General features: G+C 32.7%; 3 protein-coding genes, 2 long non-coding RNA genes and 1 pseudogene across 7 annotated transcripts; 2 read left to right on the top strand and 4 right to left on the bottom strand.

Moving 5' to 3' along the window:
• Window positions 1–25872: 25872 nt before the first annotated feature.
• LOC114168340 lies at window positions 25873–27127 on the bottom strand. The gene is made up of 3 exons (XR_003600662.1): window positions 26744–27127; window positions 26541–26635; window positions 25873–26009 (listed from the first exon to the last, which is right to left on the bottom strand). It is a non-coding gene; the product is annotated as an uncharacterized LOC114168340 (long non-coding RNA).
• A 1311-nt stretch (window positions 27128–28438) lies between these two features.
• LOC114170652 lies at window positions 28439–30760 on the bottom strand. 3 transcript variants are annotated; one of them, XR_003601114.1, is made up of 3 exons: window positions 30269–30760; window positions 29880–29960; window positions 28439–28636 (listed from the first exon to the last, which is right to left on the bottom strand). It is a non-coding gene; the product is annotated as an uncharacterized LOC114170652 (long non-coding RNA). The 3 variants fall into 3 exon arrangements; XR_003601113.1 differs by having other exon boundaries at window positions 28456–28636; window positions 29880–30045; XR_003601115.1 differs by having other exon boundaries at window positions 28456–28636; window positions 29880–30045; window positions 30447–30760.
• An 11175-nt stretch (window positions 30761–41935) lies between these two features.
• Window positions 41936–43708, bottom strand: LOC114170195 (protein FAR1-RELATED SEQUENCE 5-like). Its single transcript, XM_028055679.1, has 4 exons — window positions 43624–43708; window positions 43508–43575; window positions 43263–43403; window positions 41936–43081 (listed from the first exon to the last, which is right to left on the bottom strand). Exons 1-4 carry the CDS (start codon window positions 43706–43708, stop codon window positions 41936–41938), a joined length of 1440 nt encoding a protein of 479 aa, XP_027911480.1.
• Window positions 43709–51249: 7541 nt separating this feature from the next.
• Window positions 51250–52941, bottom strand: LOC114170593. The gene is made up of 2 exons (XM_028056103.1): window positions 52404–52941; window positions 51250–52207 (listed from the first exon to the last, which is right to left on the bottom strand). The coding sequence occupies exons 1-2, from the start codon at window positions 52624–52626 to the stop codon at window positions 51414–51416; spliced, it is 1017 nt and encodes a 338-aa protein (XP_027911904.1). The 5' UTR covers window positions 52627–52941; the 3' UTR covers window positions 51250–51413.
• A 9943-nt stretch (window positions 52942–62884) lies between these two features.
• LOC114170596 lies at window positions 62885–64520 on the top strand. Its single transcript, XM_028056106.1, has 2 exons — window positions 62885–63422; window positions 63619–64520. The coding sequence occupies exons 1-2, from the start codon at window positions 63200–63202 to the stop codon at window positions 64410–64412; spliced, it is 1017 nt and encodes a 338-aa protein (XP_027911907.1). The 5' UTR covers window positions 62885–63199; the 3' UTR covers window positions 64413–64520.
• Window positions 64521–64977: 457 nt separating this feature from the next.
• LOC114170194 lies at window positions 64978–67125 on the top strand (annotated as a pseudogene).
• Window positions 67126–72089: the final 4964 nt, after the last annotated feature.

Raw genomic sequence — 72089 nt, 5'->3', positions numbered from 1 at the left:
ATTTTAAAAATCTACCTACCTTTTTAAGAGAGCTTTATACAGTTTTCAAAAATCTTCTTAAATTTTAACTAGCTTATTGAATAAACTTTATAAATCAACACTTACGTCTTTCAATATAAATGTCAAAAATATATAGAATAAATGGAAAACCTTTTGTCTTTCAAGAAATTTTCATTTTGAATTATGACTATTTATTATGAACAACAACAATCATGATTTGTGGGACTCAATGAATCATGAAGTATCAATCAAACACATAATTAGAGTTTAAGACATTCACGAAAAATATTATTTATCAATTTTAAGTATATAAAAAATATAAAAATTTTATATCATCATGTTGTTTTTTGAGATGTTATATGCTTCTTTATTTATGCTAATGATTAATACAAAATGCAAAATCTTCTTCTATTAATGTGCTTGAAAATCGATTGATCTAATATTACTTATTATGGTTGTATTCTTAACTTTATATCAATTATGGTTTTAAAATATTGCATTGGAAACCAAAATCTTCTTCTATTAACGTGTTTGAAAACTGATTGATCTAATAATACTGATTATGGTTGTATTCTTAACTTTATATCAATTTATGATTAAATTTAAATATTAATTTAAGAATAAATTTATATTTTTGTAGGATTAATGTAATATTATCATTTTATATTTTTATATAATATTACATTACATTGAATTTACATTGGAAACTATTTTTTTTCATTTAATGTCCTTCGAAACTGAACTTTTCTTATAGTTGATTTTTGTAAACATCAAGCAGTAGATAATATTAGGTAATATATTCCTTCCGTGTGTTTTTAGAATAAATTTCAAAATCAATTCATTGAAAATAATATCGTTTTTAAGTTGTGAAAAATTAATCATAATACATATAATAATATTAATAAATTTTGGATTCAAATTTGAAATCGTAACGGACAGTAAAAGAAATAGAATGTAATAAAAAAATTTAATTTAACATTTAAAATGAAAAATATATACAAAAAGTTAATTTTTGTAATAAATACTTTAATATTTCTGATAAATACATATAAATTCAAATATTCAAAAAATTTGATAACCCATAATGATATAATAATATATTATAAAATATAATAATATGTAACAATGTAAATATAAAATATAATAATATTAATATAATTAAAATATAAGGTAAAAATTAAAAATTATAAATTTTTTAAACTTTTAAAGATATGGAAATAATTAACTATTTCAATTTCAATATTATTGCAAGATTAAAATTCATATATTGTGAAAATTGGAATTCGAAGTATATACAGTAACATTTTCTCTAAAAGCAATTACCAAAATGAAATTTAGAATGAAAGTGGTACTATTTGACTAATTAAACAAAAAATATACCAATAAAATTTAAATTTTAACATTAAAAAAATTGTAAAATAGTGTAGGTTTTCCAATAGATTCTTATAATGTCTCTAAACAACTTTCAAATATTTTTAACTTATAAGAAAGGTTCATATTTTATATATTATCAAAATCTGAAAAATGATAAATTAAAAAAATTTAATGGAAATACATTAATATTCACAATTAAAAACAATAAAAGTTAAAAATATGATATAGAAAATAAACAAGTAATATAATATTTAGGAACAAAAGATCTATGGTTCTTAATAATATAATAATATATTAACATATTAGTCCTTATATAATAATAATAGTAAAAATAATTAAAATATAGTGTAAAATAATAAATAAATAATTGTAAAATTTAAATATGAATTTTTAAATATTTTTAAATAATTTTTGACATTTTACACAAACTTAAACAATAATTTAAAAAATAATTTTTATAACATAGACATTGGTATATCATTACAAGTTAAAATTATACATTCTTAAAATTTTTAAAGATATAAAAATCACTAATAATGTCGATTTCAATATTTTTTTTTCTAAATTAGGATATATATTGTCAAATTTGAAATTCAAAATATATAGTAATAAGGTTTGAATTTAAATTCTAAATTTTAAAAGCTATAAAATATGGGAACAAAGTTAAAATTTGAAATTCAAAATCCAAAAAAATTGTAAAAAAAGGACTCCAATAGAAGAGTCTATCAACGTCTAACCTTTGTATTTTTGCATAGTATACTATTTATATTTCTCTACATAGTCTACATTTTGTAAGTTTTGATTGTTTACTATTTATATTTTGTTTACAGTCTAACATTTGTATCTTTAAAGAATCTACTATTTATATTTAGGTTTAATTAGTCGAATAATACTCACTTTTGTTTGGATATGTCAGTTTCATACCCACTTTTACAAATGTGTCAATTGGGCCCTAACTTTGGAAAATATGTCTCAATCAGGTCCCTTTGAGAAAAAAATATTAACGCCATTAATGGTATCGATATTTAAAATGACTTACAAGAGTGAAAGGAACCTAATTGAGACATTTTTTCAAAAGTTGGGATTCGATCAACACATTTTTAAAAGTGAGTACCAAACTGACACATCTGAAGAAAGTGAGTACTATCTGACTAATTAAACATTACATTTATATGCACGTTTTGTAGCTTTATATCGCTTACTCTTCACATTTTTTGTATCGTCTAATGTTTGTATCTTTATTAAGTCTACTTAATAATTTCTATATCGTCCATCATTTTTATTATTAGAGAAACAACTATTATATTTTTCTACATTTTTTACTCAATATTTCATTCAAAATTAAATTTGATTTCTTAATTTTAATTATCTAAATCTTAATATATTATTTAAAATAATTATATATAATACATTTTATTAAAAATATATATAAATAACTTAAATACATTTTTATTATAAAATCAATTAAAATATTATTATTGAACTTTATAAAATAAAATTTATATTAAATTTAATTATATTTTTATAATTTCAAATTAATTTAATAAATATACTATAAATTTTAATTTTAAAATTCGATATCCCGTGCGTTGCACGGGTAAAAATACTAGTACATATATATATATATATATATATATATATATATATATATATATATATATATATAATTTTAACCACTTCAAACATAATTTAAAGTAAAAAAATTACAATATGATTAATAATGAGTTATAAAATAAAAAATAATTAGATAAAATATATCGAAATATTATTCTACATGATGAAAATAAAAACAATAAATAAAAATATTAAGAAACTAATAAATGTGTGTTTTAAAAATAATTTGAGAGACTATCGAAAGAAATTCCACAAAGGAAATCAAATGTATAATTAAGGTATGATAAGATGAAAAATATCTTAGAGAACTAAGAAAACTTTTCAAATATCAACATATATATACTCAATGGTTTAAACATAACGAAAATTATTTTAATGAAACAAAAGAGTTCTTCAAATTAAACAAAAATTAATAATAATAATAATAATAAGTACTTTTTTATATGACCTTAAATTGAGAGTATAAACATTCTCATGTGAAAGGAAAATATATAATAAATAAAAATATTAAAAAAATAATAGAAATATTAAAATGTGAGGCATAAATTTTTTTTAATTAACATACATCATTTTAACATAATTACATAAATGTTATGATAAGATGAAAAATATAATGGAGATGCGAATGAGTTTCATGACAAACCAAATAATTAAAATAAATAAAAAATAGAAAAAAAAAAAAATATATATATATATATATATATATAGGGTTACTTAATTAATTGCGAATATTTTAATAATTTAAACGAGAATGAAGATATGGCGGGGACGGGTACTATGGCGGGGATATGTACATCCCCATACCCATCCCCATACCTAACTGAAAAAATTGGGGATTCCCCATACCTATACCCAGTCAATGCGGGGATTCCCCGTCAAAACGGGGACGGGTTCATGCAATACCCACGGAGACGGGTTTATTTACCATCTCTAGTTAAAGGGAATAAGATTTTCTTGTTATATCTAATAATTCACTGCTTTTAATTAAGTTATTCATAAACCGTCAATAAAATAAAATTTGATTAAAGTAATTATGACATGTAAAGTCAACCTAGATACTTGTACTGTTACATTTTTATTATGGTCAAACTAAATTAATATAAAGTAAATTTATTTTGAACAATATTTCTGTCGTATAATAGTTTTTCTAAAGAAGTATAAAGTTAGCTTTTACTTTACAAAAGTAACTAGTTTTAAGTAAACTAAAAATTAAGTTGCATAAGAAAATACCAAATTAATGAATGCATGAGAAAATACCAATTATTTTTATTAAATGATTTATTTTGACAACAAATCAAATCACAATATATAATGTAAGGTCCACTTAAAATCTACCCCAATGTTTAAGGGTCTGTCCTAATCTGTTGGGCCTAAGGCTAGGGTGTCCAAAATTCTTAAACCAGCCCTAACCCTCTCATTCTACCACTTTTCAGAAAACTCTTCTCCTTCCACTCTTAGAACTACAACAACAAACTTTGCTAGGGTTTGAGTGAGATCCCCTATTTTCCCCTTCGTTGAACGATTCCCTCCAAGTAAGTTGAGCTCTCTTGTGTTCCCTTCAATTTTTTTTTTAAGTTTTGGTTCCACGCTAGTCTTGGTTGGTGTGAGAATATGAGGAAGCAAGAGTTGACCTATCTTAGGAGGGATATGTTGTTGTTGCACTCTCATTGTAGGTTGTCATTCCTTGTTCCTAAAATGTTAAGAAAGACTCTAATTCCTTGTTGTACCATAGTTTCCTTGAAACTATATATCTTTATATCTCTTATTGCTATAGTTATAGCTTGGAATAACTTTAATAACAACTTTCTAGATAATGGATTATCTATTTTGAATATTATTATGAAATGTCTTATTTTATTAGTTTTATACTACTGATATAACATGTTGCATTATAGAACATGAATATTAGTCTCCAAACTACATAATAAAATTTAATTTGTACAAGAAAATATTATAATTATCATATGATCTTATCATCACTTAATTTTGACTATAAACTCTATAACAGAATAAATAATGTTCATTGCATATTTTTAAAATCAATTTTCATTATAAGCCTCGTAAATGATGACAATTGAATAATTGTTTTTTCATAAGTGAAAGTCAAACAAATAAAAGTATCAGAATAATTAGAAAATAAATAAAACAAATAAGTTGTACGAATAAGTATTCTCCTTAGGTTTGACAAGGCTCAAAAATACTATTTATTTATTTTGTAAATAATTTTATTATTATAAATAGTTATTTCAATTCATAACTATTATTTTCATTTAATTTTGAAAAAAATAGTTATTATAAATAATAAATCCAATTTTATTAACAGGAAAAAATAATAAAATTATAATTACAAAAATAAAAATATATTTTTTTAAATTTTCTTATAAATAATTTATTTAATCGGTAATAAATTTCATTATTATAAATACTTATTGGGTGAGTAACTCTTCTTTGTTATTTTAAAGAGTGGAGTACTCATACAACTCTACTTAGTCTTGTATGTCTCTCCTAGGACCACTCACAAATCTTTTTATTTTCTCTTTATTAGTTTCTTTTATTTCAACCCTACGCATTTGAGACTCTAATTCTTTAAAGTACTCACTCACACTCATAGGACCTTGGTGAAACTTTTGGAGCTCCAAAAGAAGTTCGATTATATAGTAGTGAGGAACAAATCTAGTGCGCATAAGAGTTTTAATGTTCATCCAAGAAGCCGTGGGTGGCCCTTGGTCATAATTCTTACAAACTTTATGCCACTAAGTATTGACATACTCCAAAAATCCTAAAACTACTAGATCAACTTGTGCTTGATCCTTTACATGATTTTCATTGAAAATTTGATCAACTTTAGCTTCCCAATCAAGGAAGATTTTGGGATCACTTCCACCATAGAACTTAGGAATCTTTAGAGTTTGCTTTTCTTGTGATGGGTTGCACCTAGAATGCCCTATTTTCCTAGCCTCTCTTTCATGCTCTTTAGCTTCAAGCCTTTGAATGACTCTTGGATTCTTAGGTCACTTTGCTCCTTTTCTTTTCTCAATTGTTCAAAGGACTCCTTCCTTGACAACTCTAAATCCCAAAGCAATCTCATCAATGTATTGTTTTTGTTTCGACTAGGTGCATTTGATGAACTTGCCATGATTCCTACAACAAAACACTCAAAGCCAAGACAAAATGAATGAATTAGGGGTTAAACAACATGAAAATCGAGACAAATTATAACCCAAAATGCAACCCGAGTGTTTAGATCACACTCCCAAAGTAACAAGGCAAGGCTAGCACTTTTAAAAACTTGTGCAAAACCTTTCAAATGCAAGACAAGTGATTCGACCACAATACCCTCAAAAGTTTCAAGAAAAGAAAACTAGTAAGACAAAACAAAGAACACCTAGTGACAAGCAAGAAAAGTATAAAAACAAGGAAAGCTAAACTCTAAAGAAGAAAAGTTTGAGACAAAACTTTTAATAAGACTAAAACAAGAAAAGCACATTTTAAAGACTTCATGGAAAGTACTTGACAAACATCTTCAAGTCTTAAATCATGCATACACCAAGAAAGATCATAACCAAGTGAAAGTATGGAACTAATTAGTCAATATCACCCAATTCTCAAGTATGAAAACTAGTAGCATAACACCTAGTGAAAAACACACTTTTAGTTCACCAAGGAGCAAGGTTGCTCTCGATTTTTAGGCAAAAATTGGTGCAAAATTTTCTTCTTTCACAACTAGTTTCATAAAATGGTGAGAAAGAGTTTTAGGTGGCTTGGACACTTAGTTCCTCAAGTTTTAGGCCAAAATCAATTTCATGGAGCATACATCAAGCAAGACATAAAGTGAAAAAAAGATTCAAATACGTTGAAAAACAAGAAAAAGAAAACTTCAAGTTAACATATAACATATGACTCAAACAAAAGTTAGGCACATTTAAAGACTCAACGTGACATACACAAAGACACAAACATGTAGCTATCATGCATTTAAACTCATGGATTTGAGGCTCAAAGACTTAGCATTCAAAGACATGTTATCCAACCACATTTAGGAGCTTAAAAAGGTGCAAAAACCGTAGCCAAATTGCCAGAACAAAACCTGAAAACGCTGATTCACGTATTCTTAGTAGATTTGACCTTTGCTCACTAATTTGATCATAACTTTCTCCACAAAAGTCCAAATGCGTTGGTTCTTTTTTTTTCTTTTGGAAACTAGACTCAAAGAGCTTTCTTTTGACACCAAAAACATAATTTTTGGACTACTAAGCTGGTGCAGTTCAATGTTTTAAAATCATCATGTTTTCTGCCAGCACTATTTTTGTGTGTAATTGAAGTGGATTTGAACCATACAAAGATAGCTACAACAAGACAAGGTTAGCACATGAAAAACTCTATATTAAAGATAACCTAGGCTCTACATACCAAATGATGAAGGATTATGTTCTTTTCTTTTAAGATTATTGAATATGGTGTGAGTTGATAAAGAAAACTAAGTAAAATCCCCACTGGACATTAAGATAGCAAGTTATCTAGATGTGAAGGTTCCTTTCACAAAGCTCAAGAGAAGAAGATGATGGATTGATTCAAAAAGAAAAGGAAATGGAAAGCACATAAATCATAGAAAACAAAGAACAATTAAAGGAAGACGAAAACATAAATGCAAAGGAAAGAAATGGTAAAAATGTGAGAAGCACACCACTACAAGGCTAGACTAGAAGCCATGGCAACCTTGAAGATGAGTGGATGTGTGCTGCCACTTGCTATGCAAGATAAGGCCTAAAAGTATTCACTCCCAAGGGAGGAAACTCTCACAAATGGTTGAGACACAAGAGTATTTTTACTTCAAAATGTTCAACCCTTTTACATGTCTAGGAGCACCCCTTATATAGAAGAGTTTAGGGGCCTCTAAGCAAATAAAAGATACATAAGGATGTCTCTACAAAAACCTAACCCTAGCTTCTAGAAACTAGGTCAAATAAGGTTACCAAAAATGAGAGACAAAAAAGCTAACTATGGTGTGTGCAAGGGTTATTTCGTTCTAGCACAAAAGGAGACAAAGAATGTGTCTCATATGTCTCCAAAAAGTGGCCAAAGTGTGGTAAAAACAAAGGAGACCAAAGGTACATAGGTACACTTGCTTTATGCCTTTTACTTTATGCTTTATGCCTTTGTTTTACTCTCTCCTCCACATCATTCCCAATCACCATGCGCCACCTAGCATTGCTTTCTTACTCCTAATTAACTTACAAAGCAAATAAACAAGTCAAGCTCAACTATAGTCAACAAGTCAAACCGAGTCAAAGGTCAATAAGTCAACTAAAGTTGATTCAACTAAGTCAACTTAGGAAATCAAAAATAACAAACACAAATGAAAGGGATGAACGATTAGTTAACTTCCTTTCTAAACATGCTTAGTCTTCTTAAGCATGTGCCTCCATCCTTGGTTGGGGTCAATCCTTCATCAGAAGAGGAAAATCGTAATCATTTCAAGAACATGCACACTTTGCCTTGATAATTAACGCTGAAGATGGTAGCAGTGTTGGAAGCTCTACAATGCTTCTTTAAGAAGCTAAGTTTAAAATGAAAAAAAAAAACAATTTTTTTAAGTTATCAAGCTATCAAAAACTGAATTTTGAATTTTTCCAAAATCAATTAAAGTTTTCTTAAGTTGATAGATATATAAGTATATGTGAAGAAGGTAAAAAGTATTTTTTATTTTGCGAACATCAATCATATTTTTTAAGTGTTCTATTTATTTATTTTTGACCCAATCGCTTTACACTTTTCGAAAAATGCATATCAATATATAAGTCAAAGAAATTTGAAGTTCAGTATTTATATAATTAATTGATTATATGATAAAATTAAATCTTCAATCACCAATGATATTGATAAGTATAAGTATATGTTTTACTTGTAAACATTAAAATTATTTGTTATTATTATTATTATTATTATGGTTAATAATATTATTATTACTAAATTAAAATAATGAGTATATAAGAACATGGAAAAACATGTATCTTGAAAGTTGTAAAAATAATATTGAAAACATAAATGTGTCCGTTCAATATTGAAAAAATATTTACTTCACATTACTTATAGTGATAACTTATAATCTCAAATGTTCTATGCTTATATTTATTGCAATATTACTAAAAGACTGAACACATTTTCCAATATATGGCTTTATTGCATACATCATTAGTTTGCAATAAAAGAAAATTGTTTGTAATATATTATTAAATAGTAAATAAAAAATATCAAATATTAAATAATCATATAGTGAAGTAAAGAAATAATAAAAATGAAGATTACAAAATATTAATAATTATATTTCTTATATTAAAATTAAAGTAGTAAAATATTACTCATAAAATAATAAAATAATAATCCTAAGTAATAAAAAATAAAATAATAAAATAATAATCCTAAGTAATAAAAAATCTGCCTGAGAAGATTGCGAGAGAGCATTGAATGTGTTGGAAATGAATAATTGTTGCGTCAAAAGGTGTGCTCGAACAGATATGCAATTATATGTTCACACTTATGTTTTGGAAGATGCAAAAGCTACCTAAAACATCAAAGAAAAAAAAAGTTTTTCAACAATCATTCATAGATTTGAACAAGTCATAAAAATATTACTTTATACTTGAATTTCAAAATTAAATTAGAATTTTAAAGTATCTTTGTAATGCAAAGTACTTATTTGACAAAAAAAAAAATTATTATAGTCAAATACGTACCTCTTCTAAAGAAACTGTAACGAAATTGTCTCTAGACTTTACGGCTAGTAGACTTGATGCAGTGTCCATTTATATATGTATATTTTTGCAAAAGGTTTGGTGGGAAAGATGCGGTAGCAAATATATAATTAGAAATGTAAAATAGATCCAATATTATTAAAGAAATGAAAAGTGAAAAGTGAAATAATTACATTCAAATTGATGATTAAATATACAAAAGGTACAATTAATTATAATTGATTACATTCAATGACAATAACAACTCACATGAAGAGCATGAAAAACGTCAGGTTCACAAAAAAAAAAAAACAACAAAAGAGAAAAAGAAATCAACAATAACAACAATCAAATAAATGAAAAAAAAGGTTAAAATACCTTTTTGGTCCCAATTTTCGTCAAGTTTTGTGAAATAAGTCTAATTTTGGTTGTGTTCAAATAGGTCCCAATTTTTATCAATTTTGTTCAATTGAGTCTTTTTTTGCTAATATCGTTTAAATCATTAGCGACCATGAACAATGAATGTCACATGTTACTTCTATTATTCAAGGTGAATATAATAGAAGGCATTTCCTAAAATAGACTTACAAATCTACTATGTTTTTCAAATAAGGGGGAGGAGCTATATGACAAGAGCAAAAGCATAAAGCAATACGCTATAGTACTAATAGAACTAGCAGTTGCCAATGACGACTGCATTGAAAATTAGTTGAAATATATTTAAAATGCATAAATTATACGTTATGGAATCAAAAATATGAATATATATATATATATATATATATATATATATATATATATATATATATATATATATGGAGCAAGGTAAACTTGTTTCTTCTACTGCAATGTGGAATTAGTTATATATTTTTTTTGTTGCTAGGTTCCTGTTACCTGTTGGAGTTATGAAATGTGGGTCTATAAAGCCATATGTGTCATCCTTTTCCAATTTCCAACATAACCATGCAAGTACCTAATTTGATAATGAAAACACACATTTAATACCTAAGAAGGTTTTGGTTTAAAAGATCTTTCTTAGCCAAGAAGGAGGTAGGGGTTGAATTGGTTGAGTACTTAAAAATTTGTTTAGTTAAAACTTGTAAAACCATTTTAATTTGAATTCAATTGACCAAAAAATCAGAGTATTATTATTGCAGAACCATACATTTCATTCAATTGAAAAACACAAACAGTAAATTGTTTGTTCATGCAATATGATTCAACAGATTGAAATACAAAATCAATCAACTAATTTCTTGGGAAATTTTGTACAAACGCGAAATACACTAAACTCACTCAAACAAAATGCTTTATCTTACAAGATTGTTTCCAATTGATATATCAATCTTAGTTATATTACGAGATTATATAAAAGCACATGTAAACCTTACAAAGATTGATTTAGTGAGTTTTCTTGAGATTTAAATGAAGAACTAGATATAGAAGAGAGGATCACACACTGATTTTTATACTGGTTCACTTAATATCTGAGCTACATCCAGTTGATTAGAACAACTTGAGCTTTATCATGCACTAAAAGAATTACAAAATCCCTCAAAGATTACGCTTTTGAATAAAGCAAAAACACCAAGATTTTTGAATCCCACGAGAACCTTGACCCCTACACTCCAAGAAGCTTAAGAACAACTAAGATCTAAAGATCTTCAATCACAAGTTCCATAATGTGTATTCCACAAAGGGTTTTCCAAATTTGTTTCACTATTTTCGCGCCCAGAAATCTCAAGTGCATTTCCACTCTCTGAAAAACCAGTTAATATAGTTTGGTCATGAGTGAATGTATTAGGTTGATTTGTCTGTACAATTTGTTGATTTCACTTGACTTAAGTGAAATCATTCAATTGTATAAAAATTCAACTTTTTAATACATTTAGACCAAAAATATATGTAACAAGCCTTTTAACACGTTAAAAACCTTTTCAATAGATTGAAAAGGACAAACACAAGACAAAACGACATTTATACTATGTCATACAGTCTACTAAATAAGTCTAAGCATCAAACTTCTTGATCTTCACATTTTGCTTCACATTTATCAAACCTCAAGCTTGATTATGAACGATTCTCATCAATTCTTCATCAATAACACATGATCTCATGCACTTACTTCACCAAATCACTAAGGTCACTAACGCTAATGAAGGTAACAAATAAAAATGATATAAAAATTTAACTTACATCATCAATAATTGCAGAACATACACATTTAACTCCTCATTGCCTGTTATGATCTCCATCAAATCAATTTTACATATGAACAACAAAAGTTCGCTATCCCTGCCAAACATAGTGGCATCCCAAGGAATCAAAGTTTCCTTTGTACTCATGGTTATAGCAAACTCTACTAGTGTTGTTATTGGATCCTCCTAATTTTTTGATACATGCAACTCTATTTCATGTTGCTACACACAAAATAAACATGACATTAGTTAGGATACTATATATATACTACATATGTAACAATATTAGTGGATATACAAAACAATTCAATGTGTGGTGTCATCTTCACGAGATGTTTCGACCAGGCAATGAAAGTTTTCAATTCTTATGATACAATACCAATCTCTGATGTCGGTATAAGAATTGCAGCATCACCATAACATACAGTCTCCACCATAACCTTTGCCAAATGAGAGGGGAGACATTCACCATGTAACATGGTGGAACCTTCAAGCAATTCTCATGAGACACAACTGGGGAGAGATACATAATCAACCAATGTGTACAACTCACATTAGGAACCATCACACCCCGTTTCAATTGTTGTTGAACAACTCTTTTTAGTTCTAACTCTAACACCGGAAGAAAGGTTAGGTTGTACTATAGTGGGGAGCTTTTGCATGAGTAGTAACCTCTATAACCGTTTGTAAAATGTTTCCATCATTGCTTACCGCTCTAGTCTCGTCTTCTGACGCACTTACCTATTCTACTCTCGTTCTCCTCTCATATCCTCTTTTAGTTGCTCTGCCATGTCAACTTTCATTTTTTGCAAGGCGTCTTCCATATTGATAGTAAAGTATGAATGAGATTGGTGTTGTGATTACCCTCAAAAGTAACCTCAAATCCCCATATCGTATCTAGTAGTACGAACACGTCCAGGGTGTTCAAGTCATCCTAAAGCAATATTAAGAATATCCTTTCGACCATGAGGATGGAAACCATCATGGGTCTGCTACTCAACTAGAGAATCCTACAACAAGGAAACATATATAATTAGAACACATTATATGCAATAAAAAGTTTTGAATTAAATGATTGGAACATATTTATTTCCAATCCACTAAGCAACCCGCTGTGATTCATTTATATGCAATAAAAAGTTCTTAAATAAACGATTGTAATACATTTACTTACAATCCACCTAATAACCCGTTGTGATTCAACAAAAGTCCATGCTCTCGATTTTCTTGGACGGGCCTACTCCCATTTCTCATGCCTAGATGGTGGGGATGAAGGTCCACTTGAACCCACACTACCACTACCATCACTAGAAGTAGAACATATTTTAATATTTTCTCTAACAATCTTCTAGTCTAGCTTTTGAGAGCCAGCACGAGAAAGTAAGTGAGGAGTCTCATTATGTGGTCGGGTGTCTTGTGCCTTTTTTCGAACACCCTATAACCATTTAAATGAAATTTACTTAGTATTTAATATTATACGTAATAAAATAGTAAAAAAAAGTGATAATGCTAACCTTCCATTTCTCACTATCGCAACCGAGATCGCGGCGGGACGACGAAAATAATTTCAAAGAAAATATCGGAGTCACCACCATAGTTTATTATGGAAAACTATTGAAAAACCTTAAGAGAATAGTCTTTGAAACCAAATTTGGATTCGGGAGTCAGTTACGTGTGGGGAAGGTATTAGCACCCCACAACGCTTGTCTTAAGACGATTCCCTCTTTAATTAAGTGTGCAAGGTAGAATTTTGATGTTTAGAATATTTGTTATTCCCCAAAAAATCAAACAAAATATAAAACAAATAAAAAAATATTAAAGATTAAAACATTTTTTTTTTATTGTTTTGGCCCGAAGAGGATTGTACCTTGCTCCTATGTATTTTCATTTGGAAGATCAAGGATAATGTAGTTCTTTGTAAAAATATTTGTTGTTTGATATTATTTTTATTTCTTTAAATTTTAATATATATATATATATATATATATATAATATATGTTTAATATCAAGCAAATTTGAGATTTGACATGATATTTAAAAATGATTTTATAATTTTTATTTATTTATTTATTATTATTATTATTATTTTTTATTTTTTATTTATTTATTATTACCTTTTTTAGAGGGAATTAAAGCCTATGAAAGAAATATTTTTAATTATCAAGATAAATGACATTGCAGATAAAATGAAAGAGAAGGGTTGAGGATATCAATGACAAACACAAAATCATCTAACGTGCGAACCGCAAACGCATTAATTTAATCATACAACAGGTTCATGAATCATAAATTTGATATTATAAGAGAATCTGAGCGGTACATGAATAACATTAGGAGCAAAGAGAGTTTACCTTTTAGGGACACAAATAGAGCAAAACTGACTAAAAGGATAGTAAGGTGACCCCTTTTGCGTGTGTGCTCTGGTAATAAAAAAGAAGAGGGGTTTTTCGAATTTTTTTCTATGTTGCATTGGAGAATTTTGTGCTTATATAGGACCTTGAGGTACCCCTGGAATCCTAGTCTTTTAATTATAATAAAATATATGAGGAAGGAATTGGTCTTGATGAAACATATTATAGAAATAAAATAGTCGCATAATATTCACGGTGTTGATTATAATTACTAGAATCATATTTTCCATCACATAAAGATCGTGATGAAATCATAACATATTTTTCATACAATTGGTTCTCATTATTACCTGGAATATGTTCTTTTAACTGTTAAAATTGTACCATTCTCTAAAAGCATTATTATGGGGAATATTTGCTTCTATTTAAAATAATATCTTTTCAGACTGACAACGCAAAGAGACACATCACATAAGTGTAAATGCAAGATATTTATTCAAATTATTATAAAAACAATATTGCTCATAATATTATACCCTTCTCTAAAAATAGAAATTATTAAACGTCCTTTTCTGACATATCATGTGAAGAGTGTAAATAGCAAACAGTGGGGGGTGAAAATATGTACAAAACATTTGGGCTCATGAAAAGCGTATTATAATTAAAAATAAATTAGATTCGCCCTTCTCTTGGTTTTTTCTTTTTTTTTTTCTTTTTTCCCATGGTAGAATTAAAGTTAAAAAAACCTACCATCAATCAAAATATATTTTTATTTTATTATATTATTATTTTTTATATATTATTTATTTATTATTATTATTATTATTATTTTAACAAAACAAATGCATTTACTCAGACGAAATTGGGTGTTGACACTCACTTTCTCGAGTCTGTACAAACCGTTGCCAAGTTTCTTCATCAATGCAACTATGCTCGGTGCAAGGGTGCATGGACTTTCCCCTTTTGTAGGACCATATACATAAACTATTGTCAATTTTGATTTAAATTGACGCCATTTGGTGAAAACCCAAGACAAAACCTTTGACTTCAATGTCCCTACCTTAGGGATAGTCGAAAACCATCTACATATATAGGGACCAAATTGAGTCACTTTGACACGTGGCACAATTGTGAAGTGACACGTGTCAAAAATAAAAAAATTAAAAAAAATTTAAATTTTTTAAAAATTTAAAAATAAAATTTAAAAAAATTAAAAAAAACAGAAATTAATACGTGGTGTTGACTTAACACCGTCTGGTCAAAGTTAACAGTGAGGACCAAATTGAGTCATTTTTAAGAAAATGAGGACCAAATTGAGACAACGAAAAACTTGAGGACCAAACTGAAATTTCATGACAAATAGAAGGACCAAAAGAATAATTTAACCAAATATTTAAAACTTAGCTTGCTTTCTCTACAAGTTGTCATCCACAAGTTGATGGACAGACAAAGGTCGGAAACATAATTTTATCCATTATGCTAAGGACAAACCTTGAAAATAGTGAAAGATATATATACAAAGTACATTAATAAAAGAAAAAAAAATTATCTGTGAGGAAGGGGATTTGATGTGGGTCCACCTTTGTGATGTGATCCCAACAAGCCTAAGTCCAAATGCATCAACAAGCTCAAGCTGATCTCAAGGCCCAATCACTAGAAGAATGATGAAGAAGATCCACATGAGGCTCTCACAAGATGATCAAGTCAATCATGGACTTTTCACTTTATTCACATGGGCCAAAGACATCTCCAAAATATGAGTTGATGCATGGAGGAAGTAGTCTAGATTTAAATTGGGCCATTGTTTAGGTTTTGCTTTCAATAAATAAGCTATAAAATTTGTGATTCTATGGTATATCAATTGGGCCTAGCCTAATTTCTCTCTTTTGGCAGAGAATGCTTTAGCATGTGCTACACATGGAGACAAGCAAGCTAAGCATCACCAAGGCAAGGAGAATGTGAAGGTGGCAAGGAGTGTGTGACAAGTACACTTGGCATCCTACATCATATGGCCGACAATCAAGCTTGGTCTTCAAGCTACATCTATGTGTCATTTGAGCTTAATTTGAATTGCGTTAAGGAAGCTAATCTACTATAAATGATAGCTTCCTATGCACATGTAAGGGTTACTCTTGAATTGCAAAGTAGAAGCATAGTTGTTTAGAGCATTCCACTTCTTCTACTCTTATTTGATAGCACACTTGGCTATCCTTCTCCTTCATCTCCTCTAGCCACCTTCCATACCATAACACCAATTCTACTTTTCATCTTTGCTGCATCTCCACTCATTCTAAGCATTCTCCATAGATCTCCTTCAACTTCTCCACCAAGGACGTCAATCAATTGGTATCTAGAGCCATCCAAGCCTTGATGCATTCATCCTCTTGGTTTGGGTAAGGTTCTTGGTCCATACTTGTGTTTTGTTTTCAATTCCTATGTTGTTCTTCTTCTCCATTGTTTTCTTAAAGTTTTTTGTTGTTTCTTCAAGTTCTTGTTGTTTTCCACCATTTGATATTGAGGCTATATGAATCTTCATTGATTCATCTTGTACTACTCCTTGCTTAATTGGTGTACATGTGTTTTTAAGGTTCCATTTCAATTTCCAGCACTTTTTTCTTTGCTTCTTTGAGTTTTCTTCATTTTCTATTCGGTGAATTCAGTTCTTCTTTTCATTTTCTCATTCCACTTATGTATAAGTCACGTTCTATGTTTTGTTTGTGCTTTAATTCATCATTTCCACCGTTTAATTTCATTGTTGCTTGCTTTTGATGAGTTTCCGCACCACATCTCACAACAAAAATGCTATGAACATTCATGTAAGCGTGTGGATGTTTAAGGCCTAAATTCTCACTATTTTTCATCCATTTCACCGATTGGATTCATGCTTTTGAGTGTCTAAGATGTTCTTCTGTGTTCATGCTTGATTTTAGTCCATAATCAAGTTCTTTAGCTTTGCTTTCCATAGAGCATCTTACATAATTTCAGAGAGCAATTATGCTTCAGTTTTCCTCTGTTTTCCAATAATTCACTGAACGCAGAGTCTCTATTTTTGATTTATCGTGAGTAACTGTGTGCATCAAAATTCAATCTAATTTTTTCCTCATTTAGTTAACATTCAGACGAAAAATACAAAAAAAAAAATTAAAAATGTTGAGTACAAAAAAAATGAAAAATCGTGAAAGTTGAGGTTGATGTTTCCGTTTTCTAGCACTGCAGTTTCTGATATTCACTGTTTCATTCCTGTTTTGTGTGTTTTTTTCTGTTTTTAGTGCTCATTTTTCACCAGAATTCAGCTTGAGTGTGTACTCTATATTGCTTCAATATTGCTTTGCTTTGAAGCTGAATTAATTCCTTCATTTACCACTATTTGCAATGAGTACTTCAGCCATACTTTGAGCACTATTATCTTGTTGTTTTTGTTGTTTTTCACCTATTCTAATGCCTTTCTAGGTTCCTTTTGTGGTGCTTTCCTTTCTTTCCAACCTTTAATTTGTTGTTTGTCAATTCTTCTTTACTCATTCAGTCATGTTTCATTAAATTCTCTTTGGTTTAGCATTTCTAATTAGCTTTTCTTGCTTTCTCCTTTGATTGGTTCATACACTTACCCCTCGGTTTTTGGTTTTTTGATGATGCTATGGAGTTTAGAGTGGTTTCTGTGATATGGTAATATCTTAGGTGGTGAATATTGAAGTAGCATTTCAGCTTGTGTGTTCTCTATAAGCTTGCCTTCTTTTCACCTTTGAGAGTTTTGAGCCTATTCATTTGAGAGAGTGTGTGCTAACTAGCTTGCTTGCCATAGTTTTGTTTTGTTTCTTTCTTTCACTCTAGCTTGCAGGCCACTCTTTGTAAAACCTAGCTTAGATGAATGAGATAGTGGTTGAGTTTTCTCCTCCCCTTCGTCAGCTCACCCATCACCTTAGATGAGGATTTCTCCGTGAGAGACGAGAGTGAACCGAACCCCAATCGAGTATTCCACTACGTTCTCAATTGATTCCACCGAACGAATCAACATCTAGAGGTCGTTCCGGACATTCACCGTCGAACGGAGCATATTTCTGCCAATTAACGGCATCGACGGCCTCATCAAAGCCTAGTTTCTTTTAGTTTCTTTTATTAAATAAATGTTTGTCTAATTAGGTTATTTTCAAATGCAGCCCATGTCTACAACTTGTCCCATGAGTGGGCACATCAATTGGGCCTGCAATGTGGCAACCAATGCACCACTAATGCACTTTCATGCCACTTCCACGCGTTGGGAGAAATAGCTGTAACATTCCTTTTTATTTGGGCTTCCCTCTGCTATGTACAGCCTGATCCCATTCATTCCATCAATCAACGGAGCATTGTGTTGGATTCTAGTATGGGCCGAGATCTTGTTTCTTCAAGCAGCCCAGTAGCTTTCACGCATGGAGAAGAGTAGCATTCGTTGCAGCACGCACAACAACCCATTTTCCACCAACACAGCAACACGTTGAACCAACCATTTTTCTCTTCTCTGCTAGGGTTCACACCTTCACGCGTTGCCTCACCTCTATCACGCTAACCTTTATAGTCGTTAAGGTCTCACGCTTACACCCATTTTTTGTTAGGGTTCTTGTACACGGTAGAACTGTCGTTAGTTCCTTCTTCCTTACCATTTTCACGGTTGTCTTTCTTATAAAAAGGCAAGCCAAGCTTTGTACCAAACTTGCTTTGGTAATACATTGTGGTTTTTACCCCTTCTTAGAGCTCACCTTCCTAGTAGTGGTTCCACCGCCCAAGGTTTACGAAACTAGTGAGATACGAGAGCGATCCGAGTGTTAATCTCCAAATCAGAGTTATCAGTTATGTTTCCTTCACATTCTGCGAGTTTCAATCGGTAGAACACCGATTAGAGAGGATTTTCGGTAGGAGCAGCCTCATCAAATCCCATCTCCTAAGTAGAACATTTTTCATACCAATACTGCAAAATTTTAGTAAGTGGGAGTGTTGAAAGTTCTAAGTGCTTTCTCACCTTGATTTTAGGTCGCATAGTTAGACGGTTAGTGGCTTAAAATTGTGAGACCAAAGTCTCTAAAATTTTTGTCATTTAGGGGTCCGTTTTTAGTGTTAATCTTTTGTTTTTCTTGAGTCTTATTTGTGTGCTTTGTGTTCAAGTGTCTCAAGTGTTATTATCTACTTAGTATTTGATCATTAGTGTGATTTTTGAGAACTTTTGCAAGTGTTATCTTGGCAAGGATTAGCCTTGGTATTTAAGTAGTCTTTAACGACTCACCTCGCTTACCTAGAGGTACACTTGTGTTTGTTCTCTTCTCTCACCCTTTTAATCACCTATCTAAGTTCATTCTAACACCATGAGCACAAGAAGGGCTACTCGTGCTAGTACCCAACATCAATAAAAAGTTAATAATACCAACCTCCACACAAGTGTTGATGATGAGGTTGAGGTTGCTCCTAGAGCCCTACATAACATCTCTCAAAAGGTTAGGGACATTTGAACTCAAATGGCTGCAATGCAAACCAACCTTCAAGTGATAGAGGATCAACTTAGGCAAACCCATCACATTCCTCGTGCCTCCCCAAGACCTTCTCGTGCCTCTTCAAGGAATGAAAATGAGGAAGAAGAAGAGCTTGAGGTGCGCCATCAACTTCGCCAATCTCCTCATGTGAAAAGACAAAGTGCATTCCTCCTCATCCTAGAGAAGTAAAAATAGATTTTCCTTACTTCCATGGGAAGGATAATGTTGAGATTTTCTTGGATTGGGTTGCCAAGGTTGAGCAATTGTTTGAGAGTCATGTGGTAGAAGCAGAAAGGCATGTTTCCTTGGCTACTCTAGCCTTTCAAGGATATGCCCTTAATTGGTGGACTTCTTTAGTCCTACAAAGAAGAAGAAAATGGCTTCCCGAAATAGAATATTGGTTTGATCTTAAAGAAGCCCTTCACTTAAGACAAGTTCCAACATACTACAAAAGGGAGCTTATGGACAAGGTCCAAAGGTTCCAACAAAGGTCTTCTATTGTTGAAGAATATAGACAAAAAATGGAGCCCTACATTTTGAGAGCCGGGATAGAAAAAGAGGAGGACCTTACTATTGCCAAGTTCTTGAGTGGTCTCGATTATAACATAAGAGACAAAGTTGAGTTGCTCCCCTACCATAATTTTAATGATCTTAAACAAATGAGCATCAAGGGGGAGCAACAAATTTTGAGAAGACCTTCTCGCAAGGATTCTTCTCTCTCTTTTCTTAGAAGTGATTTTCAAAAGAAATATTTTTCAAAGGAAAGAGTCCAGTAATAAGAATCCTGCAAAAGAAGGTGACAAAGGGGAGTCCTCCACTACCAAAAGAGGAAGTGACATCAAGTGTTTCAAGTGTTTGGGTAGAGGTCATGTGACTGCCCAATGTCCTACCAAACGCACCATTGTGCTTAAGGGCAAAGACCTCTACACTAGCCAAGAGGAGTCATCTTCTTCTAGTGACTCCGACAGTTCCCATTCTAGTGATTCTAAGGAAAATTCATATCCAAAAGAAGGGAATCTTTTGATGATTAGGAGGCTTCTCAATAACAAATCTAGCTTTCCTCTCAATGACCAAAGAGAAAATATTTTCCACACAAGATGTGAAGTTTTGAACAACACTTGCTCTTTGATCATTGATAGTGGGTCTTGTTGCAATTGTTGTAGCACAAGATTGGTTAAGAAGTTGAACTTAACTTTGTTGCCCCATCCAAAACCTTATAAACTTCATTGGCTTAATGTAGATAGGGATCTCAAAGTCGAGCATCAAGTGAAAGTTAAGTTTTCCATTGGGAAATTCAAAGATAAAGTTTTATGTGATGTGATTCCCATGGAAGCTTGCCATATTCTCTTGGGAAGGCCTTGACAATTTGACCACAAAACCTTACACCATGGCCATACCAATGAGATCACTCTCCAACATCTTTCAAAAACTTTTGTGTTGCATCCCCTCAGTCCTAGCCAAGTTTCTAGTGATCAAGCTCAAATGCGAGCTAGGAGGGAGGAAGAGAGTTCCAAGGACAAGACAAAGGTAGAGGAAGTTTCTTCTTCTAAGGATGTTGCTCATGAAGTTCTTTTAACTCATAAAACTCTTTTGCACACTTTTCATGATGAGCAATCCCCATTCCTCTTACTTTGTCAAGAAATCCTCACTTGTCTTGAGCATCCATCTCTTAAGGATCTACCTCCTTCAATACGTGCTCTCCTTCATGAATCTGAAGATATTTTTCCAAAGGATGGCCCTCATGGTCTTCCACCTTTTAGAGGGATTGAGCACTAAATTGATTTTGTCCTAGGGGCACGTCTTCCCAATAGACCAGCCAATAGGACAAACCCAATTGAGACTAAGGAGATAGAATATCAAGTGAGTGAGTTATTAGACAAGGGATGGGTTCAAAAGAGTCTAAGTCCTTATGTTGTACTTGTGTTGTTGGTGCCCAAGAAAGATGGAAAATGGCACATGTTCTATGATCATAGGACCATCAACAACATCACCATAAAATATAAGCATCCAATCCCAAGACTTGAATTACATTGAGCTAAAATATTTTCAAAAATAGACCTCAAAAGTGGTTATCACCAAATTTGAATTCAAAAAGATGATGAGTGAAAAATCGGTTTCAAAACAAAATTTGGTCTATATGAATGGTTGGTCATGCCTTTTGGCCTAACCAATGCTCCAAGTACATTCATGCGCCTAATGAATAATGTCTTGACGAAATTTTGTGGTTGTTTATTTTGATGACATTCTAGTGTACAATGGTAATTCTAGTCTTCATGTGGGTCATCTTAGAGTAGTGTTGTCTCTTCTACGAGACCATCAACTTTATACCAACATTGACAAGTGCACTTTCTGTGTAGAGAGTGTCATCTTCTTAGGGTTTGTGGTCAATAAAAGTGGGGTCAATGTTGATCCTGCAAAAATCAAGTCCATCCAAGAATGGTCTATGCCAAATAATGTTGGGGACATTCAAAACTTTCATGGGTTAGCTAGTTTTTATAGAAGATTTGTTCCTAACTTCTCCACCATTGCTTCACCCCTCAATGAACTTGTTAAGAAAGACACCTTTTGAAAGGGGTGAAAGGCAACAAAAGGCCTTTGATGATATCAAGGCTAAGCCCACCCAAGCTCCTATTCTTGCTCTTCCAAACTCTGAGAAAACTTTTAAGCTAGAATGTGATGTTATGGGGTTGGAATAGGTGTGGTTTTGTTGCAAGGCCATCCCATTACTTATTTTAGTGAAAAACTAAATTGCCATTCTCGTAACTATCCCACCAATGACAAAGAGCTATATGCCCTTATAAGAGCTCTTCATACTTGGGAGCATTATCTTGTGCCCAAAGAGTTTATTATCCACAGTGATCATGAAACTCTCAAGTATTTGAAGAGTCAACACAAACTCAATAAAAGGCATGCAAAGTGCGTTGAGTACTTAGAATAATTTCCTTATGTTATCAAGTACAAGAAAGGGAAAGCTAATGTGGTGGCTGATGCACTATCAAAGAAATACACTCTCTTAGCCAAGCTTGGATCCCAAATTCTTGGATTTGACAACATATGTGAATTATATATTTATGATCTCTTCTTTGCTAACATGTATGATTCTTGTCTCAATAAGTCCCAAGGTGGCTTTTACCTATCAAATGGGTATCTTTTCAAAGAAGGCCGCCTATGTATTCCTCTAGGTTCTCATAGAAAAATTTTGATCAAAGAAATTCATGAAGGGGACTTATGGGTCACCAAAACTTTAGCAATGCTTAAAGAGAAATTCTTTTGGCCCCATATGAAAAGGGAAATACAAAACTAGTTGTTTGACTTATTTGTATGCTAAGTTTAATGCAATGCCTATAGGGATATATACTTCTTTGCCTGTTGCTTCCACCCCTTGGGAGGACATAAGCATGGACTTTGTCTTAGGGCTTCCAAGGACTTCTAGGGGTGTTGATTCTATCTTTGTGGTAGTGGACCATTTTTCTAAATTGACACATTTTATACCATGCCACAAAGTAGATGATGCTAGCAACATAACAAATTTGTTCTTTAAAGAGGTGGTTTGCCTCCATGGCTTACCCAAATCAATTGTGTTTGATAGGGATGCTAAATTCCTAAGCCATTTTTGGAGGACCTTGTGGTCTCCGTTAGGAACAAAACTTTCTTTTTCTACTTCTTGTCACCCACAAACTAATAGGCAAACAAAGGTAGTTAATATATCCATTTTCACATTGCTTAGGGTTTTGCATAAGGGGAACCATAAATCTTGGGATTAGTATCTACCCCAAATTGAATTTGCTTACAATAGAGTGGTCCATAGCACCACCAAACTGTAACCCTTTGAGGTAGTTTATGGTTTTAACCCTCTCACATCATTGGACTTATTACCTCTTCCAACGTCTTTTGATTTTGTTCATAAAGAAGGGGTTTCTAAGTCTAGGTTCATAAAAAATTTTCATGAGAAGGTTAGAAACCAAATGCAAGCCCAAGTTGAAAAGATTGCTCATTTTAAAAACAAGGGCAAAAGAGTTCGGTCTTTTAATGAAAGAGACATAATTTGGTTGCACTTAAGGAAGGAAAGATTTCCTAACCTAAGAAAATCCAAACTTAGTCCCCGAGGTGATGGTCCATTCCAAATCATCAAGAAGATCAACAATAATGCTTATCAATTCGATCTTTCTGCGAAATATGGTGTGCATCCTACTTTCAATATTACTGATTTGGATCCTTTTGTAGGTACTTTTGATGATGAGGATGGCCATTGAGATTTGAGGGTAAATCCTCTTCAAGGGGGAGGGGATGATGTGACCCTAACAAGCCTAAGCCTAAATGCATCAACAAGCTCTAGCCCATCTCGAGGCCAAATCACTAGAAGCATGATGAAGAAGATCCACATGGGCCTCTCACAAGATGATCAAGTCAATCATGGGTTTTTCACTTTATTCACATGGACCAAAGACATCTCCAAAATATGAGTTGATGCATGGAGAAAGTAGTCTAGATTTAAATTAGGCCATTGTTTAAGCTTTTCTTTCAATAAATAAACTAGAACATTTGTGATTGCATGGTGTATCAATTGGGTCGAGCCCAATTTCTCTCGTTTGGCCGATCAAGGCAAGGAGATAAGCAAGCTAAGCATGATCAAGGCAAGGAGAGTGTGAAGGTGGCAAGGAGTGTGTGACAAGGACACTTGGCGTCATCTTGCATCACCTCCTACATCATATGGTCGGGCAAGCTTGCTCTTCAAGCTACATCTACGTTTCATTTTAGCTTAATTTGAATTGCAATAAGGAAGTTAATCTACTATAACTTCCTATGCACATGTGAGGGTTACTCTTGAATTGCAAAGTAGAAGCATGGTTGTTAAGAGCATTCCACTTCTTCTACTCTTATTTGAGAGTACACTTGGTTATCCTTCTCCTCCATCTCCTCTAGCCACCTTTCATACCATAACACCAATTCTACTTTTCATCTTCACAAATCCTCCATTTCCGAGAGCAAAGTTCAAATCCTTCTCCATTTCCACTGCATTTCCACTCATTCTAAGCATTCTCTATGGATCTCCTTCCATTTCTCCCCTAAGGACGTCCATCACTTTGTAAAGAGAGATTTCCTAACCATAGGAAGTCCAAACTCAACTCTCAAGGAGATGATCCTCTCGAAGTCCTTAAAAGAATTAATGATAATGCTTATAAGTTAGAATTGCCTATCGAGTTAATAAGACTTTTAATGTTTATGATCTTGTGCATTTTGCAAGTGGGACACATATGATGAGACACAATCTACAAATTTGAGTACCAATTTCTATCAAGAGGAAGGGGATGATGAAGCCCCCAAGCCACTAAAAAAATGAATATTCACAAAGAAATTTTTTTTAATTAATTTGTAGCTAATCCCTCGCTAACAACTTTTGCTACAGATTAACTATGAAATTGCTAGAGAATCTTTCGAAGCTAAATCCAGGTAGCTAATTAGAGAGGGATATAATCCCTCGCTATTTCGTAGCTAATTTGTCTTTAACCCCTTGCTTATCCCTCACTAAAGTGAAGTTACAAAGTTTTAGAACTTATAGCTAATCCACAGCTAGTTTGTCGCAATTTTCTCTCGCTAATCCATATATATTCTATCGCAACTTTTCTCTCGCTAATCCATAGTTAATATGTCACAACTTTTCTCTCGCTAATCCATAGCTAATTTGTTACAACTTTTCCCTTGCTAATTCGTAGTTAATTTGTCGCAATTTTACTCTCGCTAATCTATAGCTAATATGTCATAACTTTTCTATCACTAACCCTTGCTAATTTGTCGCAACTTTTCCCTCGCTAATTCGTAACTAATCAGTCGCAAGTTTGCTCTCGCTAATCCATAGCTAATTTGTCACAACTTTTCTATCGTTAATTCATAGCTAATCTATCACAACTTTTCTCCCACTAATCCGTAGCTAATTTATCACATCTTTTCTCTCGCTAACCCATAATTTTACACAAGAGATAAAGCAAAAAAAACTAGCCGCTTGGAAGCTAAGAATTTGACCGTCCAAGTTATCTTTTATATCAATAAAAATTGCATAGAGTTATCTTGACTATGAAATAGCTAATATTACGTAGAATAATAAAGGATTTACATTATCAAACAACAATAGTTAAAAGAAACAAAGTTGATCTGCGAAGACCATTAAAAAATGCATCCATACCAGCATTGGTATAATTAAAAGACCTTGATTTTCCAAGGCTTAAAACTTTAAATCATCAAAACCTGAAAAGCCAACAAATTACATAATGAGATTAAAAAAATATCTTACTGGATAATGAAAAAATAAGCTTTGACTCAATGAACATGGTCTTAGCATACAATTGTGGATATAACAATACCAATTCTCCCATGTGCCAAGTCATTTATCTTAATTAGACTATTTATACCATATAGATGCATGCGTATAAAATATTGGCATGTACTAAAAGTCTTAGTAATTGAGACTCCAACAAATTATACTTGAGGATACGTTTTAAAAGAATTTAGTTTATAGCATAATAAATTTATAAAACCTATCATCTAAGAACAACAATGATGCTTTACGTTATTCTATCTTCATGCAGGTAAAAGGTTAAGATTGAGGAAATCAAAACAAGTTTCCTTTATATCTTGGTTTTTCGTTAGAGGCAAGGAATAGGAGAGCAAATATATTGCTCTATGTCAAACCAATGAAAAGTATATTTTATCTACCTTGCAGATACATTTCAACGAAAAATGAATTAATGTAAGGGAATTGTCTCTGGAATCTCCAACCTGAAACAAATGATACTTTGTCTCCTCCTCCGTCAATTTTCCAATTGACCTCTCTCTCTCGCTATTGGCATTAACCTTATGTCATTTTCACGATCCTACAAATTCTAGCAAGAAGTCATTATTCAGCCAAATGATTTTTCGATTACAGAGTTTTTATGAAAAAATAAAAACCCTAAATTAGAGATTTTTTGGATTATACTTACCTTTACTACAAAACTGACCGATTCTGATTGGGCCAAGCATGTGAATCCTACCGTGAGTGAGTCCAATCTTAACAGAAACCATTCAAGAATGCGAGAGTGAGAGGATCTCCAAATGTCGAAGAGTAGGTGTCTAAAAGTTATAGGGTTTGGAAATGGCTATGAGAGTGAATCGCATAACGTGTGGAAAAAGAGAGGGATTATTTGGAATGAGTGACCTAGCAAGAGAAAAGAGAGGGAGAAAGAACCCGATTGTTGACAGAGTTTGCGAGATTTGGAGGAATATCAGAATTGTGTCCATTGAAGACCGCAAGCTACTCTACTATGTATCTTACCTTTGTTGTCTCTCTTTCCCTTCTCGTCTCTCTTACAGAGGAGACGAAGGAGTTGGAGTATGATTAAGGAGAAGAATGTACCAGAGTCTGAAATAAGAAGAAAGTGAATATTTGAATAATCTGAAAATGTGGAAAAGGACACAAAATAGTTCCTTGGTTCGTCACTTTCAATAAATTAAAAAAGATATTTTCTAAATAGAAAAATATAAAACAACTTCAATATTTTTTTTTTAAACTTTATGAATAAATAAAAAATATAATCAGTTTCAGTTAAAGTATATATCCATAATATATATTTATCATAAACTTATAATTCTTTTAAAAAAATTAAAATTTATATTTCTAATTTTCTATCTCATTTATTATATATCTTAATTAATTTATTAATATTTATATTTATAATTTATATTTCAACATAAAAAATTATATTTAAAAAAAGTTAAAATATTTAAGTTAAAAAATACTTTTAAAACACTTAAATTAAAATAATTTTAAAATATTCAAATTAAAAATAATTTTAAAATATCTAAACTAAACATAATTTTAAAATATTTAAATTAAAAATATGTATGTATACTAAAATCAAAAATAATTATAGTACATAATTGAGAAAGATTAGCTACAAATATATTTTTTGATAAATCTGTAGCAATTTTTTTACGAATCAGCTACAATTCTATTCCTTTGTTATTTCGTCAAAAATCAATCAGAGAAATCAATAAGAGATTAGCTACAAATATATATTCTATTTAATCTATAGTTATTTTGCTACAAAGAAGCTACAAATTGTTTCTTTTGTCATTTCCTTGCAAATTAGTGAGGATTAGTTACAAATATAAGTTCCTCCAAATTTGTAGCTATTTTGCTACAGGCTCACTATAATTTTATTCTTTCGTTATTTTCTTGCAAATTAGTGAAGGATTAGCTACAAATATTTTTCCTCGCTAATTCACTACAAAAAAATGTGTAAGTAGCGACAATTATTTTTGTATTTTACGTCATTTTTAACCGTCGTTATTTACTTGAGTGACGTTTTCCAAAAATGTCGTAATTCTTGCCGTCACAAAGTATAATATGGTGATTTAAAATGAATCACCGCAGCAACCGTCATTTTATACTATGTATAAAGAAGTAAATAACGTCAATTAAAACTGACGTAATATTTTTAATAGAAAACAAATTCAATGAAAAAATGACATTTAAAACTGACATTATTATCATTATATTATGATATTTTTAATTGTCAATACTATAATTAATTCTTAGATAAATTACGTCATTATCAAGTGTCAATACTAAAATTTATTTTTTATGATAGTTTAAAATATATAAAAAATTATAAGACTATAAAAAAAGAAATTAATAGACTAAATTATTTTATTATCAACATAACATAATTACACCAAAATACCAAAATATTCAATCATCCAAAAAAAAGACAACATTAAAATTTGACAAGGCAATTATAAAACATGCACTGCTAATTTTAAATTGTTTTGCTTCCACCACTTGATCTTAGTATATTATGTGTAGATGGCACACCACTTCCAACATTCGGTGCCTACAATAAAGAAAGAATATAAGTATATATGAGTAAGTGAAATTCAAATAAATTAAGAGATCCTTACAAGGGAAAAGGTGTTCTATCCTCAAAACAATAAAATGAAATAGTTAATTAAAATAATTAGTAAACCAAAGAATTCATTCAAAGAAAATATAAAATAAAACAGAATATATATATATATATATATATATATATATATATATATATATTAGGCACATTTATAAAATAAATGTCAAAATGTATTTTATAAGTTTTAAGCATTTTATCTTCTTAAACTTCAAATGAAGAAGGATTGTTCTTCTTCCCATTAGCAATGTTTTTGAGGATTATTATTAGCTTTCAGATTTTAGGATAAAAACTAAACCCAATTCGTCTAAAGGTGTTACAGCCCCAACAATGTTTTCTTGATCATTATTAGCTTTTTTTAGATAAGAAAATAAATTAAACTTCTCGCGTAAACAAAAATGAACCGATGCACTATATTTTTAGAAAATCACATTTCACTCCTTTAAAAGCTAAAAACTATTTTAATTTAACAGACTTTCTTTCACACATATGCCATAGTTACGTAATAGAAACTAAGAAATACTCTGGATCATTATCACTCATACGTTCTTTATAACTTCAAGCATGCTGAATTATTTAAAAACTCATTAACAACAACTCATTTTCACTTCAAGCATGATAGAAGATAAAGAATCAATGGCATGCCATGTTATAGGTAATAAGATCAGAAACCATCTAGCTGCATCTACTGAAAGAGTTTCATACCAAAAGCAAACTTGTTACCTCTAGAGCAAACATATTTTTCACTTTGGAAGTAAATCATCAAATTAATTTATTGGTGGAACCAGGAAGACATTAAATTGAAAATAACATAAAGCATTTCTACTTACAAGATATATTAAAGGTTGATTAGTGCCATGGATAGCACAATCAAAGTAGTGAAGCCATTAAAAAGATGAGGACAAGAACAAAATTATGTTAGATATTTCATTTTGTCTCTTGCTTTCGACCCCTTATAATTTATGCCAAATATTTCAAAAGCCCCGAGTTAGTTTCATTCCAAAGAAAATTTAAACATGTAAAGTCTTGAAATTGAGAAAATCCAAGATCAGATAGTCATTCTTTCTTGCACGAAAAAAAATAAATACCATAATAGCTAGCTTAGAGCAGAAAAATACGAATGCACTAACTAATAAGAAAATTTGGGGCAAGGAGAAAGGGAAGTTATGTATACCTGATTTTGGGGAACTTTTTCATCTTCGATCAAGCTACATTCTCATTACTTTACCATCACTATTGCCATCTTAGCTAGCACCTGAAAAACAGAGTCAACATGCAGTAGGTTTAGACAGATCCATATCACGTCTCCACATCTCCATCTTCATCCAAAACCAACACGCCTATACACACAAGAATAGAATCACAATATTTATTACCTTAATCACTCACATATCAATACAAGATAAGAAAAATGCTAACAGAGAAATAAGCATCAGAACAACATGCATAGAAAAATCACCCACAATCAGCAATCAATTTTTAGAAATTAGAAGAGAAAAAGAGTTCTTTGTAGTGAGCCTTTGTGTTGTCCAATAAAAGATGGAATGGATATTTCACACATACAATGCTGACAGCACTAGATGCAGGGGGTGGCGATGGAGTTTCTAGTCACGATAGTGGTGGCAAATGACGACACTAGCAGCGGTGTTCGCCAGAGAAATCAAACTAGTTGTGGGTAAGCAACTCAACCACTCTATTTGTAGAACGAGAAAAAGAAAAGGGTTTTCTTCTCCAATCACACCTTCGAAGGCAGCGAATCTCTTCTCCGATCGCAGACTTGCAGACTCCAATCGCAAATAGTGGGTTGAGAGAGAGGAAGAGCATCAAACACTAATCGCAGACTCACAGATTCTATTCGTGCCTTCGAAAGACAATGACTTTCTTCTCCAATCGTAGATTTTGCAACCAACCTCTCTTTGAAGATACCGCAAATGCAGGACTAAGTGGAAATGTTGAAACCCTAAATCAAAACATCAAAATGCATCCTAAATGAGAGGATGAAAATCAATATTTTTTAGACTGAACTGGGAAATGGAAAGGGTTTGGCAAATAGAAGTTGCGATATTAGAAAAGGATAATGATATTCCAACAAAATATTTTGACAAGTATTTGACAAAGGTGACGTGGTAGCGGTTTTTTTAATTTTTAATAACGGAAAATGTTTGTTCGCACGTGCAGCTGAGAGAGAAACAAAGCTAAAATTAAATGTCCTTTAGAGAGAGAAAGTGAAGAGAAAAAAGGGGGGAAGTGAGGTCGATCCGTTGCACAGTGAGAAAGTGAAGAGAGAGAAGAGGGAAAGTGAGCCGGCCAGAGTTAGTGGTTCAGTGACAGAGAGATTCCGGCAACCATTTCGCCAGTGGGGGTGGAGGCTCGTTGTCAGTGAAACCGAAGACTGTCCCTACCATCCAGAAAACGAAGGTTTTGGAGTGGGTAGTATTTTTCGAAGTCTGAATCGACGTTGCTTGGTCGGCGGCAACCGTTCGGTGGTCTTGTCCGTTGCATTGTAAGTTTCTTTTGGTCCCATTTCACATTTGCGTAATGTGTTGGTTGATGATGAAGTTTTTCTCGTTTTCGTAAAGTTTTTTTTTGTTTTGCGAACAAGTTGGTATTCTACATGTTTGTTTTTGATGTTGTTGGGGAAAAGTGATTTGGTGGTGTTATGGTGAATGTTAGTGAATTTTTGAGAACCCATTTTTGCCGTTCGGTGTTGTCTGTTATAGAGGTTTAGGTACTTGAAAATTTGGAAGAAACCCCATGTTTTCTAAGTCTGTATATGTGTCCTCGTTTGTTGTTGTCTGTAATGTAAAATTTTTGGCAGTTACGTTATTTGTATTTGTCTGCTTTGTGCCTACATCCCCATAATGTTGATTTGGTTACTTTAGAGTTGTCATTTGTGGGCCTGTGTGATTATTCTCATAAAACTTTTCCAGTAAATAAGCATAATTGTTGGTCATTACGAAAAAAAAAGAAAAAAATATTATGTGTAACCTTTGAATATCATCTTCTGTTCAGGTAGTTTGAGGGTTAGTGAAAGATCCTTTTTCCATGAAAACGTAGTGGCCGGAGTAGTTGGTCATCACAAAGTTATGGCTGGTGAATGTGGATTGAATGAGAAGGTATTTTTATGTTGTAATTTGTAGATTGGGTTGACATGAATTTGTTGTATAAATCGAAATGAAGTGTTAATTTTTTCAAATATTTTGAATGTTAGGCTCGATTGCGTACTTTTTGTTACACAAAGTGGATTAGCCAAATGAATGGGATAATCTTAAATAGGCATCGCGAAAGGATTCAGGGTACACCATTCAAATGGTGTTTGGACATGCAACAACCATTAAAGATATGTAACTCTCTTTTGCTTGAGTTATTGAAGCGTTGGCTACCTGCTCAGGAATCATTTCGTGTCATGCAACGGTCAATCCCGTTTACTTGTGCTGACATTTGCATGTCTTTAGGATTGTCGGTTGTTGGGTTAGATGTAGATTTTGATAAAACTTATTGTGGGGTAGTCGGTGGACTTCTGCAAGACAGAATAGTAACCGTTGAAACTATTATTGAAATAATTCAGGGTTTGGTAGGTAGTGATTCTAATGAAGTTGATAACGTTTGTCGTTTGTACATATTTGTTTGTTTTGTTGTGCTTTACTTTCCTAGGAATTCAAAAACTATTAGTAATATATCTTGTAGTGTTTTAGATGATATAGATGGGCTGTCGAATTACAATTGGGGTAAGGTAGTTCATAGTTTTTTAGTTAAAAGTTTAAGTCACGGGTTTGTGGCACTCGGGCAGAGAGAGCTTTGCTTAAGTGGTGCAGCACCAGTTTTGTAGGTACACTAAACTTCATTTACTAAATTATCTTGATTTGTAGAATGTTTAAAATGTAATAATGCATCATGTTGTTTTGTGTAGACTTGGGCTGTAGAAAGACTTTCATTGTGTGGCCCAGAATTGCAGTTAATTTTTCCGAGAGCAAAGTATTTTTTCTGTGCAACGATTTGTTCTTCATACCAATGTTTTTTCTTCTGAAACAATAATTTGTTTGTGTGGGTCTTGATTAGATATGTGGGGAATGGAGGCTGAGAGAAGAAGATAAGCAAAATATTATGATTCGTGAAGCGTTGCAACTTGGTGACGAAGCAAAGTCTGAAAAACCACATGTGGATATCAAGTTGGCTTCGACAAAAGTTCTGCTATAGAGGTTGAGAACCCATAGAACACGACTACGGATGATGAAGGATGAAATGACTTTAATGCGCGAAGAGATATCATTACGATGTCATGGTGGAATTGATAAGGGTGTGCAACATGGGCAGGGCAACGACGGTGATGAGGTCGAGGTGGAGGTTGGACAGCGTGAGCATGATGAAGAACTTGCTATTGATGGTGCAAATGTCGTTCAAGGAAATAGTGGTGATGATGTGGGGAAAGGCCTTGATATGAACTGTGTATCCCATGGAGGCATTTCTGGTGAAGTTGAACCGCTTCAAGCCATAGTTCCCTATGTTCCACAACAGCCACGAATGACTCAATTTAAAGTTGATTACATGAAGTTGTATACCAGTATAACAGTTTTTGGTGTACCAAACAGGTATTAGTTATATTTTAGTGTATTACAGTACTTATTTGGATTTTATTAAAAGTTTGAGATTTTATTATGAAACTGTTATTGCAAGGTGGTTTGCAACATCAATGGGCAAATATTGGGTACCAATGAGTGTTGGGGTTTTGGTCCTGGAAAGAAGGTGGACAATATGGTAAGAAGCTTGTTTATAACATTTCAATCGGTCGATTAGTTATACATACTATTTTGTAGGTTGTTCTATTTGCTGCGAGCACAATGATGTACTTTGAACGACGTCGATATGGTCATGTGAAGAGAATACATTTCAATCCTTTATATACAGTAAAAAGAATGTTTGTTTAATTGGTTATGTTGTTTGAGATTAGTTATAATCTATTGATGTATGTTATTAATGTAGACCCATGTCCTGACTGACTCACAGAGGATGATTGTTAAGAGACGTCAATGGACATTGAGAGACTACGTTGCCTACTTTCGTGCAGAACTGATTGTGTTAGAGGACATTTTGTCTGCTGATTTTGTGAGATTTATTATTTATTATGTTGTATTTTTTTTTGTCAATGTTTGTAAGTTAATTGATAGTAGTCATATTGTGTTGTAGTTGTTTGCCCCAATTGTGCATGACGATCATTGGTGGTGTTACGTCGTAAATTGTCAAGAGAAAAAGTTGTATGTGCTTGATTCGATAGGCCACTCTGATAACGCTGTCGTTGACGCGTTCAAATTAATACTACTTATCTATAACAACTTCAGTATTGTTAAGAAAGTAATCAACAAAATAGTAAGGGTAAAGTAACCCAAAGTCGTCTCCCAACGAACACGGAATTGATTTTTAACAAAATAGTTCTTATAAAACTATACAAAGCGGTTAGTCAAACAAAATAAAAAATATAGGGGATTCAGATAAACAAAGATAGAAACAAAATTTAAAAGATAAAAAGAAATAAAAACAATAGAAAAGAAAATAGATTGATTCCATTGCCTTTTCAAAATAGATTCATCATCGGTTATCTAAAGATTATTGCTCAATTAATTATTGTTGTAGATTTCCAAATTAATCAATGTAAAGTCTCAATTAATTTGTTGGCGTTCTCACTTTTAACCAAAGTACAGTCTCAATTAAAAGTGAGAACTTTTAGATTATCCATAGTAAATTTAATCAAAGTACAGTCTCAATCAAATTTTACTATGCCTAATCATGTCTATTCTTTTATCTCCTCACCAAATAAAAAGCTTAATTAATCAAAGTAAAGTCTCGATTAATTTTCATTAGAGTAAATACCTTTAACCAAAGTAAAGTCTCAATTATTGGTAAAAACTCATTTAATCACATGAAAGTTTCTAAATAAAATCAAAGTAAAGTCTCAATTAAATTTAAAAACCCTTGACTCATATGATCAATATGCATATAGATTTAAAATCATTATTGTTTATGTGATTCAAAGATAAAAGACATAGATAAATTAAAACCTCAACAATAATAAAAAGAACAAAGAAATTAATTCATTCTAATCTCAGAATCCATAATGAAATTACAATGGAATCAACCCAAGAAGTTTAGCAATTCATGGAATACAAAATAAAAAGAAGAATAGAGAGAAGAAAAGAGAGAGAAAGGAAACGAAATTAGGCACCCCTAAGGGTTCCAAAACTCCGAAATCCCGAGCTTCTTTTCTACTTCTCCCTTGGTCTCTTTATATAGGAATTGGACTGGGCTTTTCTGTTGCTAAAATCTCTCAAATATCTTTTGGAATAAAGATAAATATAAATATTTAAAAATACTTGGAGAGATATAGACTATTTGACAAATATAATTGGTTGATAATATCAATATCTAATATAATTAAATTAATTAATTACTTAAAGATATATGATAAATTATCACCAATTAATATTTGTATTAATTTTCCAAATCAACCCTTTGCAATCTCCTTAAATTATCTTCTAAATAATCCAATATCTTCAAGATATATTTGTTTGTTGTGGAACTAAAAAGATTCAAGAAGATCTTGTCATATTTAAAAAGATTTGGTAGTTATTATCTTTTAATATTTTATGATATAATTAAATAAGATAATTATTTAAAAATATCAAATAAAATATCTAAAGATATATTTTCCCAAATTATCTTCTATCATAAAGATAAAGAAAACCGCAAGGTCCAATTTTTCTTTCCTCTCTTCTTGGTTTAGCCAAACTTCTTCACTTTTTCAAGCTTTTCTTGCCGTCTTCATGCAATGCTTGGCCTAAATTTTTGTGCTTTTGATAATTTCTTATTCTTTGATTTATCTTTAAGGTGTCATGAAGCTTTAATCAATTTATTTCCACACCTCTAAATGAGCTTAAAACTTAACTTCAGCTGCATCAACAAACGTTAAAATATCCAAAAATAATTTATGCAGCTAAAAATCACTTTTTAAGACATTTTTATCACACAAGCTCAAACAACCTAATTATCAGAATTATCAATTAAATCACTCTTTAAGCACACAAATTCAATTAAATATCCAGAATTAAACATTAAATGAGGGCAAAAATATGTACTCATCACACTCCAACAAAATTCGTAAAAGAATAGACAACGCAGTTGTAAGATTAGAATATTATGATATTGGTTTTGTATAGGTTGTCACATATTACTAGTTGGTTAACTTAATGGGTCGTTATTATTTTGACACTGTAGGCTCATAATTTGGGATTACTTTTTGGGATGTTGATGAAGTGTTCGGAAGATGACTTCCCAAAATTTGAAGTTCACTGCGAGATAACTCCCATTCAACCCAACTTGTGAGTTTATCATTTCTTCTATAATTGCACTGGAGTTTGGTGATGAAATGTGTTTATTTACATATATTTGTGGTGTTGTTTAGATATGATTATGGCATTATTGTTCTTCAAATGATGGACTTGTGGGATGGTCAGAAGAAATTTGATGGCAATACCATGCCTAATTACACTAATGTAAATTGTAGTTAGTCCACGAATTTTTATTAAAGATTGATGTATTTGCATTAACATATTTGTGAGTTGTTGGGCAAGAACAACTTCAACTGATTAGACAACAATACATTTGGTGTTGGATTCTAGATGTTGACAATATCTACAGGCAAGAAATCCTGTAGTACTACGACGCACTTTTATAGAAGATAGCTGTGGATTAAAAAGGATGGGTGGTATAATGTCGGCTATGAACTTTTTTTACATTTTTTGGGAAGGTCTTTCAGTTGTTGTACATATTAACTTGAAAACTTAATGACAATACATTCCTACTTTGTTGATTCATATTTGTATAGTATTTTTAAAACATTCAGGTCCAGTGTACACAGTCTGTGTCACTTAATGAATATTCTGTAGTTGAATGCATAGTGTAAGTGACTATTTAAATTTTGTAATATGTAGTTTATATTGTGGGATGACCACAACCACCCACGTGAGTCCATTTATATGGTTCAGGTACCAATAATTGTAGACTGTGGAATGTGTGGATGACAATTCTATGTCAGCTTACAACAGCAAGTTGAAATGTTTATTAGTTATTGTAGTGCAAATACGTAAAGCTACCACTAGTCCCCACATATTAGTGGTTTAGTCCCCAGTTAATGTAAGTAATATATGTATGACTGAATTGAATATTGTTGATGTATTTAGTAACTTTAAATTTATTGTATTGGGTTATTTTTCGCATGTTTGTTAGAAAATTTTGGCCAAACTCCCCAAACATATATGTTAGAAAAATTTGCCCCAACTCCCCACACATATATGCATAAATCCCCACATGTGCGTGGCATGTTTTACGCATGATTTTGGAGTTTAAAAAGCATAATATTCAGTCAAAGCAATGTTGATTTCATGTCTGAAGTTCGTCAATAATTTGCATAATTGTTTATGCTCCAATAAGGACATTTAAGTAAAATTGTGTACAGTACTGATTAATTTCAACTCCACTCCACAAGTAGTTACACTTAACTCCCCACTTACCATCACAGGTTTGAATGTTGCCTCTACTAAGTCTACATCCAACCAAATTACTTGATTTGGAATGGATAATAGAGGGAAATATTTGTTGGGCTAAATCAAACACAAATGATGTGTTTACACATTTTAGTAATTGTGTTTGCGTTTTCTGCAGTTTTGTTAAAAAAGTTTGCCTTTACTCCCCACATATGTATGCATAAGTCCCCATATATGCGTCAAATGTTTTTTTACCGGTTTATGTAGTTGACAATGCACAAAATTTATCGAATGCAATGTTAATTAGTGTATTGGACTTCATGATTGATTTCGTCATTGACTTACATGATGGCCATTGCTCGACTAAGGTGATTAAAGAAGAGTTTTTATTCAACGTGGAAGCACTATTGAAAAAGTCCAACTATACTCCCGACATAGGGGTGAGTAACTCCCCTTTTTTGTAACAATTTTTTACTTGGGGTCCATTGAGGCTACACTCCCAATTAGAGATAGGTGATGAAAATTAATTATTTTCTTAACGCATGAAATATGAATAAGGTATTTACCAATTTTAAATAAAGTTTATTTGTTTGTCCTGTCCTGCAGGTTTAGTCGAAAAACTTTGCTCCAACTCCCCACTTACAGCGTCCTTAATCCCCACATTCGCTTGATCTGTTTGTACAGTTGTGTGTACATTTTAAATCCACATACTTCCGTTAATTCTATTTGAATTGGTCCATTAGACCTCCTGATTGAGATACTTGATAGTCAATGGTCGGAAAAGGCGACTTTAGAATAGTGTTTATTGAATGTTGAAGCAGTATTGCAAAAGTTCAAGTTTACTCCCCACTTAGTTGCGAGTTACTCCCCGTTTTTTTATCAGGTTTATCTTTGGGGTTCTGTGAGGGTACAGTCATATTAAATTAAATTATTTGAAAATGGATAACGCTTGAGTCATGCAAAGGAATTTATTTGTTAACGAATGAAATAGAAATAATGTATTCACCACATTTTATTTATGTTTACTGGTTTGTCCTGCACTTTTGTTGAGAAAACTTTGCTTGAACTCCCCACGTACACCGTCCTTACTCCCCACATCGGCGTCTGCTGTTTATACAATTGTGTGCACATATTAAATCCACATACTTCCGTTCATTCAATTTAAATTGGTCCATTACACGTCGTGATTGAGCAACTTCATGGTCAATGGTCTAAAAAGGCGACTTAAGAATAGTGTTTATTGAATGTTGAAGCAGTATTGCAAAAGTTCAAGTCTACTCCCCACTTAGGTACGACTAACTCCCCGCTTTTCTATCAGGTTTATCTTTGGGGTTGTGTCTGGCTACAGACATATTAAATGAATTGAATTGAAAATGGCTAACGCTTGGGTCATGCAAAGTTTTTTTTTTCTTAACGAACGAAATAGGAATAAGGTATTTACCACTTTAAAATAAAGTTTATTTGGTTGTCCTGCAGCTTTTTCCAAAAACTTTGCTCCAACTCCCCACTTACAACGTCCTTACTCCCCACATCGGCTTGATCTATTTGTACAGTTGTGTGTACATTTTAAATCCACATATTTCCGTTAATTCTATTTGAATTGGTCCATTAGACCTCCTGATTGAGATATTTGATGGTCAATGGTCGAAAAAGGCGACTTAAAAATAGTGTTTATTGAATGTTGAAGCAGTATTGCAAAATTTAATGTGTACTCCCCACTTAGTTGCGCATGACTCCCTTTTTCTATCAGGTTTATACTTGGGGTCAACAACACTTCATGCTTTAGTAACATGATGGTCAATCCTTTGTCAAGGAGAGTTAAAATAAGTTTTATTCCATGTCCAACCAATAATAAAAAGGTTCAACTGTAATCCCCACATAGTTGGGATTAACTCCCTGCTTATGTAACAGGTACTCCCACCTATCTAATTCAATTGGAAATGGATAACGTAAATAAATGCGTGTCTAAATGAATGAATTAGGAATGAACTATGTAACATATACCCAATTGCATAAATATATGGATCCAAAAGGTGGGAAGAAGTAATTAACTTTCTTTGATAAGATAATTGTTCAAACAACATAATGATAGATCCCACATTATGAAATTAGTCTAAATTGATGGACTTTACGACATCACAATTGCATCCATTGATGAAAACCTCAATTATGCAATGTTTCTGAACATGGTCAACCTCAAACGGAACTCTGTCTCCTTCCTTCAACTGATTGTCCACACAAAACTGCCTCCACCCTTGTCCAAACTTGGTTGATCTCTTAGTCCGGGAAACCAGTAGTTTGCACTCTACTCCGCTTCTTCTTGCCAAAAGGTAAACCACATCCATTTCTAGGCTTCTTATGATGTCACCAAAACGAACATTGAGGTCCTGCAAACAGTCCAATAACAGAAGTATACATGGGGTCAGATGAAGTCACATCCAAATTGCACTCATAGTTCTGAAAGCAACAGATTAGAAGTTGAGGAATAGATACTACCAGATGGCTAGCTTGTGCCTGAGATTTCGTCAACTTCACAGCATATAGGGCTGTCCCAGGGTGCGTTGCAGCACCTAATAAAAATGACTCCTTATTGTGTGGTTCGCATTGGCCCACAAAACATGTTACTTGAAAGCGACTGCCTCCGACGTAACGAAGCTGAACATATGAGTCCACTATTTGGTCAGTGTATATCTTCTCTAGGTCTTTCCATCCATTGGTTAATTTTGGGTTCAATGGATCCATGTTGTAGGTCACAATAAAGGTGTTCCCAAAATTATCAAGTAAAGTCCATTGGTCGTCCAGTTCGTTTTCAAATGCCGCAGAAAAATGTCGATCTACATACGCGAAGTTCTACATGCACAAATTCAACTTCGAATCTCATTACAAAATAATTTAGAACCCTACACAGATTGATGACATGGGCGAATTTAACTGAAAGGCATACCTGACCATGAATGTTGATGGTGGTGAACGTCCACAATATCGTCGTCCCAGGAAATGCTTGTGTTCCGACATTGTTGTCCCTAATAGTTGCACTGACATTGGCGGCCATGGTGCGAATGCGGTGGTGCTTAAATTTTGCTTAACTATGAAACGAAATCGCAACTTGGTTGCCATTAGGGTTCGAGTGTGTCAATAAATATGGGTGGGTGGGGGGTTATCAAAAGTCGTGTCCGGTTATTGGGAAGAGCTCAGAGGTTCGCAAGGGTTATACATATTCGTTTCAACGGTCAATTAAGGATGAGTCATAACTGTAGGAAAGAACACTTTGAGCATCAAGAGCAACAATTGGACAACATATATGACGAATTAAAATTATAATTCTCACTGTACTGCCGTTGTGTTTAACTATCCATTGCTCTATTTTTGTGATTAACTTGTAATTAAGATCCCTAATGTCAATTTTGAAATGGGATTTATGAACAACTAAACAATGAAACCAACCACTAACTTCATAATGATTTATAATTATGCAATTAATATATTGATAACATCAAAACCCCAATGCAAAGAAAATGTTAATGTGGGCAATGTCGGACACCAATTAAGCACATGTAATACCCAAACACGATCAATCCAGTGACATTATGTTTGTGTATTCCATGCACATAAAATTGGAAAACAAAAAGGACACACAAAATAGAGTTCGTACCAAAAAAAATTCATCAACCTACATACTAATTCGCCGAAACCTAATCACCTTTTGGTTGTCAAATGAGTCTTGTGGTAGAAAGTTGACTATTAACAATGTCTGCCTCCATACATGTCAACAACGACATGAACCCATTGTTGGGAATGTATGGTCCAATCCTGGCTTCGTCTGTCAATTGGGTACATTGTGAGTCTAAGGGTACATTGACGTCCACAGGTTCCTGCTAATCATCCCAAACACGTTACTTCAATACATAACTAATGAATTCAAAATAAAGTATAATCATACACCGACATAAATACAAACCTGTGAAGTTCTTTGTGACTTGTTTTTTGCTACACTTGTTTTCTTTCTCTTTGATAGTTTTTCAACAGTTGATTGTAATCTGTTAGTTCTAGGTCTCCCCTTCCTCTTAACATGTACTGGGCTGCGAACATTACTGCAGTTCGTCACACCTGGATGTTGACCGTCATCGTCTTCAATGTCAGCATGTTCGGTAAGTAAAAAGGGATTTGATTTGGTAGGGACACCTAATCCTTTTGCAATAGAATTTAGCTCATTTCACAACATCCTCGATGAAGCGTTTGAATCACATGCCACCTCCGCTAAATTGTAAAACCTCTTGCATAAGATTTTGTATCTTTGCATGCGTGGGTCGTCATTACTTCCATTGTATCCTGCTATTATCAAACTATGCCTCCTCCTTACATTTTTGGACCACCGACGGAGAACATATTTTTGCGGCACGCACTCTATGTCTTCTTGTCCAAGAGTCAACAAGCTGTGACGACACATGATGCCCCTAAACTCAAACAACATACAACTACATTGGATATTGGTTGTCAGCGTGTCAAGCACAACATCATGCATTCTGTGGCATTTTTTGCCCTCCCATAACCACTCTTCCTTGACGGTATACTTCGCCAGACATCCGTCTTGGGACACCCTTTTCACGAAACAATTAATCTTTCCCCTAAATTCGTTCTGTACCTCCGCAAATTTGGCGTGCGTGTACTCCAGTTGAAACCGCCTTTCAATGAGAGATTATGATCCACATGCAACAGTGGTATTGGATGAAGCAAAGTCAGCTTCAAATTCTTTTTCTGCCTTTTGTCGTAGTGTGTTGTCATATTGCACAACAAATTGTTGCAAAGTAGTTCCCAAATTAATGAACCCATCAAAAAAAGCGTTCAGCCTTTCACTCTTTTGGGTGATCGACATTCCAGCCCAAAACTGACTTTTTAGATAGCAAGGAACCGAACGATGTCTCTCGTCGAACAATCTAGTGAGCCAGTCGTTTGTGGTCAAATCATATTGTCCAATAAATGCCTGCCATCCCAACTCAAAGTCAGCCACTGTGATTGAATCATACACTAGTCTTTTTAATTCACTCTTGATACATTTGTAGTTTGTGTAACCTTGCAATTTTTCTCGCACTTTTTTCATTATGTGCCATAGACACCATCTATGTTTGGTATTTGGGAAAACTTCTCCAATTGCATTAAGCATTGCCTTACATTGGTCGGTAACAATTCCTTCGGGTGGTTTGTTATACATGCACCGAAGCCAGCATTCAAAAATCCACACGAACGACTTTGTGTCTTCTGCTGATACAAGACCACAACCTAATAAAATTAAGTGACCATGGTGATTAACACCTACAAAAGGAGCGAAAGGCATGTCATATTTGTTGGTCAAATATGTGGTGTCAAAGGATACAACATCACCAAAATCCTCACATGCCGCTCTACTACGAGCATCTGCCCAAAAAACATTGCATATACGATTGTCTTCGTCCATGTCTATTTCGAAGAAAAAGTCGTTGTTTAATTCCCGCATTTTTGAAAAATGTCGTAGAAGGGCCTGCCCATCCCCATCCTTACACAAAGTTCGCCTTTGTTGATCAATGTAGTTGCGAACATCACGTTCTATGAAGTTAACGTGTTCATATCCACCTGCTTCAAACACAAGAGACCGGAAACTTTTGTTAATCCGGACACCAGCGTCATCGTTAGTCTCAACAATTTGCCTTGCATGCATATCAACTTTACGGTTGCCTCGTATTAGCCTTGACTTCTTTGGACTAATGTCATGACTGTGTTCAGTTACAACGCTCCTTATGAACCATTGTCCGTCTTTCTTTGTTGCGGTGATTGAAGCTTTACACTGTTTTGCTTTAGTGGGGACGATCTTCAATTATGGAGGAATAGCGGACACATAATTCCCCTCACATGAACAAACCAACTTCACGTAGTTGATTTCATTGTCTTTGCCCCGTGCAGAAGTTCTTATTCGAATACCAAAGCCGCTTCTAATACCGTAATTTCTATAAAATTGTTTTACATCATCCAAGCTATCAAAACACGTGTACTTTGGGTGAAATATCATCTACAGAGTCATTTTCAGGCAGACCACTATTTACTTGTACTTGTTCAGGCTGCTGATGTGGTATATGACTTTCAAAATCTTTGTCCAAGGAGATGTTATATGGTGAGTCAAATGGCTCCATCACCTGAATTTTGTGGTAACTTAAATGCCTACAAATTAAATGACATACATTAATATTTGCATCAACTTGACTTAGGAATGTTTAGGCTATTTTTTTTTGTTTCACACGGATGACATCTTGTAGTTATTGTGATACTGCACACATTGTGGTTCATTAATGAGGGCATGGAAGAGGTCTGAACGAGAAAAAAATTAATCTTTTCACATAAAGGTGAATCACTTACTTGCAATGAAGATTGCCACCAAGATGCCTTTATGGTGATGTCCGTAGTTATGGCTGATGCGTCTTTCAATAGCTGGGCTCACCATTATGAGACATCAATGAACTGCATCTTCAAAATGTGGAAGATGGTGACATAAATGTGGGTTAAGAGTTGGTAGGTGGGGGAGTTTGACAGACCTTTACTTCTGGTCGATGGAACAGGAAACAGAGTGCTTTAAATACAAACTTACAATGCAAGAAAAGTAAGGGTATTATAGTCATTTTGTCTAATAACATTTTAGTATAAGTACTGGACCCGTTGGTCCAACACTTTGCGGACCACCACAAAGCACCACTATACTTCTTCGTTGCAGTGATAAAGGATTGACGAAATAAGGTTTCGAAATTTCTTTTCGTATTCATGTACATGTGGTTATTGTCAACCTTGTATTAGTGGGTTGAATAAATCTTCTGTATGTGGGCGTACGTTGTTAGGTAATGGAACCGTGGCAGGGACTTGATGTTGAAGAGCAGGATTTGGAGTCATTCGTCAAAAGATACAACTCAGCAACAACACTGATTCCAGGACCTACAGGAAATGTTCAGGTAGCAATGATTAATCGGGACAAAGAACATGCTCAAAGCATTCAACAATTTGCACGGGACATTGCCTCTGCAACATACGAACGAGATTTCAAATCGAATCCATGGTTATGGGCTGAGCAGTTCATCAAATTCCATGGTATTCCATCAGTGATAATTTTAGATGTCTCCATCTTATTAGCTAACGAATCACATTTGGCTGAAAAAGTTGTTTTGTGCAGGGCTACTGAAGGAAGGAAAAATTGAAAATGCAACCCAGTTAGCAAGTTGCAAATGCACAAGCATTCTTCCATTTGTGCCATGCATTGTCAAACAATGTAAGCCAAATGGGCTAGGAGATATGCAAATATCTATAAAGGTAACTATACAAAACAAACATTTCGTATTTTTTGTTCACGACATACTTCAAATAATATTTTTACTTAAACCAAGAACAGGATACCAATGCGACTGTGTAGGCTAGTGTTCATAGGAAGGTGCTACTTAATCCAGAATTTGGACAAGATCTGACAGTGGGAGCCGTTTTGCTGTTGCACACAGTAAATACATATGTTGCCAACCTTATACAGTGAATCATATTGATGTGTCCACATCGCTTAACAATATTTCTCTAACTTTATTATTTTTTGTAATAGGTTGCAGCATTCAGTCCCCGTCCGCGACTTTGCTATGTCAACATTACAGTACACAACATTGTGAAGGTGTGAATCAAAATCTTAAACATTGTCAATGATATATTGTCCTTTTTTACGCACACCATGACTTTGTATACATTTTTTGACTCTGTCGTACTAGATCTTCAAGGCAGACATATGTCAACCAACGGATGAGCTTATCCATGCCACTTTGAAGCCTGACATTGTCCTCCCCCCATGCATGGATCCCAAGATTGATGAGTTATTGCGAAAACTTGTGAAACCCTCCATTGTCACCAACAAGACTGAGCATGGCCAAGGTTCCTCTGGCAGTGATGGTACCTCCTCAAGCACTAAGGGTGCGCAAACAACTGATCAGTGAAAATATGTGACAAATTCCATGATTGTGGTGCTTAGTATTTACTTTCCTAGCTTGTCGTAATATTTTGTGTGTGTTATTTTGCTGCTTAGTATTGTCTCTATTGTTGGTCGTTTCAAAACTTGAAGTGATTTATTCACTACAACTATGTTAATCATCATTCTAGTTACTAACGTAAACGTATGTGGGGATCAAAACTATGTATAAACAGTTCCACTGTTAACTAAACTTAATTAAATGTATGATTTTGGAACATTGAACATTCATTTACTATTTCAAAATGTAATTAAATCTATCATGAAATGGACATTCAAAGGAGCACTAGTCTAAATTCAGTATACACAAAGCACAGTACTGGTACTAAAGTAGGGACTTACACATTAAAGGCAATCTAAAGCATTCTCCATGCACGAAACGTCCATGAACTGGATTGTGATGTTTTTCAAACAACACAAAAACAAAATATCAGATATCACAAATAAGTGGGGATTAAGGATAACCTATGTGGGGAGTTACTTGTGTTTTTTCGTTTGTACAACACTGACTGAAGTGAAGGTCATTTATATACTAAATTTCCATAATTTTTCAATCAATAAAGACAATCCAAAGCATTCTCCATGCACGAAACGTCCATGAACTGGATTGTGATGTTTTTCAAACAACACAAAAATGAAATATCAGATATCACAAATAAGTGGGGAGTGAGGATAACCTATATGGGGAGTTACATGTATTTTTTCGTCTGTACAACGCTGACTGAAGTGAAGGTCATTTATATACTACATTTCCATAAATTTTCAATCAATAAAGCCAATCCAAAGTATTCTCCATGCACGAAACGTCCATGAACTGGATTGTGATGTTTTTCAAACAACACAAAAACGAAATATCAGATATCACAAATTAGTGGGGATTAAGGATAACCTATATGGGGAGTTACGTGTATTTTTTCGTCTGTACAACGCTGACTGAAGTGAAGGTCATTTATATACTACATTTCCATAAATTTTCAATCAATAAAGGCAATCCAAAGTATTCTTCATGCACGAAACGTCCATGAACTAGATTGTGATGTTTTTCAAACAACAAAAAAACGAAATATCAGATATCACAAATAAGTGGGGAGTAAGGATAACCTATGTGGGGAATTACGTGTATTTTTTCGTTAGTACAACGCTGACTGAAGTGACGGTCATTTAAATACTGAATTTCCATAATTTTTCAATCAATAAAGGCAATCCAAAGTATTCACCATGCACGAAACGTCCATGAACTGGATTGTGATGTTTTTCAAATAACAAAAAAATGAAATATCAGATATCACAAATAAGTGGGGAGTAAGAATAACCTATGTGGGGAGTTACGTGTATTTTTTCGTTAGTACAACGCTGACTGAAGTGATGGTCATTTATATACTGAATTTCCATAATTTTTCAATCAATAAAGGCAATCCAAAGCATTCTTCATGCACAAAACGTCCATGAACTGGATTGTGATGTTTTTCAAACAACAAAAAAACAAAATATCAGATATCACAAATAAGTGGAGAGTAAGGATAACCTATGTGGGGAGTTACGTGTATTTTTTCGTCTGTACATCGTTGACTTAAGTGAAGGTCATTTATATACTGAATTTCCATAATTTTTTTAAATCATTAAAGGCAATCCAAAGTATTCTCCATACACGCAACGTCCATCAACTGGAATGGGATGTTTTTAAAACAACACAAAAACGAGAAATCAGATATCACAAATAAGTGGGGAGTAAGGAATACGTATGTGGGGACTTACGTGTATTTTTTTGTCTGTACAACGCTGACTGAAGTGAAGGTCATTTATAACCATAATTTTGCATAATTTTGCAATCATAAAAGCCAATCCAAAGTATTCTCCATGCACGCAACCTCCATGAACTGGAATGAGATGTTTTGCAAACAACACAAAAGAAATATCAGATATCATAAATAAGTGGGGAGTAAGGAATATGTATGTGGGGAGTCACGTGTATTTTTTCGTTAATACAACGCTAACTGAAGTGACGATCACTTATATTCTAAATTTCCATAATTTTTCAATCATTAAAGGTAATCCAAAGTATTCTCCATGCACGCAACGTCCATGAAGTGGATTGTGTTGTTTTTCAAACAACACAAAAACGAAATATCAGATATCACAAATAAGTGGGGAGTAAGGATAACCTATGTGGGGAGTTACGTGTATTTTTTCGTCAATACAACGCTGACTGAAGTGACGGTCACTTATATACTGAATTTCCATAATTTTTCAATCATGAAAGGCAATCCAAAGTATTCTCCATGCACGCAACGCCCATGAAGTGGAATGGGATGTTTTTCAAACAACAGAAAATTGAAATATCAGATATCACAAATAAGTGGGGAGTAAGGAAAACGTATGTGGGGAGTTATAATAACTTTTTTGTATAGTCAGTGCAGACTTCAGTAAAGGTCGTTTATATATGGAATTTGAAATTTATGTATGGATCATTGCACTATAATCATTATCCTTAATTCAATGACTTACAAATTCTTCACCATAACCCAATTTCCAGGAAAAATTCAAAAAATAAGTGGGGAGTCACGAATAACTAAGTGGGGAGTTACATGGAAAGTATAGTCCGTTCAATGCAGACTAAACTTAATGAAATAAGTAACTTACAAATTCCTTTATCCATCATTCATGCACTGCTTAACATTCACACAAATGACAATTCACTAATTCAGTTATATCCCTATAAACTTTTTCTTTTAACAAATGTCCAAACATAATATTAATTGGGTGGTTTGATTTCTTTTAGTACGAACTTATGCTCAATCCAGATCATGCATTAATGATTAACTTCAACAAAAAGGCAACAAACTAAACATAAGAATGTAAAATAATATCTGCCATAAATAAAATAACATGCATTGCGGATTGTTCAAATCTAATAAATAAAGAAAATACGCATCACACTTCCTATTGCATTAATAACATCCACATTGGACGTAAATTCATCACTGCATCATCCCAATCTTGGTCATTTCAATTTCGCATTCTTCTTATTCCCATAAACAGAAAAAGGTGTTCTTGTCGCAACACTCTTGAACTGCCTTTGTGGTTGGGCCTTCATACGGTCATACATGTTGCTATGTTGACCACCGTCATTGTTTACAACAACTTCTTCATCCTGATGCGGCTTAGCAGGAGGGTCATGAAACATTTCGTCATCTCCATCACTGTCATCATCAAACACATCTTTAGCACAACCATCATTTAGGGGGTCTTCATTTCCAACCTCACCCGTACATTTTGCAACCATTTCTTCTAATTCAGAAATTGAATGTTCCATACCAGCTATCTCACCTTCTTCATATTCTAGGAGACGAAGAACCTCTTCGTTGTCCTTTTTTTCTTCATTTCTATAGCCAGTGCCAAATTGTTTAAATGCTTCTTTAACAACATCATGATGAAGTTCTTCATCTGACACGGACACATCAACAACACACTGTACAAAAAAACAAATAATTATAAACAAATTCCCTCTATGTAACATCAAACTAAAACAAACAATGTATTTTTCAGCTTCACCTCACCATATTCTTATCAAATGCTCTCGTTATGACTTTGTCACCAACTCTGACATTCATCCAATGCAATAGTCGAGGGAACTTGTTCATCCGACATGTCAACTTTGTGTTGCACACAAGTAAATGATCAAATGACCATAACTGCAACAAATAAAATAAATTACAACGGCATCTTCAGCACAATCAAGATCAGTATTTCAACATAATAAAAAACAATAATGTACTTACCTGAAACAAATAAACACAGCCCACAACATCAAAATGCTTTGCACTTGACTCGTTCTTCAATCCCAATGAAACAATGCACAAACTACTAAGGAAGTACTCATACACTAATGTACCCCAATTATATTTGCCGATGTTGTCAATATCATCAACTATCTTAAAAATTATGGGGAAAACACTACCTTTTTATTGGGCAATAAGAATTCTGATATCCCTAACAAAATGTAAATCTTGCAAAAGACTTCTACACCACCAACATCATCATCATATTTCAAAAGATAGTCGTATATCAACTTAACAGTAATTGTTTCACCCCCAAAAATATTCAAAGTGTCACTATTCGAAATGGTCTCATTTAAATCAATTCTTTCACCCAAAACCCTCAAACCTAACCCTAAACAAACATCTAATAGATTAAATTCTACGACTTGGCCACCAATACGAAAACCGCCCCTTCTCTCAACCCAGTTGTAACATAACAGACTCAAAAGTTTCCTACTAATCTTCACCGAATCGGTTACCATGGGAAACCACCAAAATGGAGTGCCTTCAATATAGTTCTTCTGTTGCACACTTAGTCTATTGTTTATAGCACCGATAAACTTCGTTTTGCAGAAATGACCAAATAAAATCTGGATAACATAACAAACAAGTAAATGTCATTCATTATAATTGCACAACTATAAGAACATGACTCCAGATTAACAAACCTTCTTTTCCTCCCACAAATAAACATGTCCATCACGATTGTGGTCCATCTTCTAATCCTACAACGCCATACACATCACACAGACCACATGCATCACAAAATATGAAATGTAAAGGCAACAATAAATTTACCCAATGTCAACACCCTATACACAAATCGGACAACCAAACACAGACATAAAATGCTCATTCACCAACCATATCTCTCAAAAGAACAAAAATCACCAACAACCACATCCACAGCCAACTATACACATCCTCTGCGTAATACGAACGAAATACGTTACCTTTGGCTTAAATAAATTAAATGGGCTCCGCCAAAGGGTCGATTGTACGGTTGGGCTGACGAATTCCTTGTCGTCGACGACTTCTTCTACGACCTGTCTTCGGTAGCCCACCCAAACGGCGTCAATGAATGCAATTATCCACCACTAATCTGCAATGCTTAACTCCTTTCACTCTCGCATTCCCTGATAACGACCCTCCACCCCCCCGGCGAAATGGTTGCCGAAATCTCACTTTCCCCCTTTTCTCTCTTCACTTTCTCACTTCGAAACCACCCCGGCCTCACTTTCCCCCTTTTCTCTCTTCACTTTCTTACTTCGCCGGCCTCACTTTCCCCCTTCTCTCTCTTCAGTTTCTCACTGCGCAACGGACCGGACTCACTTCCCCCCTTTTCTCTCTTCACTTTCTCACTGCGCAACGGGCCGACCTCACTTCCCACCTTTTCTCTCTTCAGTTTCTCTCTCTAACGGACATTTAACTTCAGTTTTGTTTCTCTTTCCGCTGCACGTGTGAACTAATTCATTTTTAATTAAAAATTAAAAAAACCGCTGCCATGTCACCTTTGTCAAATACTTGTCAAAAGTTTTTGTTGGAATATCATTATCCATTAGAAAACCAAACGTGGGAGGGGAGAACCTGTGAAGTCGAGATGTAAAAAGGCAATGTGGCTATTAAAACGTGGGGAGGATAAAAAACTTAAAGGGAATTCGAAATGGGAAAGCTAAAGTGCGGGAAATTAAAATTTGTTACAAAAATTGTCGATTTAAACCGTAATATTTTATAAGTAAAATATGGCAGTATTTAAAACGTCAATAAAATCACGATTAAAACTGCCACATTTTATATGTAAAATATGATGATTTAAAAAATGTCATATATTATAAAAAGTGACGATTTTAAATAATCATCATATTAAAATCGTCACAGTTTACACGTCTTTTTAATGATTTATTTAGCAAAATAGAATTTTTTTTGTGATAAAGTAAGGGTCCAACAAATAGACCCCGTTTGAATGGTAAAATATTGTTTAACCATGACAGGGTTGCTTGTACATTTTATTATTTCTTTGTTCTTGTATTATATTTGAAACTCTTCTGTTTAACTTTTTCATATGGCCACATGAATACGGTCCTATATTAGCCAGTTCTCTTCCAATATTCACTAGAAAATGTTAAAAGCTAGACTATGAAATATGCACACGGATTTCTTTTAAATCCAAATCCAGACTTCATTCTTTAAAAATTTATTTAAATATACAATACACACCAATATTAGGAGACTTGCACAACATCATTAACCAACACACAGACAAAGAAGCAACAAAAACTGTTTGAGACATTATTTTTTAGAAGGTTAGACCCAAACATTCAAACACTAATGAATGAGATTTTTCATTTCTTGCAAACGATTCCCAAGCCATAGGAAAACTTGGAGCAATCAAGGGTGGCCATGAACTCTGGAGTGAGTTGAGTGGGCTCAGTGTGATGGGAAGTAAGTGGAGAGAAGACACAAGAAGCACAGTTGGGAGAAAGCAAGGAGGTAGTCCTGTATTTGTCCTCTCCTCCAACAACAGGCATTGGAACACCAACCTTTGCAGGGTTCTCAAAATCTTCCCTATAAGTCCTTCCAAGCACACCATCCACCTTAGGAGACAACCCAAAGAACCTGAATTGAACTTCCAAGTGAGCAAAGCAATCATCCTCAGGCACTTGGTAGTTGTGAACTGCATCATCTTCTTTGGTCACTGGCACCACATTCACCAATATTTCAGCAACATCCTCTATGGTCACTATCACACTGTTCCTGGCAGCTACTCTCTCCACTTTCACATCTTTTTCTGGAGAGTGCCAAGAGGAGAGAGGGCCCTCAGGAAGAACCAAATGGTCTCCATTGTATGTGAATTTGAGATGGTCAACATCTTCATTCCATTGAGGTGTTTTGGGTGCTTCAAGTGATAAGCTTTTGGAGTTGAAGAGGATTCCAAGGGCTTGAATCCATGTGTAGTCTCTGGCTCTACCTTCTGGCCTGTGTCCAATGAAGCGAGCATTGATTTGAAGGGAAGAGTCTGAAACTAAAGAGAAGTGTTCATTGCTCTTTCCGTGGAAGTAGAATACTCTCCCATCCCCACCAATGAAACGCGGATCAAAGCAACCTGATCCTGGCGCATTGCAGTTTGGTTTCCGACCTTCAAATCACAAACACCAACTTTATATATCATGCTTGTTAATGCATCTTCATACACTACATTCCACACAAAAATCCTAACTATTTAAAAAAACCAAGTTTTAGACCATTTGAAAACCTTGCTCTACTTCAAATAACTAGCAAGGACAAATTGAAGGGTATAGAAAGAGAAAGAATGAAAAGATGGTTTGCCTTACTTCTGCATACAGCCCTGCATATGGGTTTGTCGCAATCAATGTGACAAACCTTAGCCTTAGGATCTGTTGATTCACTGCTGGGACACTCATTCGGACATCTAATGTATTTTCCATAGCATCGACTTCCTTTGGTGCTACATTGTCTGTAATAATATGCATTGGCCTGCACACTCAAACATGACACAAACAGTGACAAAGCAATTATGATTTTAGTGATCTCCATACTTAAACTTTTACTTGATGAAATATGAGAATCAGAGAAGAGAGTTAGGGCCAATTAATTGATGAAGCAACAGAGTCTCTTCCCAACTATTTATAGATGTAAAATGGCCTATGTTGCTTGCTTATTGTGAAGGTGGCTTTTGCAAACTTGTTGCCTAATCTATTTCTGGCTCTAAGTTAAAGCACGAACATGGGTTTGGATGATTGAATGAAGAATCCTCAAAGGGATTCACATAATTGTTGTCTTCTTATAGAAGGGTATATGAATTTGAAGGTGTTAACTGATTCCTTCAACTGCAAAATTGGTGTATCAACTTCTGAGCAATGGACATGGCAAGATTATGGGAAAATGGAGTGATGGAGTGAGAGTTCATAAAATGTTTAGCTTATTTTTGTTTGTTATGCACGTTTTGCACTCCTGACTTCTAGGTCGTGAATTGTGTGTATTATTTAGATACGATGCTCTTATCTACGTATGGTATTTATAACAAATGGATTCTCACGCAATTCTTGACCACAGAACCATAAACGCTGAAAAGCTGGCAATTTCTTGTTGCACCTCCCTATTATATGTCTTTGATGTTGTAATCTGAAATAAAAAAAAAATATTGAGTTATATAATAGAAACTTATTTAATTTTAAATTGTATAATTCAAAAGTTATTTTTAATTTTTTAAATTATACAATACGAAACTTTTTTTTTAAATACAATTTATAAATTATGTAATTTAAAAATGTAAAATTTCAAAGTATATAATTTAAAAATAAAAAAATAATTTTTAAATTGTACAATTAAAAATAATAAAAGAATTATATGAAAATGAGAAAAAAAAAATGGAAATGCAGGAAGAAACTGTTTGGAAAAGTAACATTGGGCAAAAACTCTCATATTAAACACTCAGAAAACAATTTCATTCAAATCTTTAAGACTTTTCTTATACTTTTTTTCTTCAGTCGGTTAATAGATTTTCCATTTCACTGGCATTTGATAACTTTCTTTATGAATTTTCAATTGTTGCAAAGAATTCTCAATTAAATGAATTTTCAAATTTATGTTGACTTCACTTTTTTTTTTACCCAAATCTTCGATTTCTTTATTTCTTATTCACTCTTATAACTTTATTGTATTTAAAAATATATATAAAGTTCTTTCAAATTTTAGAAATACTTAGATTTCCATATCTCTTAAATTTTACAACATCAACTCATCAAAATATAAAGTATAAAATTTTAATCATAACAAATTATTAAAAAGTCAAATATAAATAAAAACCTTTTTGATAATACACATAAAAAATTTATTTTAATATATTCTTTCTATTTTTCTTATCCATTTTATATTTTAAGTTTTTATTTTTATTACATGTTATTAACATAAAATGCTGATATTTTGAATTCATGTTTTGAGACTAGAGTTATGCGCTATCGTGTGTGTAACACACAATTTTAGTTGGAAGAAACCATAAACACAAGATATAGGGTAAAATAACATGAAAAGAATGAAAGTATGATATCAAAGCAAACATACCTACACCAAACAATTACACAATTTCAATGCTCACATGCAATTCACCAACATGCCTTGTGCATGATAACATGATCTGGTTTCGGGAGATTAAAAGTATTGAATTTGATTCAAAGATTATGCTCTTGCCACATGAATCTCTTGGTAGATTGGTGGATACACTTTACAAACATGTTCTATCATCGTCACATCCGCGTCATGTTATTTAGTTTGTCCACATCATTGGACCAACATTTGGGGTCTATAGTGACATTTTTGTCATTTTGTGGTCCTGAATAACATTTTTGTAAATATGAGTGGCATAATTGAGGGAAAACATTTTTTAGGGTTTGAGGAAGGTTTTGGAGACCACTTTTCAACCCCATTCTGATTTGACATTTTGGAGAGCACCCATTCTTGGGGTTTATGCATTTTCTTCTTCTTCCACACATTGGAGCTTATAGGTTCACATTTTTTGCGCATTGCCTCCTTTAATTTGTGTTTTTTTGTCTTCTTCTCTTCAATTTAATGATGCATTTTTATTTTGGATTAAGTGTTGATTCGAATTCCATGGTCAATTAATTCTATGCATTGATTCCTTGCAGAGAATGAAATGAAACCTTGATATTAGTGTTTTGTTTGGTTGAGTTTTGTTATTTCTCCGTTTTGAATTTGTGTTTGTGTTTTGAACGAAGAAACCAATGTGTTCATGCTTAATGAATTGTGACAGATTCATGAATATGTGCACTGCTTAATTGCCTATTGAACTCGTTGTTAACCTTCACTTAGTTGCTTAATTATGAGTTTCATGAGGACTAACATAACCAATTTAATTTGTAATATGTCATCGATGAAGTTTCATTTGAATCAAGGAATCAATATCATTTTCACTATTGTTTTATCAAATTTGCAATTACGTTTTATATCTATGTTGAATTTCTAAAATTGGTAACCCCCCTCTTTGTGTTGTGTTTGTATTTGGAACCTTTGAATTAAAGTAATGGTCACTGAAAAATAACCCTGGATTAACTCCTAAGTACTGCATTTAATTTTTTTAATTTGGTTAAGTACGACTTCAAACAACCCTTTGTCTAATTCTTTCACTCATACAGTTTTGTCTACTCTCATACTTAGTACTCTCGAAGCATATGTAACTATGTCACTTGTTAAGGCCCAATTTTGGCATGTTTTTTATACCTAAGTGCATTTCTTTTGGATGTTCTTTGGTTTTAATTCTTTTTTTAATTCATTTTAAATTTTCCTTTGAAAAAATTAAAGTTTATTTTTTAAAATATGTTAATAAAGTGTTTTTAGATAGTTTTTTATTGTTAGTTTGTAGTTTTGTAATTTCCAGTTTTGATCTGGAATCAAAGTTAGATTTTGAACGTATTTTTGAATGTTTTATTTTTTTTATTTTTGTTGTTTGATGATCGAATCTATTGTACAGTTAACTTGGGAAGACAACTTATGCAAATTTGTTTAAGTGATGTGAAATTAACAAAATTTTGATGCATGAACTTAAGGCAATTTGGTCTTGGTGCAAAGTTGAAGAGCTAAGTGCCAATCATTATTGGTATAACCTGTTGTGTTGTGTTAGATGGGTCACCAATTTATTGAGCTCACACTGATTGAATTAAAATCAATAAAAAAGGAGGTATGTTTATGGGCTTTCAGCCCATTATGCAATTTAAAATATGCAACCATTGCATCAGATTTGTTAAGAGAGGAAATAGAGTAAGAGATAGAGAGACATAAGTTATGAGTGACTCTTGTGAGAAAAGAAAGAAGTCATAAGAGAGAGTGAAGAACGAAGTAAAGAGCAACCAATTTATTCCGTGCAAGCCTGTGTAGAGAAGTTACTTTGGAGAAAAAAGTTTTATTCTTCATCTCATATATTGGGGTTCCTTTTGTTGTTTATTTAAAACACTCATTGAGGTTTGTTATCCACCTTGTTGGTGAAAAGCATAATGCTCTGCTGATCCTTTAAATCTCCAACCGAACTTATGTTGTACCCATTAGTTATTATTAGTGAACGTTTTTACTAGACTAGGTCCCGTGGATTTTTCCTTCATATTGAGATTTTCCGACATTTAAAAGTTTTAGTGTTTGTTGGTTTCTCTCTTCTCTAGTTTATGTATGTTATTATTTACATATTATTTATTTAGAGAAAATTTGATCTAAGTTTTACTTCCACTTGTTCATCTGTCAATTTTGAGACCTTCCCAAAATGCTGGACTAAGTTAGAGCTGAAGAAAAGAAAGTAAACTTGCCATTGGCAATGTGCACCAACCAGTGGAATAATAAGGAAACTAACTTGCTTTTAATGGTTGGAAACCAAATGGTGAACTTCTGCATGCTTGAGTGATCAACAGCTGAGTGGAAAAGTTTCTCATGGAACATGGACCAAGATGTCAAAAGCTGATTGGTAGGGAATTGAATCTGTCTGGTGAAAGGATCCGTACCCGGCTGTGTGTCTTTCTGGACCCGAGTGAGACTTACTACCTCTAGTTGTGAACATTCTACTTTAGCTTTGGTTTGAACATTGAATTGTGATTTCTGATTTCAAATCCAGTTCCAAGTATTGTTTCATGATTGTTTCTACATTTGATTCATGTTTGTGCATTCAATTACGTATTCACTTCTTACTTTTCCAGTTCTTATCTTTAGTTAAGTTTTCTAGTTGGTTAGTCTTAGGAACTATTAATTATGCACTTGTTTTCGTTAATTCTCGATTTTAATATTCAATTAACACTGTTCTACACTTGTTTCCATGTTGGTATCATAATTCCATCCGTAGCACATCATATAAATATATTCTGCATCACATCTCACAAAAATACACTTTGTTGTCAAACTGATGTTGTAACTTTCGTTTAAGAGTTTTTGTTGGCAGACTTAGTTTTAAGTATGATTTAGTGAATTTTGCATTGTTTCCCAGTTATGCATGCATATCATAAGCAATTTTAGATATCTAGACTTCTTCTACACGTTAGCATTGCATAAATTAAATACATTTTTATGGTAAACTTGATCACTCATTCTTTTTTACAGCAGTGCAATCTAATGAAATATAATGTCAAATTAGTTTGCTAATTAGGTCCAACAAATTTCAGAACTTGTGCTTCCAATTCTAAATATTGCATCTAACAAAATATAATGTTAAACTTCATCAGAATTACTATGTAAGAAAGATGGAGATTCTTCACGTGATATATTTTATCTAAAATCCTTGAGAAAAAAATATCTTATTTATTATCTTCGCATTCTGAAATAAAAATTATATGATGTTATCATAAAATCTATACATAAAATATTTAATTCTTTTAAAATATTTAACAATATAATTTTATTCAGCCTAGAAAACCTAAAGTATTTACAACTATACTATATATAACTAAACATGACACCCAAGATATACATGTATGACACTTTTTAACGTCTTTATATGTTTCTTCGTAAGATACTACCTTTCTTCGTACTAATAACTTTCTCTTTCAATCGAAAACTTTCGATATGTCATCCAACTATACTAAAGTATTTAACTATATAATTTTATTTAGCACACAAAATATGAAGTACTTACAACTACTTTAATTTCACTGTGAAAACATGATATTCAATGTTATGTAATTATGGAATTTTATTTAGCGCACAAAAATAAAGTACTTACAACTACATTATTTATATACTATTAAATATGACACCTAAAGATGACAAATAAACATGTTCCCGTGGGTATTGTCCGAACCCGTTCCCGTTTTGACGAGAAATTCTCATATTGACTGGGTATGGATATGGGTATGGAGAATTCCCGATTTTTTCAATTGGGTATGAGGATGGGGATGGGGATGTACATATCCTCGCCATAATACCCGTCCCCGCCATATCTCCATCATCGTTTAAATTATTAAAATATTCACAACTGATTAAGTAACCTATATATATATATATATATATATATATATATATATATATATATATATATATATATATATATATATTTCTATTTTTTATTTATTTTAATTATTTGGTTTGTTATGAAAATCATTCGTATCTCCAATATATTTTTTATCTTATCATAACATTTATGTAATTATGTTAAAATGATGTATGTCAATTAAAAAAAAAATCTTTCTAAAATTTGAATATTTCTATTATTTTTTAATATTTTTATTTATTGTATATTTTTCTCTCACATGAGAATGTTTAATACTCTCAATTTAAGTGTTTAATAACATAAACATTTCATTTACTAGGTAATATAAAAAAATTACTTATTATATTATTGATTTTTGTTTCATTTGAAGAACTTTTTTGTTTCGCTAAAACATTTTTTGTTATTTCTCAACCACCATTGAGTATATATGTTGATATTTGAAAATTTTTCTTAGATCTATAAGATATTTTTCATATTATCCCACCCTTAATTATACATTTGTTTTCCTTTGTGCGATTCCTTTCAATAGTCTCCAAATTGTTTATAAGACACACATTTGTTAATTTTTTAATATTTTTATTTTTTGTTTATTTTCATCATGTAGAATACTATTTTGATATATTTTATCTAATTTTTATTTACTACAGTATAAAAATTTAATGTAATTGCCATGAATAATTTTTTATCACCATCCAACATATATTGAAGTTCAAAAGATACAAGATCTATGTTAAAATTTTATTATTATGTTTATTATTTGTTCTTTGCGTCATTTTGATCAAGTGATGTATTATAACTTTTATTAGTGTATAAAAAAGAGATTCATTATAATTTAAAAAATTGAAGTAAACAAACATTTAATATATTTTAATTTGATTTTTTTTCCTTTTATATTTTTTTTAAAACAATTCTAAATTTTATCAACTAGGTTTCATTAATGTTTGTAAATTTAATAAATGTTTTGGTTCTCATGAAATTTTATTTTGTATTCTAATCTAAAACGTAAACAATTATAATTTATTTTAAAGTATTTGATATCGAAAAAAGAATCATCCTTCTAATATTGAATATTTGATAATATTATGTTTCTTTTACCCAGTGGGGATGGAGATGAGACAAAAGTTTGATACCCGTTGGGTTTGGGTATGGGGATGAGGATGAATTTTTTTTATGGGAATGGGTATGGGATAGCGAAACCCGTCCCCGCCTCGTTGTTATCCCTAATGACATATTTCTCCAACTCATGAGAAATATGTTATTCATTCACTTAAATGTTTACATGTTAGAATTAATTTTATTATGTGACTCATTTGAAATATTATGATGGACACAATTGTGATTTAATAAGATATAAGGACCTATTGATTATTATGGAAAGTCGTAATAAACCAAAAATAAAGATAAAATAAAGCCTAAGCAAACTTAATGGACAATGACTTATAAAAGGAGACTAGGGTTTTGTCTATGCCCATAAGATTCTTTCATAATAAGCCATAAAGAAAAAGATTGTGAGAGGAGAAGAAAGGCAAAGAGATAGATATTGGAAAAGGAGGTCAAGAACCGAGATTCAAGAAGCACCTCATTGGGTCTATCATGGATCAAGATTAATATCTTATTATGATTGGTGTGAACGTGTGAGAATCATGAATCTTAAAATCTTAGAATAGTCTTCGATAATGAGTTTTTATTGCATGAAAACTACAAATTTAATTTACATTACATGCATGACACACTTTTTAATATGATTTTTTCTAGAAGATGCTAACCTTTACTTGATACACAGTGAAGTATTGATGGGTTATATTTTATATAGAGGTAGTCATTCCGAGATTGTAGTTATATATGTGTTGTGACATTAGTCTTACATACATAAGGTATTTGATACCAATTTTAACCAAAAACTTTAAGACAACGACTTCATGGATTTTTTTTCTCTTATATAGTGTTTAATTTTTGTTTTTTCTATCCAATGTGTGATTTTAACTCATTTAGATTTTTCCAACAAGTATAAAATCTTTCGGGCAAACATTAGCATTATAAAAGTCTATCTACACATGCAACGACGGAGCATGGAAGGGGCAGGCGAGGCCACGGCCCCCCCTCCCCCAAATTTTTTTTTATATTTTTTGCTTTATTTTTTATTTATTTATTTTTAAATTATATAAATTTTTAAAATCTTTTAAACTATTTATATTTTTTAAATTAAATAATATTAGATTCAAAATTAATACAAATTAAATTAAGTATTTTTTTATTTATTTTATAAAGTGCAATAATAAATAATAAAATTAAAAATTAAAAATATAAAGAAATAAAATTATTAAGATATTTTTTTATTTTTTCTTTCATTGTATTTTGAGTTTATTTATATGTTCTATTCTTCTCTCGTACTTATTTATTTTCTTTTCTTACTAAAAAAAGTTAGACATAAACTCAATATTTTTATCCTTATTTTTTCATATTTTCTCTTTTATTATTAAATAAATAAATAAGGTAATTTTCTCTTATCTCACTTGATAGTGAACTATTTGTTTAACATTTAGCATTATTTTTTATCTCATGACCTTATTTATTTTTTATTAATATAGAAGAAGAAACAATGTACTATGTGATTTTTCATAGTCGATTTTTAATTGTAACTTAATCATCATAGTTTTTTTTTAGTAATTATGTCTCTCAACTTTTGATTAGATTACGATAAATTATTTTTTAGTCTTAGATTTTTTTTAAATAGTTATATTAATGAAAAATAAATAAATTTATTTTTTAAAATTGATAGAGAAACTATGAAAACATGATAATGTGGTTGTTTATCGCATAACAATGAAATGAAAGCTTGTGAATATTTTTTGAATCAAATGAATGTAAATAAAATGGAAGATGAATATTTTATAGAAAATATGATTATTTACATCGAAAAAAGTAACTGAAAAAATTAATTATAATTCAATTACCATGAGTTTAAAAATATGAAAAAACGATAAATATTCCTTTAGATATGTGTAATTTCTTTGATAATTATAAATATATTAGATTGTGTATTATTTTTATTAAATTATTTACAATAATATTAAATATATAAATTCTGAGTATATTATTTTGACTCCCGCAAAAATTTTGGTGAAGATCCCTCGTTGTACATATGCTACATGTATGAGGTAGTCCTATTCCTAACACTTTAGCATAATCATATATTACAATTTACGTAAATTTTACACATTGACTCACTTTTTTATTTCTTTTTCTTATAAATAAAACAATACTCATATAAAAGTTAATATACATTATAATTTATAGTTTAAAATTAGAGTATGTAAGGTGATGACATACAAATCATCATAATTAATGAAAATGACACATAAAACATCTATAATCCATTCATCTTAGACTTAAATTAAAATTATCCAAAGAATATTTGGATTCCAAAAAATAATTATACGTTATTCCATACACGTACTTTGAGCCGGATTGAATAGAAGTTGGGTGATGACCGGGTATTCTTCTATTAGAAAAATAACCCTGCAACACAAATTTATGTTCATATGTTATCTATCATATTAATAAAAATTAAACTTAAACCTTCTATCTTTGCTGTAAGTAATTTTAATATAACTAAACAACAAAGTAAAAAATATTTTTCGTCTCATTATTTTGTAGATAAAAGTTTTGCATTATTGATATATGGAATTTTCTTTTCCTATAATTTTAATATTTCTCTAACGTAAATAATTAATTCATTAAATAAGATAATAAAAAAACAATTATTTATTAAAAGTAAAAGATGACAATAAACACAATAATATATTATGAATATTATAAAAAATGTTAGTAATTAATTGTTCCCTGGTAATGATGAGCTAACATAATGATATCTAATCTAAAATTTAATTTTAAATTTATGTTTCTCTATATCTGACTTAGTCATTATTTATTTTTTTGTATTTTGATGTATTTGTATACACCCCTTTTCATATACTTTATATGATGTACCGCAGAGGGTTCATTTTAGTGCTAATGTGCATGAAGATACGTGAATACATTTTTCAGTAATACATGCATTTTGCACAACTAAGTTAAGTAAATATGAAAAAGTAAAAGTGGAGACTTTCTTTTTATGCTTAATGGAAAAGCTGTGTTTATAATAAATAAGAGATAAATTGTACTTTAAAAAGATAATAAGCATATACTTATGGACGGTAAAATGTTTTCTTCTTCCTTTCTTTTTGTCAAGGAAACGCGTGAGCCTTACGAAATCATTTATATAGAATTAAGCAACAATATATTTCAACATGTAAGATCTAGGATTATAATTTTAGTTGTAACTTTAGTTTATATTATTTATTATTTGAATTAAGAATTATTTTATGTAATTTTAATTTATTAATTACTAATTATTTTTAATTTATAATTTATTTACTTTTTTATTTTAAATATTACGTGAGAAAACAGCAAATATAATGCTTTTCTTCTATATATGTAGAGTCTTAAAACGATAACTATAATATGTTTTCTGTTTTTATTTAACTTAAAATAATAAATAATTACGAATAATTAAACTGAACGTAAAATAAATTTATACATTAAGTGATAACAATTTCATAAAAAATATTCAAGATAAAAATTATTAATAATTTAAAATCAAGAAACTAAACCTAAAAGATTGCAAGATTTCTATGTCGAAAATAAAATAGTAATTTAGTGTTATATATCATCATGTACAAGAAAACATCCTAAATTTATAATTAATATATTATCTCACCCTCTCACATGGCCTAGTTCCTTATCTTTCCCATAATCTTGCCATGTCCATTGCTCAGAAGTTGATACACCAATTTTGCAGTTGAAGGAATCAGTTAACACCTTCAAATTCATATACCCTTCTATAAGAAGACAACAATTATGTGAATCCCTTTGAGGATTCTTCATTCAATCATCCAAACCCATGTTCGTGCTTTAACTTAGAGCCAGAAATAGATTAGGCAACAAGTTTGCAAAAGCCACCTTCACAATAAGCAAGCAACATAGGCCATTTTACATCTATAAATAGTTGGGAAGAGACTCTGTTGCTTCATCAATTAATTGGCCCTAACTCTCTTCTCTGATTCTCATATTTCATCAAGTAAAAGTTTAAGTATGGAGATCACTAAAATCATAATTGCTTTGTCACTGTTTGTGTCATGTTTGAGTGTGCAGGCCAATGCATATTATTACAGACAATGTAGCACCAAAGGAAGTCGATGCTATGGAAAATACATTAGATGTCCGAATGAGTGTCCCAGCAGTGAATCAACAGATCCTAAGGCTAAGGTTTGTCACATTGATTGCGACAAACCCATATGCAGGGCTGTATGCAGAAGTAAGGCAAACCATCTTTTCATTCTTTCTCTTTCTATACCCTTCAATTTGTCCTTGCTAGTTATTTGAAGTAGAGCAAGGTTTTCAAATGGTCTAAAACTTGGTTTTTTTAAATAGTTAGGATTTTTGTGTGGAATGTAGTGTATGAAGATGCATTAACAAGCATGATATATAAAGTTGGTGTTTGTGATTTGAAGGTCGGAAACCAAACTGCAATGCGCCAGGATCAGGTTGCTTTGATCCGCGTTTCATTGGTGGGGATGGGAGAGTATTCTACTTCCACGGAAAGAGCAATGAACACTTCTCTTTAGTTTCAGACTCTTCCCTTCAAATCAATGCTCGCTTCATTGGACACAGGCCAGAAGGTAGAGCCAGAGACTACACATGGATTCAAGCCCTTGGAATCCTCTTCAACTCCAAAAGCTTATCACTTGAAGCACCCAAAACACCTCAATGGAATGAAGATGTTGACCATCTCAAATTCACATACAATGGAGACCATTTGGTTCTTCCTGAGGGCCCTCTCTCCTCTTGGCACTCTCCAGAAAAAGATGTGAAAGTGGAGAGAGTAGCTGCCAGGAACAGTGTGATAGTGACCATAGAGGATGTTGCTGAAATATTGGTGAATGTGGTGCCAGTGACCAAAGAAGATGATGCAGTTCACAACTACCAAGTGCCTGAGGATGATTGCTTTGCTCACTTGGAAGTTCAATTCAGGTTCTTTGGGTTGTCTCCTAAGGTGGATGGTGTGCTTGGAAGGACTTATAGGGAAGATTTTGAGAACCCTGCAAAGGTTGGTGTTCCAATGCCTGTTGTTGGAGGAGAGGACAAATACAGGACTACCTCCTTGCTTTCTCCCAACTGTGCTTCTTGTGTCTTCTCTCCACTTACTTCCCATCACACTGAGCCCACTCAACTCACTCCAGAGTTCATGGCCACCCTTGATTGCTCCAAGTTTTCCTATGGCTTGGGAATCGTTTGCAAGAAATGAAAACCCTCATTCATTAGTGTTGTCAAAAATGAATAAGCCTATTACTTTGTTGTATTTCTAAAATTAATGTCTGAAAAGTTGTTACTTCTTTGTTGTATTTCAATGTTCTGTGAGTCCTGTATTTGAATAAAAGTTTTAAAATATAACACAACTGAAAAGTACAAATCCACAACCTTCATTAAGGCAGAAACATTAATATGACTCTTTGAACGATACCTATCATGCCAAGTTCCATCAAATCAATTATATTATCTTCTTGATATACAATTTATTACCAGATTATAGATTTATTAATGAACCTATCAGAACTATCAATGCCATTACTTATAATTTACTCTTATTTGTCACCTAACCCAAAAGGTGCTTGTGGTATGTAGGAATCTGAAATAGAAGCCCTTTGGGAAAAGGAATAAAGAAAAGGCTAATGAAAATTAATCTAGCAGATAATAAGTCTATTTCTAGAATCTCAGAAACAGGGAAAAAAGGGAAATACTTTGTGTACACTCCAAATCCCATCTATATAAGAGAGAGACAGAAATAGAAAAGAGAAATTTGATCAGTGATTATGGGAATCCTGGTGAGTTGTACATGCAGCTGTTATAAACTATTTCGAGATTGTTGCATTAAATGATCCCTGCCTTACTGGTTGAGAAACCTTGGCTTGTTTACAATTCGTTTTTGGTAGGCAACCACATGTTAAGTGCACACAAAACTTGTTTTTTGTGAATCTTCTTCCTTGTTGCTTCATACAATCCCTCCTCTTCTGTCTACATTGAGTTGCAACATGGCTGCGGCTATCCTTGAAATTGTGCTTGAGAATTTGGATTCACTCGAGCTTGGACTATGCTTGGGTTTCAATCAAGACATTAAAAGGCTTGCCAGTTTGCTCGCTACAATCATGTCAATCTCTCTTATTGTCTTGTGGGGGAAAGGGTTCTTCCGTCTTGGTAACCACACGCCTCCCAAACACAGTTACAGCTAGCATAGGAACAGTGCCTCCTCATGAATTACCGGTGTTATCTTATAATCATTGTTGGGAAATTTTTAAAGAACATGCCTTTGGAGTAAATGAGGTACAACAGGAAGGGCTTGTGGCAACAGGGATGGAGATAGTTAAGAAGTGTAGGGGAGTGCCTCTTGCAGTGAAAACAATGGGAGGCATGTTGGGTTTCAAAAGAGAGCAAAAAGAATGGTTCTATGTCAAGGAAAGCAACCTGTGGAGTTTACAACAACATGAAAAAAACTCGTGTAATACCTGTCTTGAGATTAAGTTACTTAGACTTACCAATGAAACTCAGACAGTGTTTTGCATATTGTGCAAGATTTCCCAAAGGTGAAACAATAAGTAAGGAAGATTTAATTGAACAATGGATGGGTAATAGATTCATTCCATCCGGTGAAACGTTTGATGCTGAAGATACGGGTGATTCTACGTGGAATGAGTTATACTGGAGATCATTATTTCAAGATATTGAAACAGATGAACTTGGTAATGATGAAACTTGTCCACGATCTTGCACAATTTCTTGCAAAAGATGTTTGTTGCATTACAGATGACAATGATGTAACTACCTTGCCTGACACAATCCACCATCTCGCAGATCATAGAGCTGCGTGGGGTGTATCCGAGGAATCCATTAATTCAATGCAGTTGCATCAAATAAAATCTTTGAGAACCTATATTGGCCAACTTTACCCTGTTGTTTTCAAATGCTACACTTTGCGTGTGCTTTGGTGCACAGCAGTGAAAGAATTATCCAATTCAATTCATCATTTGAAACATCTAAGATACTTAAATCTCTCACAGGGCAACTTTAAAACTCTTCCAGAATCATTAGGAAAACTGTGGAATTTGCATATACTGAAACTAGACTATTGCTATCGTCTCAAACAGTTGCCAAACAGATTAACACGCTTAAAAGCTCTACAACAACTCTCTTTGAAGGATTGCTACAACCTATCAAGCTTGCCCCCTCATTTGGGGAAGTTAACTTCCCTAAAGAAATTAAGCGCTTATTTCGTTGGCAGTGAAAGAGGGTTCCATTTAGCAGAGGTAGGGCCACTAAAACTCAAAGGGTATCTTCACATAAAGCATCTTGAAAAGGTGAAAAGTGTCACAGATGCCAAAGAAGCCAACTTGTCAAATAAGCAACTTAACAAGTTGTATTAGTCATGGGATGAAAACGAAGAATCCGAGTTACAACAAAACGTTGAGGAGATTCTTGAAGCCCTTCAACCTGATACACAACAACTCAAAAATTTGACATTGCAAGGATACAAAGGTGCAAACTTTCCACTGTGGATGTCAAGTTCTTCTTCCCTCAAGGAATTAGCAATAGTGGGGTGTCGAAAATTCAACGTGTCATCAGGTTTTCGATGCGTTGAGGATTTGTTAGTTTACCGATGCAAAGAGGTGGAACATATGCATGAGAGTTTACAACGTATGACTTCTTTACACACGTTGAGATTATGGGATCTTCCGAACGTGGAATCCCTGTCTGGGTGCTTTGCGAACCTTCCTTTGCTTCATAGTTTATCATTACTTGATCTACCAAAGCTGAAATCCTTGCCTGACTGCTTTGGACGCCTTCCCTTGCTTGGGAGTTTAACATTGCGGGATCTTCCGAACGTGGAATCCTTGCCTGATTGCTTCGGGAACTGGTTATTGATGACTGTTCCAAGTTGTCGTGTCTTCCTAAGAGCCTGGACCTGAAAAGTTTGGAAGAATTGGAGATTTACAATTGCCCTTCGCTACATCTGAGAAGGGAAGAGGAAAATTGATCTCCTTCCAGAAATTAAAGTGGTCGCTCATGTTAAGAAAGGTAAAATCTTTTTCTTTTTTAAATTGAAAATGGTTCTTAAATTGTAAGAAGTGAACTTTTTTTCTTAATTGAAAATACTGTTTTTAAATTTTGTTTCATGGGTCTTAGCTTTCTGGTTCCATGTTAATTAAGTGTTTAAGGTTAATGTGTGTCTTTGATCGATTAAATTAGTCACCATTTTACTGTTAGCTTTGTAAATTCGTATAAATATGTTGATCATATTAGATGAATTAACGGAAAGATCATATATTATTATAATCTGTATAATTCTTCTTAAAAGAAACCTTGCAATAAATATTATATATATATATATATATATATATATATATATATATATATATATATATATATATTCATATATGATCTTTGGTAATATGGTACACGAGTATTTTGTTATTTTCTTTTCTAATTTTAAATTAAGTCGTATACGATTTCAATGAAATATAATCTTTAGTTGAAGTGAAATTGTATCCGAATGATACGAGTTTAATGAAACATGATTTAAACTAAAGTCGTGTAAAATGGAAACGAATTCGATTATTTTTTATTGCAATGAAATTACGAACCTTCTACAAAATTTTTTGTAGGATTTTTTTCTTTTTTTCTAATAGTTTCTTAGAATGCCCTTACTTTTGTGCTTAGTCCAGTGCATGATTCAGTGTTGGGATGTCATTCATGAATTGCTCTTTATTGTTGGCTCAAGCTCAAGTGCATAACTCAGCAGCATTTCTATGGCCTAGCAGAAGGTCTTCTGAATGTGTCCTATATTTTTAATTGTTGTGGCTAAGCTACGTTGGCGTGACTCAGCCAATTGACTCCTTTTTGTTTTTAATTTCTTACAAAAGAGTGGCTTGTTATTAGGATTCTTGATTTAGTATTCCAAAAAGTATGCGGCATGTTGATTTGACAAAATAAGGCATGTTTCCTAGAGAAAGCAACTTTTCAACCTAAGATAAGTGTATTATTTGTTATGCATTTTGATGCCACGAAGACACTTATCACATGCGCATACCTTAGAACTTTGTTTGTCCTCAAACAAACCAAAATCAAGAGATTTGTACAATATTTTAGTGACAAACAGATCAGTCAAAAAAGAACTAGCTGCAATTATCTTGGTGAAGGCAAAAGGTGAAGAGGTTCCCTTTTTACAAAGAGATCAAAGAGTTTGAAAAATCCCTTGCAGTTTCCCATTGTTTGATTCCCTTCCCACCATGGTTTTATGTATTTCACTCTACCAATGCTTTTGAGCCTTCACTAGTTTTACATCTCATTTCAATTGACCATCTTTCTTTTAAGGAGCAAGGATCACTAAGGACTTTTGTAGGCTTGTAATGTGCTTTTCAAAAACATTTTCCTACTCATTTGCTCCCCTAGACCGTTTATGATTAGTCTCTTGTTCATCTTAAAATAAATTTCCCTATTCTAAATACACAAATGAGGGTTGGATTAACACTAGTGATATGGTGTTGGAGTGCAAACAAAAAACAGGTCATGGATGTAAGATCTGTGAAATTTAATTAAATAAATAAATAAATAATTAATAAATGCGGGTAGTGGAAGTCTTTATGACATTAAGTATTGATTGATATGATGTGGAAAAGTACTAGTTCAAATGGTTTAAAGTATTTTATTATGTGAGAGGACTTGAGTTCAAGCCCTATGTATGTCATTTATGTGCTATTTAAATTATTATTATTTTAATAATGTGCTGGATCATGATGAGTGATAATATAATTAGCATTATATGAATTATCACCAGGTTAGGGAAGCTTTACTTTAATTTCATGTTTTTGGAAATTTGCAGAAATCACCTGGTGGACGATGAACTGCCGCTTGGCGGCATACCCCTAGCTGCCAGGTGACACATGTCTGACCAACCCAGTTTATGGATTTTGATGAACTACCTGGCGATGAACAACCGCCAAGCGATGTGAGTCAAATTTACTCGATTTTGATGTTTTGTGTGTTCTAGGAGGATTCTGATCGGGGAGAAAGCAAGTTCTAATGATTTGGGAATGTTTAGATGTCATATATCATTGAATTCTCGTGTAATTGGTGGCTAAATTGGATGGAATAGTATGAATATGTTTTTAGGGTTTGGAAAGTTGGGGGTTTGATGTTGTGAGACTAATTGGTGATGGAATCGTACTAGAAATTGGTAAAGAATGTGTGTGGGTTGTACACTAGTCTGATTGTATGTAAATTCGAGAGAGAACGAATAGAAATAGGCAGAGAAAGTACCAATTGGGGAGATTTGGAAACCTTGGCAAGGTGGAGCCATTATGGGTTGCCAGGACTGAAGCATCGCTTGGTGCCAAGCTATGGGCTATCAGGCGCCAGCACAAGGAAGGAAGAATTGTGTGGCTGTAAGGAGAAATGATAGGTCTAGAATTCTTGGAAATCAGATATTATTATATATGGGATTGAGAAATTAACTAAATAGAGGTTTAGGGTATATATATGTATATATATATATACATATATATATATATATACATATATGTATATATATGTACATATATATACATATATGTATATATATGTACATATATATATATACATATACGTATATATATGTACATATATATACATATATGTATATATATATATATATGTATATATATATATGTATATATATATATATATACATATGTATATATATATGTATATATATGTATATATATATATATATGTATATATATATATACATATACATATATATAGATATATATACATATATATGTATATATATACATATATGTATATATATACATATATATATATATATATATATATATATATATATATATATATATATATATATATATATATATATATATATATATTTTGAAGGTTAATTGGAAAGGGGAAGCATCATTATTGTAATAATAATACCATAGGGAACCTTATTAAACAAAAGCATTGTTGGAGTTGGGAGGTATATAACCATTAGGAACAAGAAGTATTAAATGAATATATACTAGTGGGATATGTGATATAGGTTTATTGTATGATAAGGATTTTTTTTTTACGTGGGAAAGACCTCTATTGGAAATGGGCAATTTGTGTGTGCAAGACTAGATAGTAATCTAATAGTGATGAATATGGATCCTATGGTGTAAGGGAATACTTGACTTAAAGCGTTGATAGATAGAAAGATAAGGTGTATCTATGGATTAAGTGTGAAATAATGAAACTGTGTTATATGAGTCACATAGCATGTTGGAATTATCTATTATATAGAGTAAATATGATTGACATGAGTGAAAATGCGTGAAACAGGGGTCTACGGTGCTTAGTAAAAACCAGTACTACGCTAGTCTGGTATAGTGCTTGGCGGTGGTGATTGGCCACCAGGCAAAAGCTACCAATTTAGAAGAGCCCTGTTATGAGTGGCGTTTGGCGGTGAGGTGTGTTTCGCCAGGCGATACATGTAGACAGTGGGTGTAGAGGCGCTTGGTGCCTTGCGGCACGTGTCCCCCGTCAGGCGGTCTGGAAGCGCATTGCATCTGGCGAGTCATGAGCAACGCTAGGCAATATTGGTGAGGCAAAAGTGGTATGCTTGCTTTGTGATGTGACCATATTAAGGCTCATAGCTTGGGCTATTGGCTAGCCCATTCCTTTTAGTTTCTTTTATTTCCCTTTTTATTAATTGAATAAATATTATCTAATTTGGTTTGTTTTTGTTAAATGCAGCCCATTTTCAAGCTGCCAATTAATGAAGCAATTTGGATTGGGCCTGCGGCCCAACTCTTCTCCATACCAACCCGTACACATCCCTCCTAATTGTGTCTCGGGCAACCCATTCAACACACCAAGCAAATTGCAGCTGGATTGGCAGCATACATTAACGTTATTCCTTCTACCACGTTCTATCACTCAGACTATATTGGGCCAAGCCACGCATGGATTGTTTAAAGCCCATTATGTGCTCATTACAACAACCATCAAATGCAATCAGGTTTCTGCCTCGCATTCTATTCCTTTTGCCTAAAACGCATCCACGCCGCAGCTAGGTTTTTTCATCACCAGCCACTAGGGTTCATGAGAGGGCAACACCCCTTTCTTTAGGTTTCTGTCCAAACGCAATTCTATTAGCTGCTACGGTTTTTCCTTTCACCCATCACGCGATCCTTCCACCATTAGATAGGAATGCTTGTCACGTTTTTCCTTTTGTTGCCGTAGGAATCTGTTAGATGGCTTCCTCATTGTCTTTGCTTCTCGGCTGCCTTTCCACCTATATAAATGCAAGCCAACCTCATGTATGGCAGCTTTGATGAATGTTAAAATTGGTTGAGATCACTCCCCCCATTTGTCAGCTCAAACCATAAACACTAGATGGGATTTTATCTCGTCGGGTTGCTCAAACACCGTGAGTGTGTGAGTTCCGTGTGAGAACGAGAGTGAACCGAACCCTAAACGAGTCTTCCGCTGCATTTTAGTTGATTTTCACCGAACAAATCAACAATTGGAGGTCGTTCCGGACGTTATTACTCTAGCATCCACAAGAATTTATTACTCTGGTGTTTTTTCACTATGTTATTTATTACTTTTTCCACAAATATCCAAATAAGCTGATTCTTTTTGGGTTGGAAACTAGGCTTTAAGATATTTCATTTGAATACTCATATGTATATTTTTAAAGGCTAAGTAAGGAAAAATATATGTTACAAGATGACACAAAAATTTACAAAGCCAAAGACAAAAAAAAAAAACTAGTTCAATTAAAACTTGAGGAAGCAATGCATTCGCAAAAATGTTCATATACATCATGCTTCCAAAAAATAACAACAACTAGTTCTAAATGCACACATGATCGACCAAACCTTAAATTGTCAGAACCTATATATGAAAC

This window comes from Vigna unguiculata, chromosome 11 (assembly GCF_004118075.2).
Source record: "Vigna unguiculata cultivar IT97K-499-35 chromosome 11, ASM411807v1, whole genome shotgun sequence".
Classification (NCBI taxonomy): Eukaryota; Viridiplantae; Streptophyta; class Magnoliopsida; order Fabales; family Fabaceae; genus Vigna; species Vigna unguiculata.
Note: the sequence above shows the minus strand (reverse complement) of the source record. Positions and strands in the feature narration are given on the sequence as shown.

Coding starts and splice junctions, on each gene's coding strand:
- LOC114170195 (XM_028055679.1), bottom strand. CDS start 43,708: ATGGTGAGCCCAGCTATTGAAAGACGCATCAGCCATAACTACGGACAT. Junction 43,404..43,507: donor ATAACTACAAGATGTCATCC/GTGTGAAACAAA, acceptor CACAAAATTCAG/GTGATGGAGCCATTTGACTC. Junction 43,082..43,262: donor TAGATGATATTTCACCCAAA/GTACACGTGTTT, acceptor CCATAATTGAAG/ATCGTCCCCACTAAAGCAAA.
- LOC114170593 (XM_028056103.1), bottom strand. CDS start 52,626: ATGGAGATCACTAAAATCATAATTGCTTTGTCACTGTTTGTGTCATGT. Junction 52,208..52,403: donor ATGCAGGGCTGTATGCAGAA/GTAAGGCAAACC, acceptor TGTGATTTGAAG/GTCGGAAACCAAACTGCAAT.
- LOC114170596 (XM_028056106.1), top strand. CDS start 63,200: ATGGAGATCACTAAAATCATAATTGCTTTGTCACTGTTTGTGTCATGT. Junction 63,423..63,618: donor ATGCAGGGCTGTATGCAGAA/GTAAGGCAAACC, acceptor TGTGATTTGAAG/GTCGGAAACCAAACTGCAAT.